Here is a 72,089-nt window from a genome sequence, read left to right as displayed (position 1 = left end):
AAGACTCTTGAGAGTCCCTTGGAATGCAAGGAGATCAAACCAGTCAATCCTAAAGGAGGAAATCAACCCTACATATTCACTGGAAGGACTAATGCTGAAGCTGAAGCTCTGATGAAAAAAGCTGACTCATTGGAAAAGACTCTGATGATGGGAAAAATTGAAGGCAGGAGGAGAAAGGGACTAGAGAGAATGAGATGGTTGGATGGTATCAATGAGTTGAGCAAGCTCAAGGAGATAGTGAAGGACAGGAAAGCCTGGTGTGCTGCAGTCCATGGGTTGCAACTGAATGTGTCTGACTCAGCAAGAGCAACACCTCAGTGGAGGCGTTAGGTCCTGCAGAACTCAAAGGTACATATCAGATTGTTATGTATATCCCATAAAGAAGAACTAGGACTCTCTTTTATTGCTGGACTATTTATTGATTGCTTTTCCTTTATTGGCTTTCCTGATGGCTCATAGGTAAAGAATCCATCTGCCAAGCAAGAGATTCAAGTTCGATCCCTGGGTCAGGAAGTTCTCCTGGAGGAGGAAATGGCAACCCACTCAGTATTCTTGCCTGGGCAATCCCATGGACAGAGGAGCCTGGCAGGCTATAGTCAGTCCATGGAGTCTCAGAGCCATGAGTAAACAAACTTTTCTTTTGTTTCTTCATCCACTTAAGGTCCTTAGTTTTTGAGACTTGTTCCAGGGAAAGCGCTATGGCCAGGCTTAGATCACAAAATTACTTAGGCCAAGAATGATTTCTCTCATGTCAAAAAAGCCATTCCTGGTTCTCTTTTTCTGGGGACCCCCTACTCTATCTCCTTATAATACTTGCAAGGGAACTAAAAGATACTTCATGAAATATTTTTGCAGTGTTTTTTCAGGACTGCTTTAAAATGAGAAAGCAGTGGTTATGAGTCATTGCCTTTGTAATAGTGATGTTATAGTCTGCCTTCTTCCTAATGCTCCATCAGTGAAAAAATATTCTACTCTTTGAGTCAATTTGGATGGTGTTCTTATGCTGACTTTGAGTCTAGGCCAAAAATAATTGGAATTAATTCAGGAATTAAGTTTACTTATTCTGTAACATCTGGGCCTTTGTCAACTAGCCTTGCTTATTCTTGCAGTCACATTGCAATCATCAGCACCACTCTTGGAAGCTTTGAATTTAATTGCTCTCAGAACTAGTTTTTCTACTATTAGTACTGCCATTTGAAGCATATGTAACATAATCAGTGACTTCTTTCAGTTCAGTTCAGGCGCTCAGAAGTGTCCAACTCTTTGCAACTCCATGGACTGCAGCACGCCAGGCTTCCCTGTCCATCACCAACTCCCAGAGCTTGCTCAAACTCATGTCCATCAAGTCAGTGATGCCATCCAACCATCTCATCCTCTGTCATCCCCTTCTCCTCCTGCCTTCAATATTTCCCAGAATCAGGGTCCTTTCCAATGAGCCAGTTCTTTGAATCAGGTGGCCAAAGTATTGGAGCTTCAGCCTCAGCATCAGTCCTTCCAATGACTTCATTACATGTGCATTATATTTTCCATGTTTTGTCCCTCATCAAGATGATTTTGGCCCTTGGGGCCTTAGCATGAGCTCTGTCCTCTGCCTAGAATGTTCTTGCCTCTCAGGTCTTCGTATAACTGACTGCTTTTATTTAATTCTCAGTTATATGTGACCTCCTCAGAGAGCCTTTGCCTGACTACTCAATCTAAAGTAGTCCCCAGACACTCTTTATCACATTACCATATGCTATTCTTCCCTGTGCTAGGCACAGTCTTAAATGGTTTTGGCTTATTTGTTGGTCTCTCCTTTCCCTAAAATCTGTATGGATCGCAACAAACTGTGGAAAATTCTTAAAGAGATGGGAATACCAGACCACCTTACCTGCTTCCTGAGAAATCTATATGCAGGTCAAGAAGCAACAGTTAGAACTGGACATGGAACAACAGATTGGTTCCAAATGGGAAAAGGAATATGTCGGGCTGTATATTGTTGCTGCTGCTGCTGCCACTAAGTTGCTTCAGTCGTGTCCAACTCTGTGAGACCCCATAGATGGTAGCCCACCAGGCTCCCCCATACCTGGGATTCTCCAGGCAAGAACACTGGAGTAGGTTGCCATTTCCTTCGCCAGTGAATGAAAGTGAAAAGTGAAAGTGAAGTCGCTCAGTCGTGTCCAACTCTTCAAGACCCCATGGACTGCAGCCTACCAGGCTTCTCCGTCCATAGGATTTTCCAGGCAAGAGTACTGGAGTAGGGTGCCATTGCCTTCTTCTGTATATTGTTACCCTGCTTATTTAACTTATAGGCAGAGTTGCTGTTGCTAAGTTGCTTCAGTCTTGTCCGACTCTGTGAGACCCCATAGACGGCAGCCCACCAGGCTCCCCCGTCCCTGGGCTTCTCCAGGCAAGAACACTGGAGTGGGTTGCCATTTCCTTCTCCAATGCATGAAAGTGAAAAGTGAAAGTGAAGTCGAGTACATCATGTGAAATGCTGGGCTGGATGAAGCACAAGCTGAAATCAAGATTGCCGGGAGAAATATCAATAACCTCAGATATGCAGATGACACCACCCTTACGGCAGAAAGGGAAAAAGAACTAAAGAATGTCTTGATGAAAGTGAAGAGTAGAACAAAAAAATTGGCTTAAAACTAAACATTTAGAAAACTAAGATCATGGAATCTGGTCCCATCACTTCATGGCAAATAGATGGGGAAAGATTAGAAACAGTGGCAGACTTTATTTTGGGGGGCTCCAAAATCACTGCAGATGATGACTGCAGCCATGAAATTAAAGACACTTGTTCCTTGGAAGAAAAACTATGACCAACCTAGACAGCATATTAAAGAGCAGAGACATTACTTCGCCAACAAAAGTCCACCTAGTCAAAGTTATGGTTTTTCTAATACTTATGTATGGATGTAAGAGTTGAACTATAAACAAAGCTGAATGCCAAATAATTGATGGTTTTGAACTGCGGTGTTGGAGAAGATTCTTGAGAGTCCCTTGGACTGCAAGGAGATCCAACCAGTCAAGCCTAAAGGAAATCAGTCCTGAATATTCATTAGAAGGACTGATGCTGAGGCTGAAGTTCCAGTATTTTGGTCACCAGATATGGAGAACTGACTCATTGGAAAAGACCCTGATGCTGGGAAAGATTGAAGATAGGAGGAGAAGGGGACAACAGAGGATGAGATGGCTCGATGGCATCACCAACTCAATGGACATGAATTTGAGCAAGCTCTGGGCATTGGTGAAGGACAAGGAAGCCTGGCGTTCTGCAGTCCATGTGGCTGCAAAGAGTTGGACACGACTGAGCGACTGAATTTAAATGAACTTCCCTAAAATGAAGCTTCCTGTGCTTCAGGTCCATGTCTGTCTTCTTCTTTTTTTTAATTTATTTGGCTGCCCCAAGTCTTAATTGCAGCACGCAGGGTCTTTGATCTTTGTTACAGCATGTGAGTTCTAGTTCCCTGACCAGGGATCAAATCCAAGTCCCCTGCACCGGGAGCACAGTCTTAGCCATTGGACCCCCAGGGAGATTTCCTTGTCTCTCATTTCACAGCTTTATCCCCAGCCCCTAGAATTTGTTTCAGACACTGTGAGTGCTCAGTAAATACTGCTGACTATGTTTCAGCAAAATGGTGTGGATTTGCTGGCAATGGCACCCCACTCCAGTACTCTTGCCTGGAAAATCCCATGGACTAAGGAGCCTGGTAGGCTGCAGTCCATGGGGTCGCTAAGAGTCGGACACGACTGAATGACTTCGCTTTCACTTTTGACTTTCATGCATTGGAGAAGGAAATGGCAACCCACTCCAGTGTTCTTGCCTGGAGAATCCCAGGGACAGGGGAGCCTGGTGGGCTGCCGTCTATGGGGTCACACAGAGTCTGACACGACTGAAGCGACTTAGCAGCAGCAGCAGCAGCATCCAGTTATGGTAATTGGAATGAAACATTAGGAATATTTACTTTTAATGTATCAGAAAGACAACAAAGTTTTCACTATAGTATTGCTCTTTAGAAGACCTGAAAATTACAGTTCTTCAATAATGAAACATTGAATTATAGAAGTAGATTTACAAACCTGAGGAATTTTCTTCCCTCAAAGTCAGAGGATAACAAAAAGAGATTGGATCTTTGATGCTACTTTAATTTCTGTCACTGTGACTAAAACTCAAATTGGATTCACTGTCTCAGAAAGATATCCTGGGCCATAGTAATATAAAATATAGAGAGAATCAAGAAGAGAAATCTCAGCAAGAAAGGCATCTTAATATTACTGATAACTCACAGAGCATCTCATAAGTAGACTTACCTCAAAGAAAAGTTGTATTACAGTTGTGGGTCTGTAACTCATTACCAATATATATTTTGTTCCCCCTCCCCACCAAAAAAGTTTATATATGCTTTGCCTTGTAAGCACTGCTGATAATCTGATAAACCATAGCAATTTCAGGAGGAAGACAAATTTGCTGTATTTTATACTGTAAGCCACTACCAGAGTTACTACACCATTTAGATTTTCTATAAACTACCTTCTTTTCATACTTCTTACTGTTTTAATTCTAGCTGTGTATTGCACATATATTTAAATGAGAATTTCTTCTTTAACTGTATCTCTGTTTTTCACACATAACATGACTTATATGGGGCTGTTACATTCCCAAGAAAGAAAAAGAAATCATCTGCTACTTGGACTTTGTTTAGCTTGTTAGGTGTTTAACTTGACTCTAATGCACCAGATGTTATCCAGTTGGCAAAACAGTGCTTTCTTACCCATCTGTGTGTGCTCATCTCTCCACTTAATCCTCCAGCTGTATTGCTCTCTGCCTCCTTGTATAAATAACAGCATTGAAATATTTCCCAAGAAACATGCCACTTTTTCTTAGCTTTTACTTCCTCATCCACAAAGCACTTGAGAGTCATCTGCACTCACCTCCCAGTACCCTCAGGATCCCCTCTCATGGTACCAAAAGCATCACAGGTACAGTACTGTCGCCCCATCTGTAAGTGTAAGAGAGTTCTGAAGCTGATTAAATCAGCTGGGATTGTAGCCTACTTCTGAATTCAGCTAGGCTTCATGAAGAGCTTTAGCAAAGATGTTTACCTTTCCTGAAGAATGCACATAGATTATTTCTGCAAACTAAGAGCAACTCATGCTGTACCAGCATCAGTGAATGATGAAAGTATGTTTAAAATCGTTTTCCCAAGCCCCAAAGCCCATTGAAATATTTTAATATCATTAACAAATATTATATATCTAAATAATCTAAGCTTATAAATCAACTATACCAGTAGAGTTCATCACTTTAAAATTCATTATTTAGACAATATCCTTCATATTAATATCTGCTCTACAAATGCTCAAACTGAGAAGACAGTAACCCCTGATTCACCAGAAGAATAGGGAAGAAAAACAATTATTTATATAATAATAGTAATAACATGTTAATTGAATGGTTACTATGTATCAGACCCTGTGAAGAGAGATTTACATACATTATCTTTTTTTCTTTTTTTGGTCACCCTGCAGAGCTTGTGAGATTTTAGTTCCATGACCAGGAATTGAACCTGGGCCCTTGGCAATGATAGTATGGACTCCTAACCACTGGACTACTAGAGAATTCCCTACATTATCTTTTTAAATCTCATATGGATCCTAAGATTGGTAATATTATTACTGCCATTTAACAAAAAAGGAACCTGACAATTACTTTGCCCAAGGCCACATGGCAGATGGATAAGCCATGCAGGCAAGATTCTAAACAGAATATAAAAAAAAAAAAAAATTACTTTGAATTTTTGAAATTTCATAAATTAGGGTTAAGAGAAGAAAAGCTATGGATGCTGGATTTCTCTTTCCATTTTTATTTTGACAGCTTTTAAATGAACACAAATTAGTTGTTGTTGCCTTTTAGTTACTAAATCATGTCAAACTCTTATGACCCCATAGACTATAGCCTGCCAGGGCACCTCTGTTCATGGGATTTTCCAGGCAAGAATATTTCCTTCTCCAGGGGATCTTCTCAACTCAGGGATCAAACTTGAGGTAGGGAGAACATGAATATGCATTTCTGTAAGCCAAATGCTGCTGCTGCTGCTGCTAAGTCGCTTCAGTCGTGTCCAATTCTGTACGACCCCATAGACGGCAGCCTAACAGGCTCCCCCGTCCCCAGGATTCAAATATATCTTACCAAATTTCACTTCCCTTCATCTATCCATTTTTCATCTTTGTAACCCTATTTTCAAACAGATCCAGGGACTTCCCTGGTGGTCCAGTGGCTAAGACTCCATGCTACCAATGCAGAGGGGCCCAGGTTGGATCCCTGGTCAAGGAGTTAGATCCCACATGCCACAACTAAGACCAGTACAGCCAAATAGATAAGTACTGTAAATAAACAAAGCAATAAGTAAACAGATCCTAGGTATCATATTATTTTGTATCAACATATTTTAGCATGCATCCCTTTAAAATGTGGCCATTTTCTTACTCAACATTCAAAAAACAAAGATCATGGCATCCAGTCCCATCACTATATGGCAAAGAGATGGGGAAAGAATGGAAATAGTGACAGACTTTATTTTCTTGGGCTCCCAAATCACTGCAGATGGTGACTGCAGCCATGAAATTAAGACACTTGCTCCTTGGAAGAAAAGCTATGACCAACCTAGATAGCATATCAAAAAGCAGAGACATTACTTTGCTGACAAAGGTCTGCTAGTCAAAGCTATGGTTTTTCCAGTAGTCATGTATGGATGTGAAAGTTGGACCATAAAGAAGGCTGAGGGCCAAGGAATTGATGCTTTTGAACTGTGGTGTTGGAGAAGACTCTTGAGAGTCCCTTGGACTGCAAGGAGATCCAACGAGTCAATCCTAAAGGAGATCAGTCCTGAATATTCATAGGAAGGACTAATGCTGAAGCTGAAACTCCAGTACTCTGGCCACCTGATGTGAAGAAATGACTCATCTGAAAAGACCCTGATGCTGGGAAAGATTGAAGACGGGAGGAGAAGGGGATGACAGGGGACAAGATGGTTGGATGGCATCAATGACTCAATGGACAGGAGTGTGAGCAAGCTCCAGGAGTTGGGGAGGACAGGGGAGCCTGGTGTGCTGCAGTCCATGGGATCACAAAGAGTTGGACAGGACTGAGTAACTGAACAACAACAATTTTCTTTCTGATTTAAATGTCATATCAACCAAACGAAATTAAGAATAATCTTTGCTGTTCACTAATACCTAGGCCGGTGGTAAAGAATCCCACTTCCCAGGGCAGTGGTAAAGAATCTTCCTGCCAGTGCAGGGGACACAGGTTCAATCCCTGGGCTGGGAAGATTCCACATGCTGCAGAGCAAGTAAGCCTGTGAGCCACAGCTACTGAAGCCTGCACCCTCTAGGGCCTGCAAGCCATGACTAATGAGCTTGCATGCTGCAACTACTGAAGCCCATGCACCTAGAGTCTGTGCTCTACAATAAAAGAAGCCACTGAAATAAGAATCCCACGCACTACAGCTGGAGGATAGCCCCCACTCTCCACAACTAGAGAAAGTCCTCACATAGCCACAAAGACTCAAGGCAATAAAATAAATAAATAAAAATAAGTAAATTATTAAAAAATTCCTTCTTGCATTTAGCATGTTCAAAACAAAATCTACATAAGATCCATATGGCACATTTGCTAATTATGACTCTTAAGTCTCTCTGAATCAAGTAGACTACTCCAACTTTCCCCTGTGTCTTTGTCAGGTAGAATATGCCATATTCTGAACGTGCCTGTTTCATTCCCTATGCAATCACTTAATTTGTTTCTTTCCTACACGGTTTTTGTAAATGAAAGTGTGCCCCAGAATCTTGATTAGATTCAAGTTCACTGTTTGGGGCAATAATACTTAGTGTGTGGATTAAGCACCACAATGTCTGATTGTTTCTCTATATTTCTGTAGGTAGATCAGTATATTTGTACAGTAACTACTGAATCCCTCCATTGTAAAGATACATCAGCCTTTCACCTCCTGGTTTCATCCAATGATGTTGCTTGAATTATTACATTAGGAGCTGCAAAACACTGACTTCCTAATTCTATCGTTCCTTCCATTTTCTCTACCTATAACTTCTGCAGAGGAGAAATTTTTCTGATACTTACTGGGACTATTTCTCAACTTTGTCAGGCAATCAAATCACAGTCTTAACACTGTAGGAGGAAAGTATAATTCTTTTTATCTAATTGTCAAATTTAAGATAAAAGGCTGATATTTTAGCAAGTTCTAATGCTGTCCCATGAGTTGAAGGGGATGAGGTTGGTGGGGACTGAGAGGCTCTCTTTCCCTCCCATTTGTTCCATTATGAATTTATCCTTCTCTATTAATAATTATACATTGATACTATTGATTTCAGAAGTGTCTAGTGTTCCACTGTTTGCCTAGATTAATGGTTCTCAAAATGTGTTCCCTGGACCAGCATCATCAGCATTCCTTGGGAACTTATTAGAAATGCGAATACTTCAGCTTCACTCCAGACCTACTGAATCAGAAACTCTGTGGGTGAAGTCCAGAAAGATATGTTTTAACAAACCCTCAGGATGGTTCTGATACCCACCAAAGTTTGAGAGTCAGTGGGCTAAATCATATTTAAGTTAACCACTCATTTATTGTTGCTATTATAACCTGTTTTACTTTAGAATTGTTTTATGTCCTTTTCTGGTGAGGCCATAATTATGTAATGGCTTTTTTTGATGGTGGGCAGGAGGTGTGGGGACTTGGCTGTTTTGTTATTGCCTACGATTTCAATGTGCTCATCTCAGGGTTTGGCAAATATTGTTTTAGTTCTTTTTTTTTTTTTTCTTGTATGACTTTAAAGTAGAAACAGTATTCATATGAATATAAAAACAAGCATCCAATTTTCATGTTAGAGAATGTAATATATTTATTTCTCAAACAGACAATGATAAGGGTGAAGGAAGTTAGAGTTCATTTGTAACTGCTGCTTTGTTTGGCAGTGGCTGGAAAAAAAACTGCTTCCCAAAGCAAGCTCAGTTCTTTAAAGAACATGTACATTTAAAGTCTGTTTTTTAACCAATATATTACTTGAGATCATCATCAAATCCAGCAGATACTATGTATCAAATCACTGAGAAAGACACTTGCTTTAAAACATTAAATACTACCATTGTAACTTTGCTGAATCTTATGGACAACTATCAAGATGCCATTAAATTAAAGGAAAGTAAATGTGGATCTTATAACTAGTAAAGCCCTAATGTTAATTTTTACTAAGGCTGAAACATTCTCCCTATGAAATAGAAGGTTGTTGAAAATATTTTTAGGTATGATAAATTTTATTATGCATTTTTTGAGGCAAGAGAAAATCTTTCAAAAAGAAATCATGCAGTATAAGATAAATATGGAGTATCATATTGCACTGTAAAGCAAGAAGGCTAGCAAAGATTAACTGGGCATGCCAACTTGAGCCATCAAAGAATGGTACATCCCCCATGGATGGAATACTTTGCACTCCAGGACTTGCTCCTTGTATTTTTATCCCCATGCTTAATGCAGTTCCTGGTACCTATTACCTATTTAAGAATTAAGAAAAGGAAACTCAAAATTTGATCAGAATACTAGAAGGGCATTAAAAATAAATATACCTATATCTTCTATCCTGTTTTCCCTATGCTCATCGCCATGATACCCTCCCCTAAGCTCATACCACCACCACTATCACCATGACTTACTAACCAAGGACCTGACTAGTCACACGTACTATACATCAATACTAACTGGAGAGCAATTTGAGTCAATGTCGGGATTCCTGTGGCCAGACACCCAAACATAGTCTCAGTAGCAATGAGGACTAAATCAAGCCCTGGAAGATTTGTTTGCTCATCCATTCAGTCATTTATTCATTACTTAGCCAATATTTGTGTGCAAGGCTCTTAGACAAAGGTTGACAATACAAAGTTAAATAATGCAGAGTCCTGTTAATCTACGAAATCCTAATCTAGCAAATCATTATACTATAGAATAAGAGTCCTGCCAGATCTGCAAAAGGCAAGGAGGGAAGAATTAAATGGGGTGAAGCAATTTGTCAGATAATTAACTAGGACATTTTTATCACACTGGTTTTACTTTGGACCACTAAATGAACTCCAAAATTTTCACTTTTCTTTAACAAAGAAAGATACATTATGATTCTATGCTCTATGCTGCCCTTGGAATCTTAACCAAAGCCTGACAAATACTTGATTACATACCTTTGGATTTATTATATGTCAGGTGGGTCATGGCAGGAAATAGCACCTATCAATGGTTGCTAAGTGCTACAATCTACTTATTTATTTATTTGGCTGCACTTGGTCTTAGTTGAAGCACATGGGATCCAGTTCCCCAAGCAGGGATTGAACCCAGGCCCCTTGCATTGAGATTGAGGAGTCTTAGCTACTGAACTACGAGGGAAGTCCCTGTGCTTCAATCTTTAAAGTCCATGACACATCTCCCTTCTATGCTCTCTTTGGTTCAAACATGGTGTTAATCATACCACCATTTTCCTGGTACCATATTTAAACCTCACTTTTATATTTTCCATGCAAGGATACTGGAGTGGGTTGCCATTTCCTTCTCCATAAATAATTTCAGTGCCCCAAAATTCCACAATATTCAATCTCCCAATATTTTTGTAACTAATTTCAATCCCCCAATAAGTTCCAAAATTACTGCAGATGGTGATTGCAGCCATGAAATTAAAAGACTCTTACTCCTTGGAAGGAAAGTTATGACCAACCTAGATAGTATATTCAAAAGCAGAGACATTACTTTGTCAACAAAGGTCTGTCCAGTCAAGGCTATGGTTTTTCCACTGGTCATGTATGGATGTGAGAGTTGGACTGTGAAGAAGGCTGAGCGCTGAAGAATTGATGCCTTTGAACTGTGGTGTTGGAGAAGACTCTTGAGAGCCCCTTGGACTGCAAGGAGATCCAACCAGTCCATTCTAAAGGAAATCAGTCCTGGGTGTTCATTGGAAGGATTGACGCTAAAGGTGAAACTCCAGTACTTGGCCACTTCATGCGAAGAGTTGACTCATTGGAAAAGACACTGATGCTGGGAGAGATTGGGGGCAGGAGGAGAAGGGGACAACAGAGGATGAGATGGCTGGATAGCATCACCAACTCGATGGACATGAGTCTGAGTGAACTCCGGGAGTTGGTGATGGACAGGGAGGCCTGGAGTGCTGCAATTCATGGGGTCACAAAGAATCAGACACGACTGAGCGACTCAGGTGAACTGAACTGAATAGGTTCCCATGGGATTTTACCTCATCATGTATCACATAATCTTCCTTGTCTCTCCAGTTCCACCAACAACCACTTCATTCTGGTGTTCATGGTCCCTGTAAAAATCCCACACTCCTTCCTTACCAGAGTAATTTTCATAAAGCGCAATTCCCATCATACCTTTCTAAGTAACACAGCTGTGCTCATCATTAAATTCCCATCAGTGCTGACCCATAAACAGTCACCAAATGTTTGTTAGAATTGACCCCTGGCTTCACTAATAAATTTACCGAGGGAAGCAGAAAGGATATAATATTCACAATATCTGCTTCACTGTAGTATCAAGAATGTTTATGTCCAATATCTGGAGTTTCTCTCTCCTTTGGACAATTGTAAAATAATTGAAGAACTGACATATTCTTTTTCTCTACCCACTCTGGTTTATAACAGGACATGACCGCACTGCCTCTCTGCATTTGTATCCATTTCAAATCAGGTTATTATTTTGAAGTTTACAGACTTTTTTTACATTTTTTTGAATTTCAAGTTGGCTACTCTCTAATGGTTTAAAGGGCCAATATTTGTCTGAAAATTGCCTTTCAGATCAGATCAGATCAGTTGTTCAGTCATGTCCGACTCTTTGTGACCCCATGAATCGCAGCAGGCCAGGCCTCCCTGTCCATCACCAACTCCCAAAGTTCACTCAGGCTCACATCCATCGAGTCAGTGATGCCATCCAGCCATCTCATCCTCTGTCGTCCCCTTCTCCTCCTGCCCCCAATCCCTCCCAGCATCAGAGTCTGTTCCAATGAGTCAACTCTTCGCATGAGGTGGCCAAAGTACTGGAGTTTCAGCTTTAGCATCATTCCTTCCAAAGAAATCCCAGGGCTGATCTCCTTCAGAATGGACTGGTTGGATCTCCTTGCAGTCCAAGGGACTCTCAAGAATCCTCTCCAACACCACAGTTTAAAAGCATCAATTCTTTGGCACTCAGCTTTCTTTATAGTTCAACTCTCCTACCCATACATGACTACTGGAAAAAACCATAGCTTTGACTAGACAGACCTTTGTTGGCAAAGTAATGTCTCTGCTTTTTGACATGCTATGTTGGTCATAGCTTTTCTTCCAAGGAGCAAGCATCTTTTAATTTCATGGCTGCAGTCACCATCTCCAGTGATTTGGGAGCCTAAGAAAATAAAGTCAGCCACTGTTTCCACTGTTTCCTCATCTATTTGCCATGAAGAGATGGGACCAGATGCCATGATCTTGGTTTTCTGAATGCTGAGTTTTAAGCCAACTTTTTCACTCTCCACTTTCAATTTCATCTAGAGGCTTTTTAGGTCTTCTTCACTTTCTGCTGTAAGGGTGGTGTCATCTGCATATCTGAGGTTATTGATATTTTTCCTGGCAATCTTGATCCCAGCTTATGCTTCATCCAGCCCAGCATTTCCCATGATGTACTCTGCATATAAGTTAAATAAGCAGGGTGACAAAATACAGCCTTGATGTACTCCTTTCCCGATTTCGAACCAGTCTGTAGTTCCATGTCCAGTTCTAACTATTGCTTCTTGACTTGCATACAGATTTCTCAGGACACAGGTCAGGCGGCCTGGTATTCCCATGTCTTTCAGAATTTTCCACAGTTTTTTGTGATCCACACAGTCAAAGGCTTTGGCATAGTCAATAAAGCAGAAGTAGATGTTTTTCTAGAACTCTCTTGCTTTTTTGATGATCTAATGGATGCTGGCAATTTGATCTCTGGTTCCTCTGCCTTTTCTAAATCCAGCTTGAACATCTGGAAGCTCATGGTTCATGTACTGTTGAAGCCTGGCTTGGAGAATTTTGAGCATTACTATACTAGCATGTGAGATGAGTGCAATTATGTGGTAGTTTAAGCATTGTTTGGCACATCCTTTCTTTGGGATTGGAATGAAAACTGACCTTTTCCAGTTTGTGGCCACTGCTGAGTTTTCCAAATTTGCTGGCATACTGAGTGCAGCACTTTCACAGCATCATCTTTTAGGAATTGAAATAGCTCAACTGGAATTCCATCACCTCCACCAGCTTTGTTTGTAGTGATGCTTCCTAAGGCCCATTTGACTTCGAATTCCAGGATGTCTGGCTCTAGGTGAGTGATCACACCATCATGATTATCTGGGTTGTGAAGATCTTTTTTGAATAGTTCTTCGTGTATTCTTGCCACCTCTTCTTAATATCTTCTGCTTCTGTTAGGTCCATACCATTTCTATCCTTTATTGTGCCCATGGCTAGTAGTTACTTTATTGAACATTATATTGTATAAGGGGGCTTCCCAGGTGGCCCAATCCACCTGCAATGCTGGAGACTGAAGTTTGATCCCTGGGAAGCTCCCCTGCAGGAGGAAATGGCAACCCACCCCAGTATTCCTGCCTGGAGAATACCATGAACTGAGGAGCCTGGTAGGCTACAGTCCATAAGGTCGCAAAGAGTTGGCCATGACTGAAGTGACTGAGCATGCACACATGCAAATTTTCTGCAGCCATTTCCAACCATAGGGGAGTGGGGGTGCAGGTGGAGTTGTTTCCCACATCAACAAGCTATTCCCTGAAACCAGCTGGGGTGTCCTACAATTCAACTCAATTCTGATACTATGTTACCAGAGAGAGTTTCAGATCCCACAGTCCCTCAAGACTCCCCCTGACCCCTACTTCAGATGTCAGTCACAAGGTCAGGCTATCACCCTTACTTCTGACCAACCAGCTAGAGATTGAGGTTACAGCAATCACCTCCTTGTGTTCCATTAATGTATGAGAGCAGCTCACAGGACTCAGAGAAACATTTTACTTACTAGATCACTGGTTTATTATAAAAGGATATAACTCAGGAACAGCCAGATGGAAGGGGGGCCTAGAGCAAGGTACGGGGAGGAGGTACAAGTTTCCATGTCTTCTCCAAGGGCGTCACTCCCCCAGTGCCGCACAAATCCACCAACCCTGAAGCTCTCTGAACCCTACACTTTTGGGGATTTTATCGAGGCTTCATTAGGCACACTTGACTAAATCCGTGGCTATTGGTGAAAAATTCAATCTCCACTCCCTTTCCCCTCCCTAGAAGTCAGGTGAGAGTGGAGGGAGATATAGGAAGTTTCAATCCTCTAAATCTCCAGTTGGTTCCCTTGGCAACCAACCCCCCGCCCCTAAGTACTTTCCAAAAGTCACCTCCTTAACATAAGAAAAGATGCCTTTACTGCTCTACCAATTCAGAAATTTCAACAGTTTTAGAAGCTCTGGATAAAAAAAGGAGAATGAAGACCAAATACACACAACTGATTTATTTTCTTTAACTACAGACAGTACATCTCTGGCTAATTGGATAGCCTCTTTTGGAGATCTTTCAAACATTTAAATGTGAGGCTCTTTGAGAATGTGAAAGTTGGATCTCTTGCTTTTCTTTATGGTGGCCACAAAAAAATCAGTGGAGCCAAAAAGAAGATTATAACCTGGGGACAGCCCCAAAGAAACCTCTAAGAACTGTTCCACTCTAGAGGCCAAAGCCAATTGTAAGTTTTTGAGACAGATGGCTGTACATTAAATAATATATTATTTGCAGCTTGCACAATCCAGATCTACACATACAAAGCCAGTAGTGGGTCATGGGTCATTGTGGCCCTTTACAAGATTAAGAAGGAAGGTTATCTCCTAAGGAGCTGTGACCCTTGATGAGATTAAGAAGGAATGTTATCTCTTAAGGAGGTTTGGTGAATGCGGATGCACAGTATACACTAAAGGTGAGAGAAGAGGTCTGAACAGACAGACAAAAATGTTATGCTTAAGTTTTTTTCATATTGCCATAAAATATGAATTTTATTTCATTAATGGTAACACCTGGTCTTTTATCATGAACATTTTAATTATTTGAGGAAAATTATACTGTTTATTTTTGCTTATATTATTTTTTCTATGAGTTATTAACCTTCAAAAATCTTCTTGTTTTTTAAAAATTTATTTAGAGATTTAGAGGCTTGCTGCTTAACTTATATTTTGTCAGGAATCAAAAATGAATTCACATATAGACAGATACTGTTCATGACTGTGTGGAACACAATAAATTGTGGAAATTTCTTAAAGAGATGGGAATATCAGACCACCTTACAGAAAAGCCTGTACACAGGTCAAGAAGCAACAGTTAGAACTGGACATGGAACAACAGACTGGTTCCAAATTGGGAAAGGAGTACATCAAGGCTGTATATTGTCACCCTGCTTATTTAGCTTATATGCAGAGTACATCATGGGAAATGCTGGGCTGGATGAAGCACAAGCTGGAATCAAGACTGCTAGGAGAAATATCAGTAACATCAGATACGCAGGTAATACCATCCTAATTGCAGAAAGTGAAGAGGAACTAAAGAGCCTCGTGATGAAGGTGAAAGAGGGGAGTGAAAATCTGCTTAAAACTCAACATTCAAAAAATGAAGATCATGGCATCCAGTCCCATCATTTCAAGGCAAATGGGGAAGAAATGGAAACAGTGGCAGACTTTATTTTCTTGGGCTCTAAATCACTGCGGATGGTGACTAAAGCCATGAAATTAAAAGATGCTTGCTCCTTGGGGTAGAGCTATATGACCAACCTAGACAGCATATCAAAAAGCACAGATATCACTTTGCTGACAAAGGTCCGTATAGTCAAAGCTACGGTTTTTCCAGTAGTCAAGTACAGATTTGAAAATTGGACCAAAAAGAAGGGTGAGCACCAAGGAACTGATGCTTTTGAACTGTGGTGCTGGAGAAGATTCTTGAGAGTCCCTTGGACTGCAAGGAGATCAAATCAGTCAATCATAAAGGAAATCAACTCTCAATATTCATTGAAAGGACTGATGCTGAAGCTGGAACTCCAGTACTTTGGTCACCTGATGCAAAGAGCCAACTCATTTTAAAAGACCTTGATGTTGGGAAAGATTGAAGGGAGGAGGAGAAGGGGGCAGCAGAGGATAAGACAGTTGGATGGCATCACAGACTCAATGGACAAAAGTTTGAGCAAAATCTAGGAGATGGTAGGGGACAAGGAGGCCTGGCGCACTGCTGTCCATGGGGTTGCAAAGAGCCAGACATGACCGAACAACTACACATCAACAGCAATAGACATGTACTGGGCTTTCCCAGTGGCTCAGCCATAAAGAATCTGCCTGCAATGCAGGAGATACAGATGACTTAGGTTCCATCCCTGTGTTGGGAAGATCCCCTGGAGGAGGGTATGGCAACCCACTCCAGTATTCTTGCCTGGGAAATCCCATGGACAGAGGAGCCTGGTGGGCTACACAGTACATAGTCTCACAAAGAGTTGGACATGACTGAAGTGACTGAGCATAGTCAGGTACTAGATGAACATTTTCAAGTCACCAAAACAATACAAGGTTACAAACTCACAAAAGAAAGTGTATAAAGAGGATCAGTTGCAATGTATTTCTGGAAATTTCTAGATCTACTATCAATATGCCGAAAGCTCTTAGTAGTTCAGTTCAGGGCTCTAATAGGCATAATTTCTATCTATGTCACTGAGCACATCCTGTAAATCTTTTGCTCCTGCAGAGTGAACAGGCCAGCTCTCCTATGAGTTCTTGAAGTGTTAGTATTGTGATTAAATAGATTCTGGGGAGCAAAAAAATGTTTTATGTCCATCTTCATCCCCGTATTTTTCCATCAGAACTTTAGAACAGCTCAAAAAAATGTCCATCCATCACTTCTCATTATGTTTTTCTCCATGATAGCAAATGCTTCAATGCAGCAAAGGCAGGTAGTGCTCCATCGATGTCTTCACACCTCGGGGTTGATGTTAGAGGGGAGAAGAAAGAAACCTGTGTTCAAAACCAATACACACTGAATTCTAGAGATGCTTCAACTCAGTATCATATTTGAGAAGGGAAACACTCAGGGATAAGGAAATTGCACAGTTGTAATTTTCAACCGTAACACAGCATCAGCTACCCACCTTCCTTTGAGATACTTAGATGAAAGGCAGGCTTATCTGAATGCAAAATGTTATTACCTATCTTCTCTTTGAGGTTGCAGTTATTTAGTAATCATTCTCATTTAAGTTACTCTTCCTGTTCTATGCATGATTATGCTTTTAGCTCAGGAGGAAAGCAATTTTTATAAAAGCCACTGTATTTCAGAGCTGGGTAACATTTAAAGTCAAAGAGAGTGAATTATATTTAAAAGTAGTTAAGGCTTCTGAGAAAAAATGCATACATGCCACAGAATTAAATTAAGTCTGCTTTTATACAAAATATCACTCCTAAATTCCTTGGGACAGTTGCCGAGGTTAAAAAAAAAATTCATGTAGCCATACTTCCTATTCCCTGTGTCACTAGAACTCTAGAACTGAAAGGACTCCAGGGGACACCATTCAGGCCTATGTCTCCTGGAGGTGGACAGCACAGCCTTCTATAGTAAGCCTTGTGTGGAGGATGGTTTAGAAAGGGGAGACTGAATAAAGATAAGGAGAGCAAAAAGGAGGCTATACAGTGCTTCAGGGGAGAAGAAATGAAATCCTGAGCACAATGGTAGCTGGGAGGATGAAGATGAGGAGTAGCAGCACTGTGAAACATTGAGGAGATGGACCCAACAGGACTTGGTGGGGAATGAGGAGGAGGAATAGGGATTTGTCTCTCACACCAGAAACTGAAGGAATGGTCTCATTACCGAGTCCAAGTTCACACTACTCACCGCACAACACACCAATAAACTGAGAGACGAGTTGTTGGGACAAGGAATAGTGACGTTATTTGAAAAGTCAGCAGACTGAGAGGCTGGTGAATTCCTGCTCCAAAGAGCCATCTTGCCTGAGTTAGGCTTCCGGGTGTTCCCTGGCAGTCCAGTAGTTAAGACTCTGCACTTCCACTGCAGGAGGTATGGGTTCGATCCCTGGTCCGGGAACTAAGATCCCTCACACCCCTCACAGTGTGAATTCCAGTCTCTTTTATGCTAAAAGGGGAGGGAGTAAAGTCAGTCATTACCTGCTCAGCCTCCAGAGGGGAAGTGTTAATTTCTGCCTCTCTGCATTCATTCATAGGTGGGCCTGTTTAGGATGTTTCCTGTGAGCTTACACAAAGGTATTTTAGCTTAAGGGTCATTACCTAGAGCTGGGTTCCCAGAGATGTGCCATCATGTATAATTTAAGCTTACGGGCAGCACCCTTTTAGTGACTAATTTTTAGTAGGCTACAACAGGTTCTTCCCTATCATAGTTTTAGTCACCATATCTGGTCCAAATCTTTGTACTCTCCTTCCTTTGCTTTGAAGAAGGTCACTGTATCTAGGTGAGTTTGTATGATCACAAAGACTACTGTGGAACCAGGTATTACCCTGCTTTCAGTTGAAATTGGTTCATTAAGGCCTGTAGGCTCACCGTTGCCACTCTTCCCCAGTAACATACAAAGACTTGGTAAATCAACACTCATCAATCTACAAACACTATCAGTTGGCTTGGTGAAGAACAGCCTTTGGGAAACATTAGTATCCTCCACAGCACTGATGAATCTCTAGAGTATTGATGGATAAAATTTATTTTGGCTTCAAAAAGCATTTGAAGATGTCCTCAGTAACATATTTTAAATAAACCAGGGGGACTTTCCTGGCTGTCCATTTAGTTAAGAACCTACACTTCCACTGTAGGGGGCACAGGTTCCATCCTTGGTCAGGGAACTAAGATCCCATATGCCACACACTGTGGGGGGGCGGGGAATAACCAGGTACACAGAACTGCCAGGGTAAAAGTACATAGTACAGGCTTTGACCTTCACACAGGAGCTACAGAGAAAGGATGTGAATTGAAGCTGGAATAAAGCTCAGGGGGCTCTTGCCAAGCCCTGTGGCCTCACTCAGAGCTGCATCAGCCTGGAGAAAGTGGCAACTTTTTTCTTAATTGGCCCACCTGAGTGGCTGCTTTTTGCAATTTGTCAGCCCCAAACCGTTATCAATTTCAGATGTATACTAAATTTCAAAGTAATTTCACAATGACTTTGGCATTTAGTATCTACAGAAAGATCAGAAGCTAGAAACCTAATAAGCAAGTAATGATTCTCCTGGAGCAGTTAACTGGAAGGAGAGAAGGGAAGCTGGGAAGGGGAAGCAAAGGAGAACACACTAGATGTGATTGTCAAGAACGCTATTGTTTTGTGCAAACGTTTCAGAATTTGTGAATCACCTAAAATTTGTACAACTGTGGAGTTCCCTCTTTAAGAAAAATGATATAAAATTATGAATGCACAACTGCTAGAGCCTTCACAGGAATTGGGATGAGCCAGTGCAAGTCAAGTACCTAGAACCTAAACTTTAGTGGCTTCCTGGTAAATCTGCCCCAATTAGCATGTCCTGTCCTTTAAAGTGGATATCAAAGAAAACTAGGTATGTAATTCATGCCACTATGTTTGCTTATATTTGGGGAACTTCTACTGTAAATAAAGAACCTAAACTACCTTCTTTTTCAGTTCAGCTCAGTTCAGTTCGGTCCCTCAGTCATGTCCGACTCTTTGCAACCCCATGAACTGCAGCACGCCAGGCCTCCCTGTCCATCACCAACTCCCGGAGTTCACTCAAACTCATGTCCATTGAGTCGGTGATGCCATCTAACCATCTCCTCTGTCATCCCCTTCTCCTCCTGCCTTCAATCTTTCCCAAAATTAGGGTCTTTTCAAGTGAGTCAGCACTTCACATCAGGTTAGCCAAAGTACTGGAGTTGCAGCTTTAACATCAGTCCTTCCAATGAACACCCAGGACCAATTTCCCTTAGGATGGACCAGTTGGATCTCCTTGTAGTCCAAGGGACTCTCAAGAGTCTTCTCCAACACCACAGTTCAAAAGCATCAATTCTTCTGCACTCAGCTTTCTTTATAGTCCAACTCTCACATCCATACATACCACTGGGAAAACCATAGCCTTGACTAGACAGACCTTTGTTGGCAAAGTAATGTCTCTGCTTTTTAATATGCTGTCTAGGTTGGTCATAATTTTCCTTGTGCCTAACAGATGAAGGAAGGAAGACAGGGAGGAAGGAAGTTGGGATGGAGATTATAAAGAGACAGATTTTTTTTTCCACTTCATGATATCAGCTCTACCAGCTACCTCCAATTTTTTCCTTACAAAAGATTTATTTACTTTTGTCTGTGCTCCGTCTTCATTGCTGCACGCAGGCTTTCTCTAGTTGTGGTGAGTGGGGCGACTCTTTGTTGTGGTGCGCAGGCTTCCCACTGCAGTGGCTTCTCTTATGGTTCTAGGCGAGGGCTCGGTAGTTGTGGCTCAGGGACTTAGCTGCATCATGGCATGTGGAATCTTCCTGGACCAGAGATGAGACCAGTGTCCCCTGCATTTTCAGGATTTCTGTCTCCTGTGCCACCAGGAAAGTCCCCAGTTTTTCCCTTTTTTAACCAAAGTTACTAACAAACCTGATGGCCTACTTTACTGTCTAGATTTATTTCTAAATGACTAGCCTGTTTCTTAAAATAAAATAACCCCATAAAGAGCAATAATTTCCCACTACGAGAGATACTATTTAAAAGGTAGATTGTCATAAATTGTGTCATAATTGAATAATTAAACTGGTAAAAATCATTCTGGATATGAATTGAATTACATGTAATTTTAAATGAGGCTTCCCTGTGGCTCAGCACTAAAGAATCCACCTGCCAAGCAGGAGATTCAGGTTCCATTCCTGGGTCAGGAAGATCTCCTGGAGAATGGAATGGCAACCTGCTCCAGTATTCTTGCCTGGGAAATCCCATGGAGAAAGGAGCCCAGCAGGCTACAGCCTACAGTGTCCCAAAGAGTGAAACACGACTTAGTGACTCAACAACAACAATAAATCTTAAATAAGCCTAACTTTGAATAGACCATTTCTGTGAATACACAGTGCAGAGAGATTCAAACAAGTTCTCCAACCAGCCTCCACAGTCACACCTCCCACAAAATCTCTATCTCATCAAATGTGAAATGGTGGTTGTGTATGATATAATCCTGTTTTGTCTTCTGTTTATGCAGATTAATGACTTTTTAAGATTCATTGCCTCCAGGTAAACTACTATAGGCTTCATTAACTCAGCTTACTTTATTCAATCAAAATTTGGGGAGGAAGAGAAAATATAAAAACAAAGAGAAAAGAAAACCTGGCAGAAATATTCAGGTCTCTCTGTCTTCCGTTTCAACACATCTCCACTTCTTTCTCCTCACTGCAGTTGAGAGATTGTTCTTTTATTTTCTTTAATTAAATTAAATTAAAAAAATTTTTTGGCTGCACCAGGTCTTTGTTGCTTGTTGTTTGGGCTTTCTCTGGTTGTAGTGAGCAGGGGCAACTCTCCAATCACAGAGCACAGGCTTCTCTTGTTGCAGTGCACAGCCTCTAGAGTGGGGGCTGAATAGTTGTGTTTCACAGGCTTACTTCCCCCGTGGCAGGTGGAATCTTCCTGGACAGGGGACTGAATCTGTGTCCTTCATATTGATAGGCAGATTCTTATCCACTGTACAACCAGGGATGTCCTAGAGAAATCTTTAAACTAATGCTCATCAGAGCCCACCCGCTCCCATTCATCCCCACCACCATCTTTAATTTTTCGTTAACTTTCTATTGCTTTTAGCCCACATATGAAAAGGCCACACTGTCCAGACTCAGTTTACACTTTCCTCCTCAGAACAGGGTTGGGCTGGTCCCTCCCCACCTTCCTGTATTCAGTTAGGTAAGCTCACCTGGTCCTTCAGATCTACTTTCCTGAGTTTCTTAATGAAATCTAAACCCCTATCACAGGCTGCCAAATGCTCCTCCTTTTCAAGCATCATAATTGAATGTCTATTTGCTTGGATTATATATATGTAATATATATATTATGTATATAATATATATTACTATGAGAAAGTTATTTGGCTTTTTGCTTCATTCAAGAACTCAGTAGTATTAATTTTAATTATGATCAAAATTTTTAACTTATTCTAATCCTCCTTATTGTAGGACATAAGATATCCTTTTTTTTTTTTTTAGTGGTTGGTGAATTCTTTCAGAATTGTGTTTCCCCCAAATAGTGGTTGGCCTAAGAATTTCTAAATTATAATCTCAACACACACTCCATTTATTAACACACAAATTACAGACTGTATCTTGCCCAGGATTAGGTATCTCCTACTTTAGAACTCAGAAACATTACCTTCAGTTACACTGGGAAAATGAAGATGATTCAATCAAGTACTTCAGAGTTACTTACTCAGTTGTGTCTGACTCTTTGCAACCCCAGGGACTATAGTCCACCAGGTTCCTCTGTCCATGGGATTCTCCAGGCAAAAATGCTGGAGTGGGTTGCCATTTCCTTCTCCGGGGGATCTTCCTGACCCAGGAATCTAACCTCGGGTCTCCCGCATTGTGGGCAGATTGTTTACCATCTGAGCCACCAGGGAAGCCCACTTTAAGCATAAACCTTAAGTAGTAAATGTATACTGTTGTTTAGTAGCTAGTGAAGTGAGTGAAGTCGCTCAGTTGTGTCCAGCTCTTTGCGAGCCCGTGGACTGTAGCCCACCAGGCTCCTCTGTATATGGGATTCTCCAGGCAAGAATACTGGAATGGGTTACCCATTTCCTTCTCCAGCGGATCTTCCCGACCCAGGGATCGAACCCGGGTCTCCCGCATTGGAGGCAGACGCTTTAAACTCTGAGCCGAGTCCAACTCCTAGAGTTGGAATTCTAAGTGTTCCCTTGGAATTTTTCTGAAGGAGCTTTCAACTTCCCAAAGTCTCCGGAACCACACCCTCAATGATAATGTTAAAAAAACTCACAGGAAAGGGCTTCGAATGTATTCATTCATACAATAGTCACTCATGAATAAGAAAGCAGGCAAGCTTAGCTTTCACATGTTATGGGGGAGGGACAGAGGGGAGGAGAAAAAGGAAAGTGCTTATGGGTGGCGGAAGGAGGAGGAGACTTTTAAAAGAGCAATCTTGGGCCGGAGCCATTTCAGAAGTAAGGAGAGTCTTCATTTTATCAGCCTTGACCTTTCTGAGCATGGAGAGCAGAAACAAGGAGGTAAGTACAATCTGAATGGGTTTGGTTTTGTCTGTCTTTGTGAATCATTGTCGGGCACACTTACTGTCTCTTTTGAGAAGAAAAGAAGGTGCCTTAAGAATTGGAATTCTAAAAGTTCCCTTAGAATTCCCTCACTTCTTTTTGAGGAGAAAAGAAGGTGCCTTGATTCTTAAATTAAGAATTTCCTTCTCTTGTTAAAAAAAGAAACTCCTTGATATGATCGTTGCCTGGTGTATTGGATGAGATCCTTTAGTTTCCCTTCTATAGACACAGGTTCGAAACCAAAGTCGCTGGATCTGCATTCACTGTTTCCCTGAGTCTTTAGGACCAAGGGACAGTCAGAAACCAGACATACAGAGGAGCACTGCAGACAGCAATTAAAGTTGGAGAGGCTGTGGGGCTTGTCTAGAAAAATTGAGCTACTCTGCCAGAGAAACTTGAGCATTCTCCAGCTCTCTTTCCCAGAACCAGGTCATTTTTGCCCTCCCAATTTTAATTAAGACTTTTGTAAGCAGATAATTTTCTGGCGGTCCAGTGGTTAAGACTCAGCATTTTTCTTGGGGCCAGGGTTTGATCCTTGGTTGGGGAACTAAGATCCCACTAACCTCTTGGTGTGGCCAAAAAAAACCCTTCTGTGTAGCCCCAAAGTTAATCATTTGTGTAAAGGCTACGCAAATGTGAGATTTGAGTATGAATGTAAACCTGCTATAGAGATGTAAAGATGCCATACAAATGTTAATTTGTCCCATACTTCCATTTTTGAGGTGACAGGATTTAGATTTGGGAACAAAGTTTGGATTTTTAATAATGATTTGTGGTTTAATTTCTATCTTAAATGCTTACCTGTGTGCCCTTAGTTATGTAACCTCTGAGCCTCAACTTCTGCATCTGAAAATTGAAAGAAAAAAAAGGAGTGTTGTCCTGTGGAACAATACCAGATAGAAGGTATAGACTCAATAGATGTTAGTTTCTTTGTATCAAACAGTTTTATCCCTACTGTTCTCTTGTTTCTTTTGAATTAACCAGTATTTCTTACAACAAAAGGGAAAGGAATTCTACCCTCATAATCAAATGGAGTAACAGGTATGGATCAAAGCACACAAGCGAATATAAACCTACATCAAGTGGTAGGAATGAGTCAGTTGATTTGTATTGGTCTATAAAGTAAAAGTTATTAGATGAACTTAAAACACCTAAAGTGAGCTTATGAAAGAGGATTAAAGTTTAAGGATATGAATATAAGGGATGGTGGTGTGTGTAGAGTTGAGTGATAGCCCTTCCGGCAGAGTAAATAGGTTGGAAAGGAGTTTTGTGACAGTAGCTTGGAGCAATAGTACGGGGAGAGGTTTATCTGGTAGAGGTCAAGGAGGGGAATAGGGGAAAAAAACCTTCCAGGTGAGGGAGAATGGATATGATGAGAGATCTTAGGGTTTTCTCCAAAGCAGAGGCTAGTTTCTTCTATGTCTTTTGTTTTATATTTTCTTTCTTTTTGGGGGGAGGGAGCTGTGCTGATTGGCTTGCAGAATCTTAGTTCCCCCACTCCCCAACCAGGGATTGAACTTGGACCCTTGGCAGTGAAAGCACAGAGTCCTAACCACTGGACAGCCATGGAATCCCCCTTTTCTTGTACTTTCAAATCAGCCTTCCATTTCCCCATCATTGCTTCCCTTTCTTATAAACCTGAGTATTAAGATGATGTCCAGAAGGGATTCCACATCACTAACACAGTTCAGTGATTGTCTTGGTGCCTTGGACGTGAGGTATCTGAAGTCAGGCAATGGATACAGTGGGTCGGACCCCAAAACAATGACTGGCTGGTTCCTCTGTCCCCAGAACAACTCCACAGAGAAATCTGAAGAACGTATGAGTTGCAGACTTACATCAGTAGAAGCTGAAAAGGGACAGGGAACTTCTGGTGAAGCAGAGATAGCAAAAAATTCAGCAAAGGGGACCAAAAGAAAAAGAGATACAAAAAACAGCACAGGTAAGAGAGCTACAGTTCTCAAATCGTGTTTCGTTGGGTCTGAAAAAGTACGAAAGAAATTTTCATCCTGTGTTCTGTAAATCCTACACTTCGAAAGCCTAGCTTAAGTCTCACCTCTTGGTTCTGAGCATTGTTTCTCCTACTCTGCTGCTGGGAGATAAGGAGCTCAATGTGTAGTGATCTGAGTACAGATGGGTATAAATTTGAAATCCCACCCTTGAAGCTTCACTTTATGCTAAGTTGGGTCAAGGTCAGGGTGGAGGGTCAGTTGTAATTTACTCAGAATAATTAGGTAAACCACCTACACTTCGTGTCACTATAGCTGTGACTATTCTGGAGGGGTGTCCTTCGAATCCTTGAATGGTAAGAGTATGTGAGGTGCATCAGGAAACCGGAGCGCTGCCCTGGCTGGGGTGGGCTGCAAGAGTTATGGGTCCTAGTAGTTGTGTAGCATTGCTGAGTGGTTTATTTTGTCTTGTGGTGAGAGGGCAAGGTATCATTGAGTATTTATGACCTCAGTTCTAAAAACTTCTATTATTCCCTCAGGAATTGGAAGTGCACTCTCTAGGTCAACCTCTAGAGAACTGTAGTCTCTAGGTCAACCTCTTCAGAGTCTGTGGCTTATTGCTCTCACAAAAGAGCAAGTGTGTGTGAGTAGTGGGGAGTTTTAGGAAGTAAGAAAACTGAGGGATTCAGAAATATTGTCAGTCTTAGGTTTGAGGTTCTGTCCCTTGGAGTTTGTGGCTTTCCAGGTGGCTCAGTGGTAAAGAGTCTGCCTGCCAATGCAGGAGATGAGGGTTTGATCCCTGGGTCAGGAAGATCCCCTGGAGGAGGAAACGGCAACCCACTCCAGTATTCTTGCCTGGGAAATCCCATGGACAGAGGACCCTGGCGAGCTACAGTCCATGGGGCCACAAAAGAGTCAGACATGACTGCACACGCACACCCTTGGAGGTTAGGTAGTCTTTTGGGAATCATTGGATTGCACAGTGGGGATTAGACTACTGAGAACTAAAAGTGATTGTACTTTTGACATTCGAAAGGTCCACGTTAAAGTTAATTATTGCTCGTTCTATCCCAATCCCCTTCAGCTTGCCGTCCAGGAGACATGTCACAGCGTTGTGACTGTGTGAAACCTCCGAAGACACCGACGCAGATCCCCATCCCCCCTCTACCTGCTGTCCTGCCGCCTGTCAACCTGGTCCATAGGGACGTCATTCGTGCTTGGTGCCAGCAGTTAAAACTGAGCACCAAAGGCCCGGTGAGAGTCCAGAGTGGGAATGAGGCTCTTGGGAGGAAGACCATGAACCTTAGTCTGATTATTCACTCACTCTTCTCTTGTCTTAGAAACTAGATGGATATAAACGACTCTGTGAATATGCTTACCCTCATCAAAAAGTGAGTAATTTGCAGGGAATGTGGCTCAGGAGAAGATTTAGTTCTCATCCTAATTACTTATTTTAGCATCAAAAGGTGAGTAGAAGAATAGCCTTTTCATCTTTTAAACCCTCTTTGTAGAACATTCCTGCCACAGCACAGGAGGCCAGGATCCTGTCACTATCGAAAAGGATAAAGATAGAAAAGGGGGAACTACCACTGGAATGCTCTGTTGAGAGAACGTCTTCTGAAGGGGCTGCTCCTCCTGCACGGGGGCCGCCTGCCCTTGAGGGAGCTCCTCCGCCTCTTGAGGCAGTTGTATCAACTTCTGCCCCCGACTCGGAAGCTGTGTTTGCCGCCTGGAGCAGAATGACAGCCAGGGCCGTGAAGACGGAGTCAGTGCGATCGCAAGAGACTTGTGGTGAGCTCATTATTAAAATATATATATTTATATATTTCTTTGCGGTTACACTGGGTCGTCATTGCTGAACATGGGCTTTCTCCAGTCACAGGGACTGGACAGTACTCTTGGTTGCAGTGGGTGGGCTTCTCATTGCGGAGCCTTCTCTTGCGGGGCACAGGCTTCTAGGCGAGCCAGCTTCAGTAGTTACAGCACTCGGACTTAGGAGTTGTGGTACCCAGGCTTAGTTGCTCCACGGCATGTAAAATCTTCCCATACCAAGGATACAACCAGTGTCCCCTGCATTGGCAGGCAGGTTCCTACCCACGGTGCCACCAGGGAAGTCCCAGTAAGCTCATTTTTAAGAACAGGTTCTGGCTTAGGTGGGAAAAGAAGCTTAATTGATATTAGCCACTGACTAACTTCAGAATATTATCAATATCACCTGAAGGCATGGTGATTCCTTACACCCAGCCACAGATTTTTCTGATTCAGGTCTTGATAGGGCCTGGGAATTTACATTTCCAACAATTTCCCAGGCACTGCTAATCTGGGGACCACACTTTGAGAAACACTGTTCTAAATTAATGAAGTCATCAGAAGAAGACAGCAATCTGGCTTAATTTTTTCCCCCTTTAAAGAATTACAAAAGTAAAAGCAGGCTCTAAAATCAATTGCCTGAGCTAAAGCCCTGTATCTCTAGTTCCCAGGTTGCTCTGGGTAAAGTAGGTTAATAATAATATACCTATTTCATGATGTTTTGGTAAGAGTTACAGGAATAGAATTCAGTTCAGTTTAGTCGCTCAGTCATGTCCGACTCTTTGCGACTCCACAGACTGCAGCACCCCAGGCCTCCCTGACCATCATCAACTCCCAGAGTTTACTCAAACTTATGCCTATTGAGTCGGTGATGCCATTCAACCATCTCATCCTCTGTCAGCCCCTTCTCCTGCCTTCAATCTTTCCTAGCATTGGGATTTTTTCAAATAAGTCAGCTCTTAGCATCAGGTAGCCAAAGTATTGGAGTTCAGCCTCAACATCAGTCCTTTCAATGAACACTCAGGACTGATTTCCCTTAGGATGGACTGGTTGGATCTCCTTGCAGTCCAAGGGACTCTCAAGAGTCTTCTCCAATACCACAGTTCAAAAGCATCAATTCTTCGGCGCTCAGCCTTCTTCACAGTCCAACTCTCACATCCATACATGACTACTGGAAAAACCATAGCCTTGAATAGACGGACCTTTGTTGGCAAAGTAATATCTCTGCTTTTAAATGGAGAGTGAAAAATTGGCTTAAAGCTCAACCTTCAGAAAACGAAGATCATGGCATCCGGTCCCATCACTTCATGGGAAATAGATGGGGAAACAGTGGAGACAGTGTCAGACTATTTTTCTGGGCTCCAAAATCACAGCAAATGGTGACTGCAGCCATGAAATTAAAAGACGCTTACTCCTTGGAAGGAAAGTAAGTTATGACCAACCTAGATAGCATATTCAAAAGCAGAGACGTGACTTTGCCAACAAAGGTACAGCTAGTCAAGGCTATGGTTTTTCCTGTGGTCATGTATGGATGTGAGAGTTGGACTGTGAAGAAGGCTGAGTGCCGAAGAATTGATGCTTTTGAACTGTGGTGTTGGAGAAGACTCTTGAGAGTCCCTTGGACTGCAAGGAGATCCAACCAGTCCATTCTAAAGGAGATCAGCCCTGGGATTTCTTTGGAAGGAATGATGCTAAAGCTGAAACTCCAGTACTTTGGCCACCTCATGTGAAGAGTTGACTCATTGGAAAAGACTCTGATGGAAAAGAGGGATTGGGGGCAGGAGGAGAAGGGGACGACAGAGGATGAGATGGCTGGATGGCATCACTGACTCGATGGACATGAGTCTGAGTGAACTCCGGGAGTTGGTGATGGACAGGGAGGCCTGGCATGCTGCGATTCATGGGGTCGCAAAGAGTCGGACACGACTGAGCGACTGATCTGATCTGATCTGATCTGATCTAGGTTGGTCATAACTTTCCTTCCAAGAAGTAAGCATGTTTTAATTTCATGGCTGCAGTCTCCATCTACAGTGATTTTGGAGCCCAAAAAGTAAAGTCAGCCACTGTTTCCACTGTTTCTCCATCTATTTCCCATGAAGTGATGGGACCGGATACCATGATCTTAGTTTTCTGAATGTTGAGCTTTAAGCCAACTTTTTCACTCTCCTCTTTCACTTTCATCAAGAGGCTCTTGTATCAAGGAGATAAAATTAATGAAGACCATGTACTGGTTAGCCATTACAATGTCTGTTGAGACCCTTATCCCCTGGTGACCTCCCTTGCCCCTCAGGAGCAAAGCCTGGAACCATATCCTGCCCACTGTCTTTTGCACACAGTGGGGTGTTATTCCAGGACTTTGCTTCAGATGTGTAAGATACCCCTCTCTATTAAACAAAAAAAATTTTTTTAAGATATGAGACCCCTGAACTGGGCCTTCCCAGACCTAATCTGGCTTAATGTTTCTATTGAAGGAAACCAGAATGAATGCTCTTTGCCATAAAAATCTTGAGCTGAAGGCAATTAAGAAGCAGCAAACCCAGAAAAGGCTCTCCTTTTCTAGCCTAAACGCAGGATATCTATGTTCTTTTTGCTGGAGACAGATTTATCCAGAGTAACCTGCAAACATACCTCATCCATTAGTTTCCTCTCCTATATTTACCTTCCCACTGTTTGCCACCCGTGGGAGCCTAAAACTGCTTCCCTTTGTCCTGTCATTTCTTTACAAATGTATTATTCTTTGTCGGAAGGTGTTATATAAGATGGAATATTCTAAGCTGCCATTTTGAGCTAGTTTTTGCTTTTTTTCCCTGAACTGTGTGTGCTGCATGAATTCATCAACTGCTTTTCCCTTGTTAATGTTTTTGTTAGGATCCCAGATGGGCAGAGGTAAGGTTTGACCCCACCCCTACCCCGGAACACACTGTCATCTACCCACTTGCCTCTATACATCCAACTGTATTATTTGTTTCTTTAAAAAAAAAAAAAATTAACAGGAAATTCTTAATTTCTTTTAAAAAGTTGAATGTTTTTACATAATTTTCTAAGAGGAACAGAGTGGAATAAGTAGGTGTTCAGTGTTAGTGTCTGAGAGCTGGCACTTGAGAAAGACAGTTGAACCAAAGGCCATGGTGCAGACGCAAACATTAGGACTGGGTCTTGCTGTGCTCATACTTGCCTCTCTTCCTTCTCCAGAGGTCCAGTGGTGTGTGGTCCACGGGAGAAGTCTCCCAGCTAACACAGAAGGCTGGGTTCGTTTACAGTTTCATGCTGGGCAGGCCTGGGTGCCTGGAAAACGAAGGAGGGTATCTGCATTCTTCCTGATACCATCTGGTGACTTTCCACCCCCACACCTGGAGGACAATATGCTGTGCCCTGAGTGTGTACACAGGTAATTACCTGGTACTTTTCTACACACTGAATGTGGGCATCCGGTTTTTAGCTGGAGGGAGAAAAGAGATACATATTTATCTTAATTAGCCCTGCATTTCAAGCACAAGTTGTCAGTAAAGAGTTTCACAGAAATTCTCGCTAGGAAAGTATATTCCTAGGAAAAAGGACATTTTTATGTCAAGGCTTAATGCATCTACCTGGAGACCCATAACTTTGAGGCAGTAACCACTGTATAATTACTATATCCCAGGCATATGTACTACACAGAAATAATGACTAGCAAAAACGTCCTTCATTTAAGTGGCCTACAGTATAATGGGGATAACTGCTGTGTAAACAACTGTATCACCATGTGATGATTGTGATCAAACAGGAAGTTTCTTAATTTAAAGGAAGAATTATCTAGATGTAAAGGAGGATGTAAGATCATTTTTCAGTATAGGGACCAATGCCAAGGTTGTGAAAGGACTTAGGATAAAGAAACTGCCAGTAGTGACAGAATGTCTTGGAAAATAAGCTTCAGACCATCCCTGGATGATGGGCCACTGAAAAGTTTTAAGCAAGTAAATGAACTGAGGCTTATACTTCTGAAGAGAGTAGGATACAAGATCTATTAGAAAAATCATGTGGGATAATTCAGTTTCTCATGTTTAAAGGGCCTAGCACCTTCTATAGGTGCCAAAGAAGAAACCTGGCTACTAGATAATTATTTGGTAATTATACTTAAACACTAATAAGGGTAAGAGCTGCATTGGGGCTGAAGACAGCTTCAAGGAACAGCAGTGTCATATCAAATGAAGCTGAAGAAGATACAGATAACATAATAGATTGGAGAATATTGAAAGCAGTAGAGAATGTAGATGATTTGGTGTGGGTTGAATAAGGGGAGGACAGAAGTAGAGGTTACAATCAGAAGTATTTTCTGAAAGGCACAAATGGGGGAGTAGCAGGATGCTCAGAGGAAACTGTCGTGTTTTCTGCTGAAGAGGGCAAAGTGTGCTTCTGGGCTTAGCTTAGGAGAGGGGCCTATGGAGGAGGAGGATAGCAAGAGATCCATCCTTCTGGATAGAGGGGCTGATTCAGCCCAGACTTGGTTCCCAGGGATCCATCTCCTTACCCCACAGTTGTGTAGAAAACCATTCTGGGCTTCATCCCAAGTTCTCTGTTGGTCTGCTGGGGGCCCACATTTGGTATCATCATGATTGAACGCCGGAGGTCTAGGGCAGTTGGAAAATTGAAGCCTCAGGTGGTGGGGGGAAGAGTCTCCAGCTAGACTCTCCCCATCCACAGCCAGAAGTGCCAGCCTTCAGGCCCCAGCACAAATACCATGTCCCACAGGAGGAAGTATGTGAGTGTGCACTACTCATCTTTTCCCATTTCAGCTATCCTCTTTCCTGCCACAATCTTTTGTCAAGCAAGTTGAATACAATGGAGATCACTTTGGGTAGCCTTTTAGTTACATTCTTGGGCCACTGGGCAAATGGTTTAAGTTCCCTGTGGGGCCTCTCCTGCCCATGAGCTGCACAGGACAAGAACATATTAGAGAATAATATAACTTGAATATTGTCATTCCTTGATGACATGGCCACATGCTTTCCACACATGGTCCTAAAGTTTAAGGGAGATTTTATTGGGATTTCGTGGTGGGTTTCTTGGTTCTTTTCAAGAATTTAACTTGCTATTTCCTCTCAATTCTAAAACATTTCATTTACTTTATAGGAATAAAGTATTAACAAAAAGCCTGCAGTGAGATCATAATGCCAGTAAAAGTGTACAGCTATGATTATAATTAATGATAGAGAAGTGACTACAATCAACTCCACGGTGACTTTAGACAGCTGAACTCTGGGCCGCTCCACTCTCTATGCTTCCTGCTCCCGGAGTGCACAGCCTGCTTAGAAGGCTGCATGAAAAAGAAAGCCTGTGAACTGATGGGAAACAGAAGCAGAAGTGACTGTCTCTCCAAAGATGCCCAGCCCTAAGGGAGCAGAGGATAGAGATGGGGACATTTTAAAAATACTAAGTCACTGAGTGGAATTAATTTGCTTGAAAATGCCTCAGGTAAATCTCTACATTGAACAAAATGGGTCTTATAGGCAACAGTTGAAATTTGGTCATATACACCTTAACCAGATGTATCTAGTTAAGGTATTCAACTTTATCGTCACCAGGCATGGTACAAGCAAAAATGTGTTTCCTGACATGATACAATGTATCACTGACAATATTCTTGCCCCAAAGAATCTATTCACAAGGAAGTAATCAGTCCTGATTATGCCTCTTGTCTCAGCGTAATTAGGTGAGCTTACCATCATTTGGGTGTCAGCTACTTAGATGCATCCATCCATATGTAAATATTCACAACCTATGCACTTAAGTTGTCTATATTTTATGTATATGTGAGTTATATATAATTTTTTAAGTGTTCCAGATTGAATGATACATTATAGTGCCTCTAGTAAAAAGGCAACTAGAAAATTTTAAACTTAAAACTTTTATTTTAAAATAAAATACTCTAGGCCAGAGCAGGAGTGAGGTTGGACCAGGGCTGAGGCAGCCAAGGCCCCTCCTTCCCACATCAGTGGATCCTGCCCAGAGTATGCCTGGCTGCCGTTGCAGGCAAGCTGGGTGGAGTATGACTGGGCAGTGCCGCCGCTGAGACAAAGCTGTTTCCAATTACAAAGCAGGGATCACAGCAAACACCCGCCACAGAAGCACTATGGCATTGCTTCTCCCTTCTGCTTAGCAGCCCCCAAGGAGACTAACTGCCTACTTACACAGAAACTAGTGGAGACTCTGAAGCCCTTTGGGATTTTTGAAGAGAAAGAGGAACTTCAGTGCAGGATTTTAATTTTGGGAAGATTAACCTGGTAAAAGACTGGATACGAGAAATCAGTGAAAGCAATAATCTTCCACAATCTCTAATTGAACATGCTGATGGGAAAATGTTTACCTCTGGATCTTACAGATTAGGTGTACATACAAAAAACTGCCAATATTGATGCATTGTGTGTTGCACCAAGACATGTTGATTGAAGTGACTTTTTCACCTCATTCTATGATAAGTTGAAATTACAGGGAGAAGTAAAAGATTTAAGAGCTGTTGAAGAGGCATTTGTACCAAGTTACCAAACTGTTTGATGGAATAGAGATTGATATTTTGTTTGCAAGATTAGCACTGCAGACTATTCCAGGAAATTTGGACTTAAAACATGACAGTCTGCTTAAAAATTTAGATATGTATAAGAAGTCTTAATGATTGCAGGGTTCTGATTTTATTGCAAATCAATGAAATGGTTTTACGAGATGTTTTACATCTAGTATCAAACATTGACAACTTCAGGTTAACCCTGAGGGCTATCAAACTGTGGGCCAAATGCCACAAAATCTACTCCAATATATTAGGTTTCTTCAGTGGTATCTCCTGGGATATGCTCGTAGCAGGAACTTGCCAGCTTTGTCCAAATGTGATAGCATCAACTCTTGTACATAAATTTTTCTTGGTATTTTCTAAATGATATGTGTTTAGATTATATTAAAATAAAGTTGATTATAGACTCTGAAAAATAAAATACTCCATTGTGTATGTGAAACGATCCTTCTGAAATATGTTGGATCATAACAGTGCTCAAAACCCTCTCTTGGATCCTGTTGATTCAGAGGGAAAACCAAAGTCCTTGTAATGACTTCCAAGGCCTTCCTAAAGTGCCTTAAACCCCATGCCCCCTTTTCCATAATACTTATCTCCTCTAATTTATAATTTGTGTGTCTTCCCCAACAGTATAAAAAGATTTATCAATTTTGTTTGTGCATGTGGGTATCACAACAACCTCCTAGAACCACCGAACACGTAGTCGGTGCTCAATAAATGTTGATTCAATGAATGATGAATGAAAAGGTTTGAAGTGAATTAGGAAAGGAGACAGATTGCAACTTACTTAGAAATCTATATTTTAAAATATAGATTTTGGAAAGTAATTGCTGTCTGTATTCTTTTGGAAAGTAATTGCTATGAATTACCTCTTGGACAGGAAAAACTCTGGTGTGTTGACGCCCAGTGTTCTTCCTCCGTAACTCTTTCATCATCTACAGTCCACCTACCCAAAGTGAAAAATGACACTTCTCTGTATTCAACTAATGCATAGGGTGGGAGTGGTCATTGCCTGGAAGGGGCAAAGAGAGACTTCTTTGGTGATGCAAGTATTTTCTGTCTTGACTAGGGAGTTGACTACCATTTTTCAGAACTTATCCAATAGGACACTTAAGATTTGTGCATTTTACTGTAAATTTTACCTCAAAGCAAAAGGGTCTGGCGATCAGAGAGGAAATGGTGTCTGTCACACGTCTGTACTCCTAGGATTTGTATACTGAGACCTCAGTATATATTATATATACATAATACATTAAGGAGGTCCTCTTTTTTCTTGTGACGGATGACAAAGAGGACATGAGGGGAATTTATAACACTGAGGAGGGTTATATAAGAGGCTCACAGAGACTGGGCAGGATTTTCTCTGTCTCAAGATCATTAGCTCTAATGAAAATGAATGTCAGAACTTCCTTCTGCTCTTCCTTAAAAGCCCTGATTAAATATTACTTCACTGGTAACATTTTTTGATATATTCTGATTCTCAAAACTACTAAAATTATCTTTTTTATCTATACTGGATTGAAACTCACTTACATCTTATTGTTAAGAAACACAAGAGGGACTCACCTGGTGGTCTAGTGATTAATACCCTGAGCTCCCAATGCAAGGGGAAGGGTTTGATCCCTGGTCAGGGAACTAGATACCCACATGCCTCACCTGAGAGTTCACATGCCACTTTCCACTTGAACTCATGTATAGTTGCCAAACCAATTCTTTCATATACTTATACTATCATACAGCTGTCACTTTTTATAGGACATCTTTGGATTTCACTGTGGTTTTGAAATTACATTCTCTGAATAAAAAGCTCTTCCAAATATTTGCATGTCACAACTAAGACCCAGTGCAGTCAAGTGAAATATTTAAAAAATGGAAAAAAAAAAAACAAGAGCTCAATCTTTGAGGGCAGCTAGATATAAGTTATGGAGAAGGCAATAGAAGTGACTCAGCAGCAGCAGCAGCAGATATAAGTTGTTTCTGTCCTTAAAGCTCAGTGAAGTTAACAGCTCACCTTTGCTAGGTTGAAAAAAAATTTCTTTTCAAAAACGAAATTATGTTAGGAAAGTGATAAGCACTCAGCCAAGAGTAATTGTTGTAATATCTACCATGTTTTGTCTCTGTCTTCCTTTTCTACACTGAAGTGATCTGTAATTTCTAAGCACTTATGAGCCATTTCAAAATTTTGTGGCTTTGGGAATTTAATCTCTCTAGCCTTAGGTTTCGGAGAAGGCACTGGCACCCCACTCCAGTACTCTTGCCTGGAAAATCCAAACTATACGTGTTCATGAGGAAATATAATGGAGCCATAAGATAACTGGAACTTGAACTCAGCAGACCTCCTTTGAAAGTCAGCCTGGCATTTGTAGGACCAAATGATGGGAGTAGAGAGAGAGACGGAGAAGGCAATGGCACCCCACTCCAGTACTCTTGCCTGGGAAATCCTATGAACAGAGGAGCCTGGTAGGCTGCAGTCCATGGGGTTGCTAAGAGTTGGACACGACTGAGCGACTTCACTTTCACTTTTCATTTTCATGCATTGGAGAAGGAAATGGCAACCCACTCCAGTGTTCTTGCCTGGAGAATCCCAGGGACGGGGGAGCCTGGTGGGCTGCCATCTCTGGGGTCGCACAGAGTTGGACACGACTGAAGCGACTTAGCAGCAGCAGCCTTAGGTTTATTGAACATACAGTTTTATTTACATACGGTTAAATTTACCCATTTTAATGTATGTGTGTGCTAACTCACTTCAGTCATGTCCCACTCTTCACAAACCTATGGACCATAGCCTATTGGGTTCCTTGGTCCATGGGATTCTCCAGGCAAGAATACTGGAGTGGATTGCCATGCCCTCCTCCAGGGGAATCTTTCAACCCAGGGATCAAACCCAAGTCTCTTACATCTGCTTTGGCAGGAAGGTTCTTTGCCACTAGCACCACCTGGGAAGCCCACTTGAGTGTACAGCAGTATCTTAACTGTGGTGTTAATTTACCCTCCATATAGATTCTTGATGGAATAGCTGTTAAAGAATTTTGCTCTTTTGGGGGGGAGGGATTATTTGTTTTCTTATTATGGATTTAAGGAACCTTTTACATATAAATTCAGAATCAGCATGTCACCTTTTGCAACAAAAATCCTGCTGGGATTTTGATGAATTTTCTGGACCAATGTGTAATGAGAAAAGTAGTATATTGTAGGTCTAGAGTTATGGATTAACTCTAGAAAAATATTTGATGTTGTGTCATAATGTGGTTAATGATAGCCATGTTTCTTGCAATAAGAATGCATTTAAATATGTTCCTCTAAAAAAAAAAAAAAATATGTTCCTCTGTAAGCAAATATCTGGCCTTAAGCAAAATGCAGTGTGTGAGGAGTTATCTGGAGTAAAAGAAGGCAGTAATGGAATGCTGGTGCTAGGGAAGACTCTTGAGAGGCCCTAGGACAGAAAAGAGATCAAACCAGTCAATCCTAAAGGAAATCAACCCTCAAGATTCATTGGAAGGACTGATGCTGAAACTGAAGCTCCAATACTTTGGCCACCTGATGGGATGAGTCACATCATTAGGAAAGACCCTGATGCTGGGAAAGATTGAAGGCAAGAAGAGAAGGGGATGACAGAGAATGAGATGGTTGAATGTCATCACTGACTCAATGGATATGAGTTTGAGAAACTCAGGGTGATAGCAAAAGACAGGGAAGCCTGGAGTGTAGCAGTTCATGGGGTCAGAAAAAGTCGGACACAGCTTAGCAACTGAACAACTACAACAAATGGAATGGAGGTGAGTTGTATGTAGTGTGGACGGTATTGTGAAATGAAGATAATAATCAACTGTGTTAAATTCGAAGACTTTGTTAATATAACTCAACTAGTATCTAATGCAACGATTTGACCTGTGGATGGGGCCTATAAAACAAAAGAGATGATACACATGTGTGTTTTGTAAAATGTTAATAACTTGCAAAGACTAAGGAAGGAAGAAGTCTAACACCTAGGTTTGAGACCACATGTGCTATTTTAATAGATGGTTGATATTATCCATTACCTAAATAGTAATGATGATGATATTTATCTCACAGGATTATAAAAATAAATGAGACATATTAATATATTAACTTCTCATATAATTAATGAGAGATGTATAATATACTTCATTCATTGAAGGTCTATGCAAATGCTGTTTATGACTATTTTATTTCATTCTTTCTTAACTTCTGTTGCCCCAGTAGTTGATAGAGAATATCAACTATTAAGTTGCTCTAAACAGAATATTTCCCTGGCCAACCAGTCTGCTCCTATGGATGGGCTACCTTGAGACACTTTATGTAGCTGGTGCCAACAATATAATTTGAGTAGTGATAGCAAGGTTAATAAATTGGGAATCTGTGCTGCTTAGAACAAAGATGAGAATGTGAATTCTTTTATTAACTTTTTATTTCTCTCTTATTCTCTGCAGGAAAGAAAAAGCAATTTTGTGTAAACACATTATTTTTTAAAGTCACTTTTTGGGAAGGCATTAGTGGTATAAAATCATAATTCTTACATTGAGTCATTTTGCCTAATTTTGGCATAAAGCAAGGCCATAAAGAAAGCAGGCAGATAAAGAAGGAGAGGACATTATTATTAGTGTCTATTCTCATATATTACTGTCTCCACACTCCATGTTGAACTATTGAAATAAATAGCATTCATTAAAAAAAAAAGAAGGCAATGGCACCCCACTCCAGTACTCTTGCCTGGAAAATCCCATGGACGGAGGAGCCTGGTGGGCTGCAGTCCATGGGGTCGCTAAGAGTCAGACACGACTGAGCAACTTCACTTTCACTTTTCACTTTCATGCATTGGAGAAGGAAATGGCAACCCACTCCAGTGTTCTTGCCTGGAGAATCTCAGGGACAGGGGAGCCTGGTGGGCTGCTGTCCATTGGGTCGCACAGAGTCGGACACGACTGAAGCGACTTAGCAGCAGCAGCAGCAGCAGTAGTATCTTACTTTTGGACACTGGTCATGAGAGAGACCTGTTTGCAGAATATGCTCACCTTAGCAGAAAAGGTCCAGAAATTGTCACATTTGAGAAGAGACCTAATATTATCTTGCTAAGAATGAAAGAAAAAATATATATATACATATATCAACTAAAAGAACAAAAAAGAGAGTTCAGCAATGCCTCAGCAACGCCCTACATGAGGGAAGAAGATTGAAGTAGTCACTACCTTTCACATGGCTAAAAGATTTGTGATAAATAACTCAGACTAAGAGTCTGTACAATTATTACATTTGAGAAAAAGATTAAGATGGGAAAACCCTGTTGCAGTTGCCCTGGCTATTGTTACTGCCACTTCTGAGTTGTGGACTCAGAAAGTCTCTGGTAAGACTGATAATAGTGCTGGTCAGAAAAGGGCAAGAAGCTTAATTTTGATTAGCTTCAAATGGAAATAAAGTGATGGAACAAGGCACTTACCATTTAACAGTTCATAAGTTGGAAAATATTTTTCCATAAAGCTTCTCTCCATTGGCTGTAGCTCACTTACTACTGGCAGATGTCAGTGCTTTTCCTGAATTGATTTCTAAGCCAAGTGATTTGGCCCATGTTCTTTTCTCATCATTGAGGAGTGTAATTATAACTTCAGAGAAAAGAATAAAGTGTTGATGTGCTCAGAAGGGGGTGCCACAACCTGAGTGTACTCTATTTCTCTTCTTCCTTCAAGGGCTTCTAGTAAAGGGAGTACAATGGTACTGTATGGTGTGACAATCATGCAAATGTGCCTTTCAGCTGTGTACTGCAAGTCACTGGCCCCATCTTGAACACCACTGCTATAAAGTTCACACCTGCACTGTAACTCCCATCTATTCCTCCCAGCAACTAAGTAGCGGGGATTCTAAAGTTGGGGCAGTCTTATGGCTTAGACTCAAGGACTCCTCATCAGCCTTGCTGAAACGTCCTTAGAATGGCCCTGTATTTCAACATTCTTCCCACCCAAACTCCCTTCCTCTCCTTCACATGACTCAGACCTACATCATGGTCTTACAGCTCTCCTAGCCTTCTGTCTCCCTTCTTATTTTCCTTTGCAGTTGTTTTATATACCAAATCTCTTGCACACTCAGTGCCTTCATGCCATCTGCTTCTTGAAAGACATGAACAAATACATATGGTGCCAGAAGCAGTCAGAAGAAAACAAGTAATGAGATTCTGGACTGGCTCACTGATCTGCTGGTGAACACAAAAGGACAGCATTCTGAGTGCTATACAGAGGACGGATAGTCCCTGGCACACAATGGTGGTCCAGTTGCTGAAGATATCACTGGAGGAGGTCTGGAAAAATGTGCTATAATTCAGGCATTTGGAAAATAAAGGTGTCAAAGATCCTATAAAATTAGTGGAGTTGGCTGCTTACTGGTAAGTTGTATTAATGTCCATCAATGGCATAATGAGAAACTGAGGGCCATTAACAAGCATTGGAAGACTGAATATGAGATGTGAGAGCCAAAAAGCATTTAGTAATTTACAGAGGCCCACATCTCCTGCTGTTAGATGAATGGACACAGCTGAACAGCAAACAAGTTCTAATAGCTAAAGTTGCAGAGCTACAGGGCCTTAAAATTTTAGCTAAGGCCGGTCTAATATGCTAAAATCAGCAAACTGATTGGGAAAAATCTCAGACCCTGAAACATCAGCTGGGGACACCGGAATGGATGCCCCCTGAAAGTGTTGGCTCTGTACAGCCCTGTGAATTCTCAGACTTTTCAGAACTGGTCTGCAGTCCCCTAGTAAGAGCTAACACAACCTGTATGCTGGAGGATGCTGCACAACAATCCCCCCCGCCCCCGCCTCAAAGATAGTTGTGTCAGGTGCTCCCATCAAAAATGTGCTCCAAATTCCTCTCCCAACTACTAGGCCAATAACTGAGAATTACATTCCAGCATAACCCGGCTGAGGACATGATGGGCCTGGCAAGGGAGGAAAGAGAACATACATGAAGGATCTGCAGACATTAGCCAGCATGTACTGGCAGGAGTTGGGATAATTCTTTCACTAGTTTTTAAAAGCAACTGATCGAAAGGACTGGACTATGACATTAGTTAAGCAAGAATTCATTGTGTTGAGGGAATATTTTCTCTTTGCACAGAATTTAGGATCTTAGCAAGGATCCCATGAGATGGGACAGATTCACTGCTAGGATGCTTCTTAGAGGTCTGGGGAGAAGGGGAAGTGACAGCCAACACCAAGCAAAGTATAAATGCCCAACCTTCCCTGGCAGAGGGTGGAGGAGGGAATAAAGAGGTGAGCAAAGTAGACCTGCAGGGAAGGAATGTTACGTGAGGCTGGAAACCCACCATAGGATGTTCCATGGGAGGGCCCAGCTTTCACCATGGCCATCAGGAATGTGATGGAGAAGGGAGAAGCAGTATTGCTGAGAAGGTCAATGGTCCTCTTCAGACCAGGCTGATGGTAGGTGAGACTGGCACAGAACTTGGCTTGTTAATGTCATTCTTGGGGTGATGGGCCCTGAAGTCAGTGAGCCAGATGGTGCCACTTAACAAGCAGAAACCGGGAGGCTACAATTACCAAGAAGGTTGGAGGGCAGCCAAGGGGCCTTGATTCACAGGAGGCTGTGGAGATGGTTAATAGATCATGGTGCCTAGGGTCAAAGTAGATGGGCAGTCAACAAGGATGCTTCATTTTTTTTTTTTTAATGTGGAAGTAAGAAACTACTTTTATTTTTTAAATTTCCAGTTTTATTGAGATGTAATTGACATAAACCACTGTACAAGTTCAAGGTGTATAACAATAATTTGATGCATGTGCTGATGTGTACTCAGTCATGTCTTATTCTTTGTGACCCCATGAACTATAGCCCACCATGCTGCTCTGTCCATGGAATTCTCCAGGCAAGAATACTGGAATGCGTTGCCATTTCCTACTCCATTGATACACTTATCACTTATCTATTGTGAAAAAAGATGCTTCTTAACACCTACAATTAAAGTCAAGAATAGAGGAGCAGGAGGACTTCCCTGGAGGTCCCTGGTTGGGGAACTGGGATCCTAGAAGCCACACAGTGTAGGCAAAAAAAATAAAAAATAGAGGATCAGGAGGCTGAGGGCAGTCACTCTAATAAAAAAGTCACCATCTCTTGCTCAGCTCCCAGACCTGAACTGATTTTTAGATCTAGAATCCACTAGTTGATGAGATGATTGGCTTCCTATGAAGAACTCTATAACCACCATAAAAAATAAAGTATATATTGCTTATGTGTATTCCTCCAGTCTTTCCTCAAAGGGATATATAGCCATTTAACAATGTGACTGTACACTGGAAAAGATAAATGAAACATTTAAAGACTATTGGACATAAGATCTGTATTGACTATGATTTTAAATTATCATCATGACCCTCTTCTTCTTAGCTTGGAGGCTTAAAAGAGCTTAGTAGTAGCTGAGTCCTGGCTAAAGTCTAGCTCAAGGAGGCCCACTGTTTTTTATGAAACCCAGAGATTGTTTTTCCAGTCTCTGAATGTAAAAACTGGAATTGATATATTTGTCACATGAAGTAACTGTCATATTGGGTCCTTGGCCTGAGGAATAAGAACTATTGCAGCAGGAAGGCCAATACAAAACCTTTCAAACTGCTTCCTATCCCACCTTGTTGTATATAGATTCTAAATTCCCTAGTCATGAAACTCAGCTTGAGGTAACATATATTGGTATTTCACAGCATCACTAATGGGTTAAAAATTCTGTAGAGCAATTATCTTTTAATTAAAAAATAAATAAAATTTTAAAACTATATATGCTAAAAAAGAATGGGTTGAATCTGAAAAAGAATATGTATATGTGCATATATATACTATATATATACACACAAAATCAAATTTATATGTACATAAATCAAATATATATATATATAAATACATATATATATATATACATATACATACAAAATCAAATAACTTTCCTGTACACTTGAAACTTACCCAACAATGTAAATCAACTGTATTTCAATTAAGAAAAAAGAATAGGTTGGCTGAGAGGTATTATGGTCAGCAAGAAATTTCAATAAATGATTAGAGATGCTTTAGACAAGAAATAAGACAAAGGCAGTAGAATTAGAAGAGAAACAATAGCAAGCAAGATATGTGTTTGACTCCATAGGACTTAAACCCATTGGAATTTAAGGAAAAGGAGTGTTTTATGTTTTCACCTTTAGATGGCTAGGTGGATGATAATATATCTCAAGGAAAAGAAATACAAAAGGTGGTAAAAATTTGGTAGGGATGTCACTGAGTTTATTTATTTCTTTTCTTTATTTTTTTTCTTTTTTACTCCACCATGTGGCATGTGGGCATGCAGATCTTCCTTGACCAGGGATAGAACCCATGTCCCCTGCAATGGAAGCATGGAGTCTTAACCACTGGATTGCTGGAGGAGTCCACTGAGTTTATTTCTTACTATGTTTGAAAGGCATAAGCAGGATATGCCACAACTTGGGTCAGTAAGGCGGGCAAAAAGACTGGGCTAGAAATATACATATATAGGACTCACCAGCATGTAGATGGAAGTTGAAGCTGGAAAAGTGGATGAAGCTGTTCTACAGAAGCATAAAACGTGATCAAGAATAGATGTACATCAATAGTTTAGGAGTGGGAAAGGAGACAGAAAAACAATTAGATGAAGGTGGAAAGGAACTAGATAGAGTAAAAAGCTGTGTACAAGGCTTCCCTGGTGGGTCAGTAGTTTAGAATCTGCCTTCCAAAGCAGGGGACACTGGCCCAATCCCCGGTCTAGGAAGATCCCACATTCCGCAAAGCAGCTAAGCCCATGCGCTACTGCTGCTGAGCCTGTGTGCTGCAACTACTGAAGCTCACATGCCCTGGAGCCTGTGCTCCACAACAAGAGAAGTCAGCACAATGAGAAGCCTGCAACTAGAGAGTAGCCTCCACTCGCCAAAACTAGAAAAGGCCTGCACACAGCAATGAAGATCCAGTGCAGCTAAAAGATAAAGTTAAAGAAAAGGTATGTTCAGAAAGTTGAACTGGGAAAGAACAGAGAGAGAGAATAGTAATTAAATAAAATGATAGTGTTAAAAGAGCTGAGTGTTTTAAGTGGGATGAAGTTAAACATCTTTGTGTGCTAGCAGGATAGAATTTGTGAAGCATGAGAGGTGGAAAACTCAGGAGGGAACAAATGACTGATAGGGACATAGGAGGAAATAACTTCAGTTTACATGTCTTGGCCTCAGTCCCCATCCTTCCTCACCCACAATCCTCACATAGTGGCAATTGCTCAGGGGTCCAAAAATTTTTGGCACCAATCTTCAGCCACTTCAAGAGAACAACATGAATTGAGCTTTCCAACTTCAACATGTCTCACAGCTATTCCATGTGTCTCATTGGAGAGTTATCTTGCTGAAAATGCAGAATGCATTCAATATGGAAAGAGAAGGGTGAGACAAGACTTGGTTTGACTGGCCAAGATCACTTGCTGGTGGGGGCTAAATTTGCAACTATTATTGAAGAATCTATAGCCAGATTAACTCCCTGTCCATTCATCAAAAGTTGTCCTCGCTACCTCATCTCACCTGATTGCCATGCTCTGTCCTAACCACATCCTCTGAATCATTACAGAACACAAGATAGCCCTTACTCATTTGGATTCTGAATTTAAGATTCTCCTAATTGTGACTGTTGCTTCCTGACAGAGATTTTTTTTTTTCTGTAAAAAAAAAAAAAAAAAAAGAAAGAAAAAGAAATCTGCTAATATATTCTTGATCAGAAGGTGAAGATCTGCAACTAGTGCCCTAAAGAAGAAATAAATTTCAGTAATGCTTGTAAGTGGGAATTCTTAAAATGAAGGATGTAGCAAAGTCGGAAACATCTTTCAGAGTGCAAGTTATACTTTCCTCCTCAGGAAATGGAAGAACTTAGTAGCTATCCCTTCTGCCTGAGAGGGACACTGTGCCACAGTGTGCAGAACCACTGTTTCTCAGAACCACAGTGTTCTGTGAGCTGTCTTACACATTTTTAACTTTCAACCAGAGTTGCTCCAGTTTTTTCTGTTATATATTAGAACTACCTTGCAATGCAGGGGACAAAATTATAGAGCATGTTCTTTTGGCTTAAAAGAAAAAAAAACTTTTGAAAAACATTTATCTAAACAAAACAATACAATGCTTTAAATATTTAGCTTATGTAGTAAATAAAATATATTTGAAATAGGTAATGCGTTTAAAAAAGATTTTAGAAATTTATTATAATTTTATTTTTGGCTGCAGTGCATCTCTGTTGCTGCACACAGGCTTCTTGTAGGTTGGTGAGCAGGGGCTGCTTGTTGTCTTCTCACTGCAGTGGCATTTTTTGTAGCAGAGTATAGGCTCTAGGTGCACGAGCTTCAATAGTTGCAGCACTTGGACTCTAGAGCATAGGTTGTGGTGCATGGTCTTTGTTGCTCCCTGGGATGTGGGATCTTCTTGGACCAGGGGTCCAGCTGGTGTCCCTTGCACGGCAAGGTGGATTCATAACCATTGGACATCAGGGAAGCCCTAGGTAATGCATTTTATTTCATAGATCCATATATAACTGTAGTTAGAAAAAGTCCTTTTTTCCTGAATTTGTGAAAGAGATGAAGTCTGGTATTTCCTTCAAAATAAGGGAGGGAGAATAGGTTGCTGCTGCTGCTGCTGCTAAGTCGCTTCAGTCATGTCCGACTCTGTGCAGCCCCATGGACTACAGCCCTCCAGGCTCCTGTCCCTGGGATTCTCCAGGCAAGAACACGGGAAGGGGTTGCCATTTCCTTCTCCAATGCATGAAAGTGAAAAGTGAAAGTGAAGTCGCTCAGTTGTGTCCTACTCTTCGAGATCCCATGGACTGCAGCCTACGAGGCTCCTCCATCCATGGGATTTTCCAGGCAAGAGTTTTGGAGTGGGGTGCCATTGCCTTCTCTGGAATAGGTGGCAGTTTAGATTAAATCAGACTGCGTGCATGCTAAATTGTATCAGTTTTGTCCAATTCTCTTCCCTGTACCCCAGATGGCAAAGAATCTGCTTGTAATGCAGGAGACCTAGGTTTGATCCCTGGGTTGGGAAGATGCCCTGCATAAGGGAATGTCAATCTACTCCAGTATTCTTGCCTGGAGAATCCCATGGACAGAGGAGCCTGGTGGGCTACAGTCTGTGGAGTCACAGAGTTGGACACGACTGAGCGACTAACACTACTATGGACTGTAACCCTCGAAGCTCCTCTGTCCATGGGATTCCTCAGTTAAGAATATTCTAGTCGGTTGTCATTTCCTTCTCCAGGGGAATTTTCCTGGGAATCCCAGGGATCTGAACTGGAGTCTCCTGCATTGTAGGCAGATTATCTACCATCTGAGCTAATAAGGAAGCCTGAATCAGTTTAGCTGGGGTCAATCGTTGTCAAAGCTTGACGACTGATCCATGAGGACTGAAGATATTACTGTCTGTTTTTATATGTTTGAACTTTCCCATAATGTAATATTTTCAAAAAGCAGGAGGAAAAAAGCCCAAGAAAATAAATAAGATAATTACATTGTAATAAATGCTAAGAAATACAGTAATGAATAGTCTTTCCACTCAAAGTCCTATCTTAACCTAAGGCACTGGACTCATTCTGTACTGGCTACCAGATCAACTCTCTTCTAAATCATCCAGAAAAAGTGTGTCATGTGGGACCACACCCAAGTCAGGAGATGAAATGTTTTCTTGGCTGAATCTCTATGGGCCAATTCAGTTTCCACCCTGAAAGGGAGTAGCCAGGATTCCAAGCATTGTCTGCTTAATCCAAAGCCATTTGGTCACACCCTGATCTAGCCAATGTTTATAGATTTTAGGTGCAGGAAGAACTACCCTGAGGGCTTGAGGAAGCACAGATTTCTGTAACTTGTCCTGTGCTCAAGGATTTTATTTTGAGGGTCTGGCTGAAGTTTCATAGTTTATTTTTCCAACCATGCATTTGTGTGTGCTCAGTCGTGTCTGATTCTTTTTGACCCTATGGACTCTAGCCTGCAATGCTCCACTGTCCATGGGATTCTCCAGGCAAGAACACTGGAGTGGGTTGCCATTTCCTCCTCCAGGGGATCTTCCCCACCCAGGGATTGAACCCAAATGTCCTGCATTGGCAGGCAGATTCTTTACCACTGCACCCCCCAGTTGTTAAGCAAATTGAGGCAGAGTCCTTGTACTTTGAATAATTTATAGTACTAAGTTAAAGTTACCTGTCAGATATGCAGATGACACCACCCTTATGGCAGAAAGTGAAGAACTAAAGAGCCTCTTGATGAAAGTGAAAGAGGAGAGTGATAAAGTTGGCTTAAAGCTCAACATTCAGAAAACTAAGACCATGGCATCCGGTCCCATCACTTCATGGGAAATAGATGGGGAGACAGTGGAAACAGTGGCTGACTTTATTTTAGGGGGCTCCAAAATCACTGCAGATGGTGACTGCAGCCATGAAATTAAAAGGCGCTTACTCCTTGGAAGGAAAGTTATGACCAACATAGACAGCATATTAAAAAGCAGAAACATTACTTTGTCAGCAAAGGTCAGTCTAGTCAAGGCTATGATTTCTCCAGTGGTCATGTACGGATATGAGAGTTGGACTATAAAGAGGGCTGAGCGCCGAAGAATTGATGCTTTTGAACTGTGGTGTTGGAGAAGACTCTTGAGAGTCCCTTGGACTGCAAGGAGATCCAACCAGTCCATCCTAAGGGAAATCAGTCCTGGGTGTTCATTGGAAGGATTGATGTTGAGGCTGAACTCTAATACCTTGGTCACCTGATGCTAAGAGCTGACTCATTTGAAAAGACCTTGATGTTGGGAAAGATTTAAGGCAAGAGGAGAAGGGGACGACAGAGGATGAGATGGTTAGATGGCATCACCGACTCAATGGACATGAGTTTGGGTAAACTCCGGAGTTGGTGATGGACAGGGAGGCCTGATGTGCTGTGGTTCATGGGGTCGCAAAGAGTTGGACATGACTGAGTGACTAAACTGACTGAAAGTTACCTGGGCTCCCTGGGTCCTGAGACCAATGGCCTCTGGGCAGAGAAAGCCTGTTATGAGACCAGTGGATGCCAGGGCTGCCATATTGTTTGTGAAGATTTTCCTTTAGAAGCTCTGACTCATTAGAATGGCCTATGAAAACATCTGTGACTTCTCCAGCCTCATCTCTTGTCACATCCTGCCCCCAACATTATCCTCCAGCAGTTCCCAAGAACTGCAGTTGTGGAGTTCCTTCTGCATTCGTTAGCAGGTCTCTTGCCTTGGTGGTTTGTCTCCTGCTGTTCTTATTCTGAATAGGCTAACCTTTCCCTTCTACTCAGCTCACCATTATTGTGGGCTTAAAATTTGTGTTTAGAGCTAGATCTTGGAGTGATAGTGTTATCCAAACACTACAATCTAAACCTAATCTCCCAGTGAGTAACACACCCTCAGCCATAAATCAGTTACAAAATACCTTTGAATTTCTATTCCCTATAAAAAAAATCCTTCAATCTATCATCAATATTAGTTACAAATATTGTTCATTTGTTTGTAACTTAACAACTGTTCTTCATTTTTTATTTTCTGAGTCTCATCTTAAAGGAATAAAACCCAAAAATTTTTTTTAAAAGTTCAGGAGTGATTATTAACTACACAGTAACTTAACTCTCACCTAATAGACAAGACTGTGTATAAAGCTGATGAAATTATCACACTGACAGATAACAAGGGAGGGTGGAAAGAGGAGGGAGGAATACAGCTCTTCTGGGAAAGAGGAAGTAGGGGACATTTGCTTACAAAAGGAAGGAGAAACTGGACTAAAACCCCTCAGGTTCAGAGGATTAAACTGCAGAGATTGAGCATTGTGGCTCTGCCTTTCTCTGAGCATTCCTTGAAATGGCATACTCAAATTACGGGAAGGTAAGTTTGGTTTTAATTTCATTCATTTTCCCACAGATTCACTTTTTATAGCTTTTCTAGAGCTCACTTCTATTTCCCTCTTGCCACAAGTCTCAGTTTCTGGATATGAGAAATCTCTGAGAATCTCCTCTTTGCAAGTGAATTATTTTCTTTCATGTGGTTGTGGTATACAGCTTGGGTGAAAGTAAAAGGGAGAAATTAAATATTTCTCTTTCTAGTTCTAAGTAAGATACTTTTTTCATAAAAAGACATGTTGTAGTTGGGCAAGATAAAATGGTAAAGAAATGGCCGGCTGCAGTGAAAAGAGTGAAAAGGGTAATACGCTTCAGACAGTAAGTTGACTAGTGGTTTTCTTTCCTTCAGGGATAAGAAGCAACCCATTCCCAACGGCCTTGCTACAAAACAAGTTTCCTGACTTTGCTTGGGTAGTCTTTAACTGCTACTGTTGCTGCTAAGCCGCTTCAGACGTGTCCAACTCTGTGCAACCCCATAGACGGCAGCCCACCAGGCTCCCCCATCCCTGGGAATCTCCAGGCAAGAACACTGGAGTGGGTTGCCATTTCCTTCTCCAATGCATGAAAGTGAAAATGAAGTCATTCAGTTGTGTCCGACTCTTAGTGACCCCATGGACTGCAGCCCACCAGGTTCCTCCGTCTGTGGGATTTTCCAGGCAAGAGTACTGGAGTGGGGTGCCATTGCCTTCTCTGAGTCTTTAACTAGATGAGAATATAAATTGAGCAGGTTTCATTCACAGGAACCACTTGAAGGAGGGAATGGCAACCCACTTCAGTATTGTTGCCTGGAGAATTCCATGGACAGAAGAGCCTGGTGGGCTACAGTCCACATGGTTGCACAGAGTCAGACACAACTGAGACACACACACACACACACACACACACAAGGGGGAACACAATGCGGGTTGAAGGACAGAATTGGCCAATATTAAGTATAGAATTTATGGGCAAGTCATATAACTGTTTACCTCTTGACTGGAATGATACTTCCCCCAATAATGCCAATTTGTTTTTTTTAAGTATGTCCCAGAGTACTTTGAAAAAGTGGTGTACAAATGCAAAATCCCTAGTTGCAAGCTGAAATGTGAAAGCAAGGGGAAATTTTCAAAAAGATTTAAATGGGAAGGGAAGCCTGGTGTGCTGCAATCCATGGGGTGCAAAGAGTCAGACACAACTTGATGACTGAACAAACAGAGGGGAAGGCGTGTCAAATGCAGATGCATCTAGCTGTTCAGAAAAGAGTGTATTACAATTGAGCTGGAATGGAGTTGATTTGCCCTTGGATTGAGAGGAAAAGTTAAAAACTTAAGCATATGTGATTCTATGACATTTAATTTCTGAGCCTCAGTTACTTCCCTGGTGGCTCAGACAATAAAGAGTGCCTGCAATGTAGGAGGCCCCGGTTCTGGGTGGGGAAGATCCCCTGGAGGAGGGCATGGCGACAACCCCCTGCAGTATTCTTGCCTGGAGAATTCCCATGGACAGAGTCTGCTGCTAAGTCGCTTCAGTCGTGTCCGACTCTGTGCAACCCCATAGACGGCAGCCCACCAGGCTCCCCCGCCCCTGGGATTCTCCAGGTAAGAACACTGGAGTGGGTTGCCACTTCCTTCTCCAATACATGAAAGTGAAAAGTGAAAGAGAAGTCGCTCAGTCGTGTGCGACTCTTAGTGATAAATATAAGTTCCTTTCTACCTATCCACTTTATCTTTCATTCATGAAATTGTTAAAAGAACACTGAGTGTCCACTGTGTACCCTGTGTTTACTGTGGAGAGTAAGACAGATACATTTGCTTCCCTCAGGTCCTGGGGCTTAAACAAGGTTGCTATGGCTGAAGCTCGGAAAGCTCAGGGGTCTTAAACTGGAAAGGAAGGCAGGGGCCCTGCTGTTCAAGAATTTACAGGCTGCATGAGGGAATTTTGTCTTTAATGGAAATATTTTATTTTTAAAAAATTATTACTTTAATAATTAAATTATTATTTACTTTTAAAAATTGGAGTATAATTGCTTTGCAATGTTGTGTTAGATTCTGCTGCTATGTGGTGAATCAGCTATGAAAAGCGAAAGTGTGGAAGTGTTAGTCACTCAGTCGTGTCCGACTCTGCGACCCCACGGACTGGAGCCCGCTAGACTCCTTTGTTCAGGGATTCTCCAGGCAAGAATATCGGAGTGGATGTTTATATATAACCCCTCATGTTTGAGACTCCCTCCCAACTAAAGTATTTTAAATAAGCAGGAGAGCAGTCTGTAGAAAGGGCATAGATGGATTTTGGAAAAACAGAAGATAATTGCTCCTGCCAGTGAGAGTTGATGCTTACTTGAATCACACAATAGAAGATGGAAAGGCAGAAACACCTTCCACATAGATTTAGGAGATAAAGTGAAAATATGTTTTAGCTGATGAAGAGACAGACTAAGAGGGAAATGGTTTCTCCAAACTCAAGATCTATGTTTTAATTTCTTCTTATTGGTCAGTTCAGTTCAGTTGGTCAGTCGTGTCCGACTCTTTGCGACCCCATGGACTGCAGCACGCTAGGCTTCCCTGTCCATTACCAACTCCCGAAGCTTACTCAAACTTATGTCATTGAGTTGGTATAAATCTACTTTTGCTCATTTCCTCATTGTTTTTCTTCTCTAATAAAGGGTCTACTGGGGGCTTCTCTGGTGGCTCAGTTGATAAAGAATCCACTTGCAATTCAGGAAACCTGGGTTCAATCCCTGGGTTGGGAAGATCCCCTGGAGAAGGGAATGGCAGCCCACTCCAGTATTCTGGCCTGGAGATTTCCATGGACTGTATAGTCCATGGGGTCAAAAGGAGTTGGAAATGCCTGAGCAAATTTCACTTTCACACTTCACAATAAAGTGTCTACTAATCAATATCAAATTCAGGAATCTCAGTCTTGCCTTCCAACTGCTGGCTTCTCAGTTTCTTATTCATTAGTTGCGCCATGAAGTTAAACATCTTAGTGTACAGCATTAAATGAGAACAGTAATTGACACTTCCTTTTCCAGAATTTCTTTGAAGGGCCTTTAGATGAAGAAAATGTGATTCTTACATTGTATCCAGTTAATGAGGAAATTATTGAAGACCATCAAGTGGAACCAGGTGTTTCCTCAACTTCACAAGTCAAAGAGGAGGCACTGAATACAAATAATCAAGGTATGAAGACCACAGGGTTAGCTCAGTTTGCGGCCCCTCCAACTCTGGGAAGCCCAGGAAAAATAAGTTCCCCTGACTTTTAGCTATGTGACACCCAGCTTAATTCTCACCTTGATAACCTGTGGTAAGAGATTTCTCAAACTCTCATACTTCTCATTCACTAAGCACCCCTGTTTCACTTTGAAAAAGACAGTGGAGTGCTTTGAATAGAGCATGATCTTATGCAGCAACTAGATGTGAGCTCAAATTCCCAACCCACGAAGCCCAGTCTTTCATTTTGGCGAATGCCCTTTTTACGTGCCTCTTACAGAGACCAGATCATTTTTTTTCTGAGTTTTTTGTTATATATAATTGACACAGAAAACATTGTGTAATTTTAAGGTATATAATGTGATGATTGATGTATGTGTCTATTGCAAAATGATGACCAAATAAGATTAAGAACAATAATAAGAAATTAAGAAATGATGACAAAATAAGAACACATCCATCATCTCACACGGTTAACTCCCTTCACCATGGGGAGAACATTTTAAGATTTACTCTCTAATTTTTAGGAATACATTATAGTATTGACTATAGTTATGTTGATATGCATTAGATCCCTAGAACTTACTCATCTTATAACTGAAAATTTGTACCCTTTGATCCAGGGAAACTCCCCATTTCCCCTGCCCCCAGTTCCTGGCAACCACCAATATACTCTCTGTGCCTGAATTTAGCTTTTTTAAATTCCACATATAAGACCAGATGGTATTTGGGAGGCTAAATCACTTTGAAAACATCTAGTCTTTTGCTTGGTGAGTAATTACTGATAAAATATCTAGTCGATTCTTCGTATCTGTTCTTGGGGCTTCATATAGAGGCATCAATTAAGTATGTTTAGAATGCTTTTATTTGGCAGGGGCAAATAACAAGGGCTTCAGGATAGAGCAGATAGTGACACATTAAATCTAAGCAAAGTGATGTGAGACAGGGTAACTTTTCTTTGTTGAGGAAAATGAGGCATGTGGACAGAATGGAGGACTGTTGTTGGATAGGGTGGTTTTAATGATTTCTATAAGGACAGATAGTTTGTGGACCAGCATCTGGACATTTTGGAGAGCAATCCAATGTAATGTTCTATTCAGGAAGTTGGTGATGGCTGTAAAAAACAGTTTGCTGAATGTAGTACAAAAAAATTTATAATTTCAAAATGTGGGTATGAGTCCTAGGTCTGCCATTTTCATGGTGGTGTGATCTTGGGCAAGTCATTGAATTCTGAATTTATTACCTTATTTGTAAGATGAAGAAAAAATACTGGATATGTATATGTGCAAATTGAGTTGTGGGGAGTTAGAACTTCATAAAATTAAAAAGATTTTTTCAAATAGATTAATGAATTGCTGTTTTGGTTCCCTTCTTTCCTCAGTTCCTCTTCCTCAAACAAATGAGCTTGAGGAAGATTGTCCAAGTTCTAGCTTTAGAAGATCATTTTGTCCCTTGCCGACCACACTGCCTCCGATTAACGATGTGAGTCGGGATACTTTGCGGAACTGGTGCCAACAACTTAAGCTGAGTACTGACGGCCAGGTGAGTGCACTGGTGGGAATCTCTGGTGCTTGGAACAAGCGTGGGAGCTCTGCCAGCTTTTAATTTTTATGAGAAGTAAAGTTGCTAAGTCGTGTACGACTCTGTGATCCCATGGACTGTACCCTAACAGGCTCCTCCATCTGTGGAATTTTCCAGGCAAGAGCACTGGAGTTGGTTGCCATTTCCTTCTCCAGAGGATTTTCCTGACCTGGGATCAAACCCAGGTCTCCTGCATTGCAGGCAGATGCTTTACCCTCTGAGCCACTGGGAAAGCTCTTTAATTTTAATTTCCCTTGTTAATTTCCTTAGAAAATAGAAGTTTATCGGAGACTCCAGGAACATGCTTTTCCTGAAAAAGATCAGGTGAGTGAGGAATGTGGTGATGTAAGTTCTGTAAATTTTCCCTCTTCTCCACCATCTCTATACCTTGTACCTCGAAGGCAAGGTTTCTCATTCAAGACAATTGGCATCTGGAGCCAATTAGTTTCTTTTTCTCCTGCAGGTTGTCCTGTGCATTTTAGGATGTTTAGTAGGCTAAATATCCCTGGATTCTACCCACAATGTGTCAGTGACCTCCCTCCCCCTACACACAGTTTAGCAAACAAAATTTCTCCCAGCTGAGAGTCACTACTTTGAGGGAACTGACATTCTTAAACCATTTCTACACTGACATACACAGGTCAATGCATGAAGAATGATAAAACCGGCACAAATGTGCTTAGGGCAGTGGCACGTCACTGTATACTCATTGTGAATTTCATTTGCAGTATATTCCTAAATCATCACGGGAGGCCCGAATGCACTCATGTTCAAGGAAGCACAGCATGGTGACCAAGAGGGGAAGTGTACAGAAAAGGAAGATGAGTGAGAGTCAGGAAAGGACTAACATGGTTGAGGTGGTAACTTCACCTCAGGTAGCCATGCTGGCAGCATGGTCAAGAATTGCGGCAAAGGCTGTTCAACCAAAGGCTGTGAATTCACGTGCCCTTCGTGCCTCTGAATCCTTTCTGCCACAAGCCTCAGGTAAGATCAACCTTAAACAGTGGTTACCATGCCAGTGAAAGAAGGCACTCTGTTTTTAAAAAATTGCTTTATTTTTTGGTTTCACTACATGGCATGTGGGATCTTAGTTCCCCACCCAGGGATTGAACCTGTGCCCCCTGCATTGAAAGAGTGAAGTCTTAACCACTGGACCTTCAAGGAAGTCCCAGAAGACACATACTAATGGTAGTTACAGTGAAAGGGTTAAAATAGCTGCAGATGCAATGTTAGCTTCACAGAGGGCTTATCTTTCGATTGATAGTCAAGTTTTGCCTGAATGGCTCTGAGTCAGGTGACTAAGTTGGGGACACTTTCTCATCACTAAGCAGAAGATGGGAAGAAAGCATAATCTGAGAGTGAGGCCATCCACAGCCAGAGATCTTCCCCTTTCTCTTGGAGAAACCCAAGGTTTCTCAGTGTAAACCCTAGTATCCTGATTTATAAAATTGAAGATTTCAACTATTCGACTTCATAGAATGACTGCGAGGCTTATGAGATACAACTTGGCATATTAAAAGTAGGCGATAAATAATTGAAATATTTCTTGAGAAATCTTGAGTGAGCATAACTTAGCTTCATCTTTCTCCAGTTCCTGCTTCTCTATCTCATATTTCTGTTTTCATTTCCAGAAAAACCCACCTCTGGTCAGTACAAAGTCACTGTCTTCTGTGGCTTGAATTCTTTTCCCTCCTCTACCCCATTTCCAGAGGTGTCTGAATCCTGTTATTCAGGACTGACTTGTGTGGCCATGCGCATTGTTCACCACACAAAGAACCCAGACAAAAAAAGAAAAGACTGGGAGCTAAAATTGGCCTGCTGACTGCCCCCCACCCCCCATCTATACTTCCTTCTATGAGGAGAAATGAGCACCTTTTACTAATTTTCAAAAGCAGTATCCAGCCACAAAGCTGTCTAGGAGACCTGCTTCCCCAACGATGACACCTCTTTCTAATTTTCATTAATGTGCCATATGAGCGAGTGGCACCCCACACTTACCATTTTAGTTCCTCTTCATCCAGCAGTTATCAAGCACCTACTGGGATACAGGAGAGTGCCTAGCCACTATGTATATTGTGCCATAGCAGCTTTACTCTTTTTAAGTTTATTTCTTTAAAATTTATTATATTGAAGTCATAATTGATTTACAAAATTGTGTTAATTTATACTGTATGGCAAAGTGATTCAGTTATATATACACACACATTCTTTTTCATATTCTTTTCCATTATGACATCACAGGATATTGAATATAGCTCCTTGTGTCCATTCTATATATAATAGCTCGCATCTGCTAATCTCAAACTTCCAATCCATCCTTCCCACACCCCTCCCGCTTGGCAACCACAAGTCTTCATCCTCTGTGTCTGAACCTGTTTCCACTTCGTAGATAAGTTCATTTGTGTCCATATTTTAGATTCCACATGTAAGTGATATCATATGGTATTCGTCTTTCTCTTTCTGACTTACTTTACTTAGTATGAGATTCTCAGGTCCATCTCCAGATCCATCCATGTTGCTGTAAATGGCATTGTTTCATTCTTTTTTATGGCTGAGTAATATTCCGTTGGGGCTTCCCAGATGGCACAGTGGCAAAGAATCCACCTGCCAATACAGGAGATTGGGTTTGATCCCTGGGTCAGGAAGATCCCCTGAAGGAAATGGCAACCTGTTCCAATATTCTTGCCTGGGAAATTCTTGCCTGGTAGGCTACAGTCCATGGGGTTGCAAAGAGTTGGACATGACTGAGTGAGTGAGCACAATATGCCATTCCATTCCATTCCATCTTCTTTATCCATTTGTTGATGGACATTTAGATTTTTTCCCATGTTTTGGCTATTGTAAATAATGCTGCTATGAACACTGGGGTGCATGTATGGTTTTGAATTATAGTTTTGTCTGAATATAGGAAATGGATGGCTGGATTATATGGAAATTTCTACTTTTATGGTGTCATGTCTTATATTTAAATCTTTAAGCCATTTTGAGTTAGTTTTTGTATGTGGCATAAGGATGCATTCTACCTTGATTGATGTACATGCAGCTGTAACTTTCCCAACACCATTTGCTGAAGAGACTGTCTCTTCTCCATTGTACACTCTTGCCTCCTTTGTCAAAGATTAGTTGAGGCAAGTGTGTGGGTTCATTTCTGGGCTCTCTTTTCCGTTCCATTGGCCCAAATGTCTGTTTTTGTGCCAATACCATGCTGTTTTCATTAATGTACTTTGTAGTGTTATCTGAAGTCTGAGAGGTTTATGCTCCTTCTTTGCTCTTTTTCCTCAGGATTGTTTGATAATTCAGGCTCTTATGGTTCCATATCAATTTTAGGATTACTTGTTCTAGTTCTGTGAAAAATCTCATGGGTGATTCGATAGGGAACACATTAAGTCTGTAGATTGCTTTGGATGGTATAGCCATTTAAACAATATTAGTTCTACTATCCAAGAGCATGGTAATCTCTACTCCTGTTTTATAGAGTGGGGAGATTTTATAGCTACTTAAACTTACATTGATTGATCCTTTCTCTAAATTTCAGACACTGGATATCTACTCCCAGTAGATAGGACTTCCTCTGTTGTCTCTCAAATATCTCATCTCCCCAATTAGATTGTTTCTTTGACTTTTAAACATAGCTCTTTCTGCCTGTTTTCTATGGTTGAGGTAGTACAATGTAGTGGTTAGGCAAATGGACCGTGAGTCTAGAATACCTATATCTTTGTTTTGGTTCTGGGAAAATTATGTTCTTTTAACACTGTAAACTTCATTTATTTCACCTGTAAATTAAGGCAAATACTAATAATGTTCTTAAGAATAAATATATTAATACATGTAAATAACTTAGCAAAATCTAGACACAAAGCAAGGCTTCCCAAAAGTTGATTGTTGGTGCCCCTTGTGCTGTGTAGTTTGTGAATCAGACTATGGTGTCTTTTGGTCTACATTTTTTATGCTTCTTATTCAGTTGATTCATCAATAGAATATAAGAGTGAAATTAAGAGAGACTCACTGAGGGGTTGAATTGGGGTGCTGTTATCTGATCTTAGCAGTTTATATTTGCTTGTTTTTCCCCATCTAGGTGTCCGGTGGTGTGTGGTCCATGGCAGACCACTCTTGGCAGACACAGAAGGTTGGGTTCGCCTGCAGTTCCAAGCAGGTCAGACCTGGGTGCCTGATACCCCCAGGAGGATGACCTCCCTCTTCATGTTACCTGCCTGCACTTTTGCACCCCCAGACCTGGAAGACAACCTGTTATGCCCTGAATGCACTAAGAGGTACCCCTTAAGTATATTTTTAAGTATGGCACACAGAACAGTAGATGGCTAGATGGGTTTCTGGATAATTTGGTGGGAAAAGGCACAGGGTAAGCATGCTGTTTCATTAATTTGCCATATAGATCAGAATCCATATGCCATATATCCAGAAAGCCATATAGAATTTTCATGCAGTGCAGGAGACCCTGGTCTGATTCCTGGGTTGGGAAGATCCACTAGAGAAGGGATAGACTATCCACTCCAGTATTCTCGGGCTTCCCTTGTGGCTCAACTGGTAAAGAATCTACCTGCAATGTGGGAGACCTGGGTTTGATCCCTGGGCTTGGAAGATCCCCTGGAGAAGGGAAAGGCTACCCACTCCAGTATTCTGGCCTGGAGAATTCCATGGACTGTATAGCCCATGGAGTCACAAAGAGTTGTACATGACTGAGCGAGTTTAACTTTCAGGGAAATAGGAAGCAAACATAATTTAGTGATAGATTAGAACTCAGATAAATATGGCTTCTTCTTAGCAACCTTAACAAAGTATCTGACAAGTTGGACCTTAACTGTTTCAGTATTAGAGAGATCTATTCTTTTTGTTGTTATTGTTTTTTGGTTATGCTGGATCTTCTTTGCTGCATGTGGGCTTTCTCTAGTCGCATCGAGCTGGGGCTACCCTTCATTGCAGTGCATGGGCTGCTTGTCGTGGTAGCTTCTCTTGTTGTGGGACACAGGCTCTAGGCACAGGCTTCAGTAGTTGTGGTGCATGGGCTTAGCTGCTTCTCAATATGTGGAATCTTCCCAGACCAGGGACTGAAACCTCGTCCGCTGCATTGGCAGTTGGATTCTTATCGACTCTACCACCAGGGAAGTCCAAGAGATCTGTTTTAAGAAAGAAAAAATTAGAGTTCTACCATATGTCAGATACTTAGCTGGGGATACAAAAATTAATAAGACAAAACCCATTTAGCATGCCGGGATGAAAATTAAGAGATGCTATGAAAATATATGGTTAGTACTTATATTGGAATGACTTAGGGAAATTTTAGAAAGGATTACATGTACTGAGGAAGAACTCACCAGTTAGAAATTAACAATTTTGGTAGTGAAAACAACCCATACCAATACCTGAAAGTGGAAGAATATGACCTACTTACGGACTGCAAATAGACCAATAAATTGAAGCTTATTGATGGTTAAGAATATAAAGGGGAGGAGCAGACTACTGGTTTTATATCTATATTAAAGGTCTCTTATATTATCCTGCAGGTCATAGTCTCTCAGTCACTTTTGGGACATAAGACTTCTTTGAGAAAATGATAATAATGACATACCCTCCATCCAAGAAAATACACATTAGGAATACACACAAGCAGTGCTTTAGGTTTTATGTAGACACATAATTCCCAATGGTCATCCATGAGTACAAAATCCAGCTTATGGTGATAGAATTGGCTGGAGGTGATGTAAGATTGGTGTGATGGGAAATTATACTATTTTTTTTTTTTGGATGGTAGACTGAAATCTTGCAACAGAAACTAGATTGAAAGGTAAGAGATTATTGTAATAATTCTGGAAAGATGTAATTTATGACCTTTACAAATAATTTAAACAGAAATGTAAGAGTTTCAGGAGTGTAGAGAAACAGGATGCCATCTTATTAGAGGATAGGTATTAATAGAAGTTCAGCTCGATGGCCAAAAATTATATGTGGTACATACTTGACATGTGTCCAGTGTTCAGAAAGTATGGGTTAGAGAGAAACATCTTTGGGAATTAGAGGGACTGCAGAAAAATCTTAAAAAGAATCAGCTTATTGATGACAAGTGAACAATGACGACTGAAAAAGTGCAGCTAGAGGTTGGGAGAGAAGTGAGAAAGCCAAGGGTAGAGAGTTTCAGAAGGAAATGGTTGGCAGTAAGACAGCCATGTAAGATGATGATTAATGCAGTGCTGTTGCGAATGTCAATTTGGGACACTACTGGTGGTCTTTTAGAGAGTCGGTTGAGAGGGTCAGGTGATAGTTGGAGTAGAGCATGTGAAGACCTAGGAACAGGTCATATTGATGATCTCTACTACTTGACCTGAGCAAGAGGAGATAGCAATTGAGGCTGTAATGTCAAGGGAGCTTGTTTGTGTCTTCCCTTCCTTCCGTCCTTTTTTTTTTTTTTTAAAGGGAATACCAAGAGCTTTGTGAACAGAGAGGGCATTTGGAGAGAAGCTGTGAGGAGGAAAGGGAGGGTATAAAGATAAAGGTGGCAGAACCAATTGTAGTATACAGAATAGGAACCCTGATATTATTAAGTGGGCAATCTTTCTTTTGTTTACCACATAAAATATTTTTAATTTTTTTTAATCTTTTTAATTTTAAAATCCTTTAGATGGTAGGGCAAACTACTCAGACTCCAGAAGTGTATTCCTTATTTTATTGATCATTTTCAAGGATTTGGTATGGAATAATCTATCTTATTCTTAACATTTTTCAAAATTCTTTTCTGATTTGCTTTATAGGAATAAGAAGATTATGAAAAGATTAATCACAATGGGGAGGAGGAAGAAACCTGGTTTGGATACATCAACATCATTGCTTTCAAATGGACCACGTTTTAAAAAAGAATAAGTGATTACCAGAAGGGAAGGAATGGGAGGTGGAGAAATGGGTGAAGAGGGTAATTTTATGGTAATCATGGTAACTAGATTTTTGTAGTATCAAATATCGAATTACTATGTTGTATATCTGTAGTGGGTGTGTGCATGGGTGTGCTCAATTATTCAGTCATTCAGTTGTGCTTGATTCTTTGGGAACTCATGGACTTCGGTCTGCCAGGCTTTGCTGACCATGGAATTTTCCAGGCAAGAATACTGGTGGAGGACTTGCCATTTCCTTCTCCAGGGGAAACTTCCTGACCCAGGGATCAAACCTGCATCTCCTGCATTGGCACGAGGATTCTTCACCACTGTGCCATCTGGGAAGCCCTGTACATTTGTAACATAATGTTTTATATGGTTTTACCTCAAGTTTTAAAAAGCTAGAATTCACCACTGAAGTCATCTGGTCTTGGACTTTTGCTTGATGAGAAGTTTTTGATTATTGATTCAATATCCTTACTAGTAATTAGGGAAAAAAGGATAAATGGTGGAGAGCCCACAGTTAAAGTGATTCACATCCCAATGACTGCTATACTCTGTTCTCACCATCCTCCGTGTGGCCTGATGCCTTAAGTACAGATGGGAATGTCTGTATTCTGTACTTAAGGTTTACCTGAAAGTGACTGTTACTAGCTATATATTGATAGAATGTAATTTGGTTTTGTTTTAGTTAATACAGTTTTTTAGCAGTTTTTGACTTAATGCTGGATAATCCTTTGTCTGGATGTACCGTAATATATCCATTCATATCTTGAAGGCCACCTTGGTTACTTCCAAGTTTTGGCAATTATGAATAAAGCTGCTATAAACATTTGTGTGCAGGTTTTTGTGTGAACACACAGTTTTCAACTCTTTTGGGTAAATATCAAGGAGTGTCATTTCTGAATCTTATAAAGTCTTCCGAACTGGCTCTCCTGTTCTGTATTCCCACCAGCAATGAATGAGACTTTCTCCTGCTCCACATCCTCACTAGTGTTTGAGGTTGCTTGTTAGTGCTTTGGATCTTGGCCATTCTTAAAGGTGTGCAGTAGTACAATTTTAATTTGCAATTCCCTAGTGATATATGATTAGGACATCTTTTCATGTATTTCGTTAGGTCAATAAGGAATAAGAAAATAAAAGATTTTTAGTTTCTTTTATTTCTTCTCTAGAAATCTTCCTTTCTTTGGAGCTGACTTTCTGACCTATATTACATTTTTTCTAAAGCTTTTTTTTTTTACAAAATAGAATCCAGCTCTATTAAGCCAGACATTAATTTGCAAGAGGTTTGTAAAACAATGTAACTCTTCTGGCTAAATTTCTTTGCAGTTCAGTTCAGTTCAGTGGCTCAGTTGTGTCCGACTCTTTGCGACCCCATGAATTGCAGCACACCAGGCCTCCCTGTCCATCACCAACTCCCGGACTTCACTCAAACTCATGTCCATCGAGTCAGTGATGCCATCCAGCCATCTCATCCTCTGTCATCCCCTTCTCCTCCTCCTGCTCCCAATCCCTCCCAGCATCAGAGTCTTTTCCAGTGAGTCAACTCTTCACGTGAGGTGGCCAAAGTTATTGGAGTTTCAGCTTTAGCATCAGTCCTTCCAAAGAACACCCAGGACTGATCTGCTTTAGGATGGACCGGTTGGATCTCCTTGCAGTCCAAGGGACTCTCAAGAGTCTTCTCCAACACCACAGTTCAAAAGCATCAATTCTTCAGCACTCAGCCTTCTTCACAGTCCAACTCTCACATCCATACATGACCACTGGACAAACCATAGCCTTGACTAGACAGACCTTTGTTGGGAAAGTAATGTCTCTGCTTTTCAATATGCTATCTAGGTTGGTCATAACTTTCCTTCCAAGGAGTAAGTGTCCTTTAATTTCATGGCTGCAATCACCATCTGCAGTGATTTTGGAGCCCAAAAAAATAAAGTCTGACACTGTTTCCACTGTTTCCCCATCTATATCCCATGAAGTGACGGGACCAGATGCCATGATCTTCGTTTTCTGAATGTTGAGCTTTAAGCCAACTTTTTCACTCTCCTCTTTCATTTTCATCAAGAGGCTTTTGAGTTCCTCTTCACTTTCTGCCATAAGGTGGTGTCATCTGCATATCTGAGGTTATTGATATTTCTCCTGGCAATCTTGATTCCAGCTTGTGCTTCTTCCAGCTCAGCGTTTCTCATGATGTACTCAACATATAAGTTAAATAAGCAGGGTGACAATATACATCCTTGATGTACTGCTTTTCCCGTTTGGAACCGGTCTGTTGTTCCATGTCCAGTTCTAACTGTTGCTTCCTGATCTGCATATAGGTTTCTCAAGAAGCAGGTCAGGTGCTCTGGTATTCCCATCTCTTTCAGAATTTTCCACAGTTTATTGTGATCCACGCAGTCAAAGGCTTTGGCATAGTCAATAAAGCAGAAATAGATGTTTTTCTGGAACTCTCTTCCTTTTTTGATGATCCAGCAGGTGTTGGCAATTTGATCTCTGGTTCCTCTGCCTTTTCTAAAACCAGCTTGAACATCCAGAAGCTAACACATAGTTGGCACTTAAATAAATTTGCTTGCAATACTGAGCTTTTATAGGAAAAAGAGTAGACCTAAAGGCATTATAACATTCATTTTCAGAAGGAGAGAGAGGCTTGCTTTCACATCTTTGACAAACAAACTGGACAACTTGGGTTACAAAGGCAATAAAGGAGCGTGTTGGTGAAAGAGAATTAGGACTAAATATTAACATCATTAGGGTTATGTTTGGAAAGAATGTATTACATAAAGCAACCCTAAAGATAAACAGTGAGGAAAGATCAAAATAAAATTAATGATGATAAATTTTTGTCATGAACTGCTTCTTTTAAATGTGGATCTCTTTTTTATTGAAATATAGTTGATGTACAATATTTTATGTTACAGGTGTACAATATGGTGATTCACAGTTTTTGAGGGTTATACTCCATTTATAGTAATTTATAAATATTGGCTGTATTCCTTATGTTGTACAATATATCATGGTAGTTTATTTTATACTTAGTAGTTTGTACCTCTTACCCCTCTACCCCTATATTGCCTCTTTCCACTTTCCTCTCCTGATAACCACTAACTTATTCTCTGTATTTATGAGTCTGCTTTTTTTTGTGTTATATTCACTAGTTTGTGGGGTTTTTTTAGGTTCCACACATGAGTGAGATCATACAGTATTTGTCTTTGTCTGTCTGACTTATTTCATTTTCATAATTCTCTCCACGTCCATCCATGTTGCTTCAAATGGCAAAATCCCGTGAGTCTTTTTTATGATAAATTCCTTGAAATTGCTTGAAATGGTATTGCTAAGGGAAGAGATACTAACTGAAAATGTATTGCCAAATTGCCCTCCATAAAGAAGTGTATGCATATACTCACCTCATAATGTATAAAAACACCTATTTCTTTATACTTTCACCAAAGAAGTATAAAATAAAATTTTAAGCATTGCCAATCTAATAACTGAAAATGCCATATCTGTACAGAATGTTTTATTTTAAGATAAAATTTATTTTTTATTATAGTTTTAGAACTATAGAAAAATTGTGAAGATAGTTTTCATATACCCCCTGCCCAATTTTCCTTATTATTAATTAATATCTTACACTGGCACAGTACATTTATTACGATTAATGAAGCGGTGTTGATACATTATTATTAACTCAATTCCATACTTTATTCAGACATCTTTAGGTTTTTCTGAAGCCTTTTTCCTGTTCCTGGATTCCATCCAGGATACCACTTCACATTTAATTTTCATATCTCCTTAGACTTATCTTGACTATGACAGTTTTTCAGATTTCCCTTGTTTTTGATCATCTTGACTATTTTGAGGAATACTGGTTAGGTATTTTGTTTAAAAGTCCTTCTATTTGAATTTATCTATTTTTCTCATGATTAGATTGGTGTTGAAAACCCTTTGGGGAGGAAGAACACAGAGGTAAATTGCTGTTCTCATCACATCATATCAAGAGTGCATACTATCAACACACATACACCCACACATAAAGAGTACATACTGTCAGCACCATATTCCTGTTGACGTTGACCTTGGTCACCTGATTAAACTAGTGTTTGTAAGGTCTCTGCACTGTTAAGTTTAGGTTTCCCCTGTCTCCTTTCCAAATCGTACTGTTTGAGAGAAGTTACCATGTACAGTTACTATGTACAGCCCATCCTTAAGGGATGGGGAATCCTGCTCCATCTCCTTAAGGAATGAGTATCAAAATACATTATTTGGAATTTTCTGCATGGAAAATTATCTGGTCCGTTTTAATTTTTTGATTACTGTTGAGACTGAGCATTTTTTCATAAACTAAAGAGTCATTTTTATTTCCTTTCTCCTTAAACTATTTGTTCAAATTTGTTGTCTGTTTTTTCCATGAGGTTATTTGGGCTTTTTGTTTTGTTTGCCATGCCAGACCATTTTGTTTTTGTGTATTTTAGTTTATCCATTTTTTTTTTTCTGAATGATTTCTGGATTTCTTTTTACTTAGAAGAATGATTTTCCTCACTCTTAGATATTACACGTGTGCACATATAAATAGACCAATTTTTGAGATTTATTCTGATTACGTTTAGAGATTTGTTTCAAATATTTAAGTTTTCATATCTACTTAGAATTATATATGATTTAAGGTGTGAGCTATGGAATCACCTTTTTCACTCTGAATTGAAATGCTACTTTTATATTTGTTGTTGAAAAGCAATAAATAAATGTATCTGTGTATTTGAGTCTATATCTGGGCTTTGTATTTTGTTCTGTTGATTTGTAAGAATATTCATAGGTTAGCATTTTAAAAAATAATAATTTATTTTTATTTTTGGTTGCATTGGGTCTTCACTGCTGTGCTTGGGCTTTCTCTAGTTGTGGTGAGCAGGGCCTGCTCTTCATTATGGCATCGTGGTGTATGGGCTTCTCATTGCAATGGCTTTTCTTACTGCAGAACACAGGCTCTAGGTGTGCCTGTCTCACTAGCTGCAGTGTGCGGGCCCTAGGGTGCACAGGCTTTGGTAGTTGTGGCACACGGGCTTAATTGTGCCACGGCATGTGGAATCTTCCTGGACCAGGGATTGAACCCAACTATACTTTATTTAGGTGGATTTCACATATGACTCTTTTTGAAGAGAATCTCTGCTACCTACTGGTTTGAAAAAACTAATCTAAACAAAATAAAATGCATGTATAAATATTTGGCTTTATTTTAATTAAATATAAAGTATAGAAGTGAAGCACCTAATTTTCTTCAAGATATGTTATTTAAATTTCATACAAATAAATATGTTATGGATCTTTTTAACGTAAAGCAAGAGTGAAATTAAAAAAATAAAATTTCTTTTCAACGTAGGTGATCAACCTATAAATTCTGTCTCAAAACTAATAAACTTCACATCCTCAGCTGAAGAAATAGTGACATGCAGATGAATCATCAGATATTGTCTTTCTTGCTTAACAAACAGGGAAACAAATTGATAACATTGGTGTGGGTGAATTTCTCAGGGAATAATACCTGTTTTAACTACTGTAGCTATCATAAGGCACAGTGGCTAGAATTTGGCTATTTGATGGCTATCCTGAGTCTTTTTAAGAATTTTTATTTATTTATTTGGCTGTGCTGGGTCTTAGTTGTAGCATGTGGAATCTTTAGTTGAGGCATGTGGAATCCAATTCCCTGACCAGGGATCAAATCTGGTCCCCCAGCACTGGGAGAGCCAAATCTTAGCCACTAGACCACTGGGTAAGTCCTGGAATTCTGAGCCTTTAAGTCATCTTGAATGTATGTCTATTTCAGGGAAGATGGATAGTAACTTTGGGGTGAAATGTAGAATGAAAAGCGTAATGTTGAGATTTAAGAGGAAACAAATTTTAATATGTCAACTTACTAAATAGAAATTTTCCTGAGGAATGTGAGGACTATGTTGCTTGTGAATGTGATCTGAAAATTCAGACATAATTGATCCTACTGTAGAATTAGCAGTGAGTTAATCATTGTTAATGCCTCATTATTATCCTGGAAAGAATTTAATTTGGATTGTCATCATTTAAGGTGAATTTTATACAATATATATCAAGTAGTGAACGCTAAATCATGTTACCATGGAATATAATGGGGCTGTTAAAAATAATGATGTAATTTTACTTATATGAAAGCTATCTGACACATATTAAGTAAAAGAGAAACTTCTAAAATAGCTCCAAGATTTACTTCACTCTGTTTTCTAATTGAATCTTAATGTATATTGTAGACTTTATCAGTTAGCTTTTGCACTTAAATAAACCATCCCCCAAAACAGACATTGAAAACTGTCAATGGGTAGTCTTTTGGAGCTGGACTGTTTAGCTTCAGGACACCTCACTTATGCTCTGGAGAGTATAGGCTACTTGGTTTAGGGAGACTCCTACTTATAAATGTGGAAGTCAGTTCCATGGCAGCTGGGCAGTGACCACAGAAGTTTCACCATCTCACAGACTGGCAGAAGCTCCTTCCCATAATAGAGGGTTCCCTGTAGGAAGTCTCAATACATAAGCTCTTTTTAACCCTTTGCCTAAGTCACATTTTCCATTTTCCAGCTGGCCAAAGCTAGTCACATAGTGAAGCATTATATGAGAGAGGGAGGGGTCTTCCCAAGGGAGGAATGTAGAGAGCTGTAAGCTAATCAGGGTCATTATCACTAATCCTACCACAGGAACTCATGTGCATTAATACAAAATTGAAAATACCCCAGTTTTTACTTTCATTGGTTAAAGTTTGAGAAAAAAAAATTTTTTTGAGAAACTGCATTGTTGTGAACTACAGTTCTTCTTTTGTATGATTAGACTCTTTGAATCTCTGCAAAGGAAACTTAGAAGCACTGTGGTCCCAAGTCAAAGTCCATTTGAGCAGAAGTCCAGTCTGGAAGTGAGAGTAGGTACAACAAATGTGATTCTTTAACCTTCATTTTAATTTTTTGAACAGAAAATTCATTCACATAGTTCAACATTCGAGATACCAGAGAATGAAAAGCCTCAGTCTTCTATTCACTGGGTTCTTTACCAGAGAGAATCAATGTTTGAGTCTCTTAAATGACCTTCTAGAGATGTCTTATGTATATGTATGGGAACATTTGTATATCAGATCAGATCTGATCAGTCGCTCAGTTGTGTCCGACTCTTTGCGACCCCATGAATCGCAGCATATATTCCCTTTCAAATATGATTTAGAACCCTTAGTCTAGCTCCTAGTCAGACTCTCAGGAAACCAGGAGAAAGAAGGCAAAGTGCCATGTGTTCTGTCTTTTGTAAAGTGTTACAAGTGAATTAACAAGTAATTGACAATGAGTGTGGCTTTAGAGCTAACTCTCTTGCGACTACATGGACTGTAGCCTGCCAAACTCCTCTGCTAATGGGATCTCCAAGGCAAGAATACTGGAATCTGTTGCAGTTTCCTTCTCCAGGGAATCTTCCTGACTTAGGAATTGAACCCTCATCTCCTGTGTTGCCATGCGGATTCTTTACCACTGAGCCACCGGGGAAGTCCATTATTAATCTATAATACTAAGCATTCACTAGTTAGGGAAAGAGATTAGCAACTTGGTGCAAATACACTTGACATTCTGCTATTTATCATCTACTGTATGAAGGCTTCCCTGGTGGCTCAGAGGTTAAAGCGTCTGCCTGCAATGCAGGAGACCTGGGTTCGATCCCTGGGTTGGGAAGATCCCCTGGAGAAGGAAATGGCAACCCACTCCAGTATTCTTGCCTGGAGAATCCCATGGACAGAGGAGCCTGGTGGGCTACAGTCCACGGGGTTGCAAAGAGTTGGACACGACTGAGCGACTTCACTTTTACTATGAAGGTATATTAGTGAATATATGACCAAAGTTAGAAATTATCTAGCATTAAAGTGACCTTAAATTTAAAGAAAGAGGAGGTTTTCTAAAAAGCCCACACTTTCATGTTAGCAAAATGTACCATGCAGTAATTGTTCCATAGAGTTAAAGTTTATTCCTCTTTTTTAAAAGTGATCTTGTCCTTCAAGTTAGATGGTGGTGTATGAGGTAATGAAATGCTCAGTTGTCTATTTGTTGTGTATAAATGTGTGATACTGAGACAGCTCAAGGATCTTTTCCACGTTTGCTATTGGATTATGATTCCCCATGCCTGATAGATAGCAGATATTAAATAATTATGTCTTTAATGTGTGAAGGAGTAGCTTATACATAAAAAAATCAAGTGATATTTAAGCAGACTAGTTTTCACAATCTTCACTTTTTCCCCACTAGATATGAGTAACAGCAAAAGAGGGAGGTATCATGAAGATGTTTAACTATGAAATGTAGTCATTCATAGAATTTCCACAGGTTGCTAATCTCAGAAAGACAAAGCATTTATCTGTAGTCTTCTTCAGCTTCCCTTAATTTTAAAGGCATAGTAAAAAGTCAGAACTCCTGGAGTGTGAAGTCAGGTGTCCCTTAGGAAGCATCACAACAAAAAAACCTAGTGGAAATGACAGAATCCCAGCTGGGCTACTTCAGATCCTAAAAGATGATGCTGTTAAAGTGCTACAGTCAGTATGTCAGTAAATTTGGAAAACTCAGCAGTGGCCACAGGATTGGAAAAGGTCAGTTTTCATTCCACTCCCAAAGAAGGGCAATGCCAAATAATGTTCAAACCACCATACAATTGCCCTCATTTCACGTGCTGGCAAGGTAATGCTCAAAATCTTTCAAGCTAGGCTTCAGCAGTATATGAAACAAGAACTTCCAGATGTACAAGGTGGGTTTAAAAAAGACAGAGGAACCAGAGATCAAATTGCCAACAGTCACTGGACCAAGGAGAAAGCAGGGAATTCCAGAAAAACTTCTACTTCTGCTCCATTGATAACGTTAAAGCCTTCGTGTGGATCACTACAAACTATGGAAAATTCTTAGAGTTAGGAATACCAGACCACCTTTCCAGTCTTCTGAGAAACCTGAATGCATGTGAAGAAACAACAGTTAGAATTGGACATGGAACAACAGAGTGGCTCCAAACTGGGAAAGGAGTGTGATAAGGCTATACATTGTCACCCTGGTTATTTAGCTTCTATGCAGAGTACATCATGGGAAATGCTGGGCTGGATGAATCACAAGCTGCAATCAAGATTGCCGGAAGAAATATCAAGAACCTCAGATATGCAGATGATACCACTCTAATGGCAGAAAGTAAAGAGGAACTAAAGAGCCTCTTGATGAGGGTGAAAGAGAAGAGTGAAAAAGCTGGCTTGAAACTCAACATTCAAAAAACGAAGAGTGTGGCATCTGGTTCCGTCTCTTCATGGCAAATAGAAGGGGAGAAAGTGGAAACAATGACAGATTTTCTTTTCTTGGGCTCCAAAATCACTGTGAATGGTGACTGCAGCCATGAAATTAAAAGATGCTTGCTCCTTGGAAGGAAAGCTATGATAAACCTAGACACTATATTAGAAAGCAGAGCCATCACCTTGCCGACAAAGGTCTGCATAGTGAAAGCTGTGGTTTTCCCAGTGTTCGGATGTGAGAGTTGGACCATAAAGAAGGCTGAGTGGGTAAGAATTGATGCTTTCAATTTGTGGTGCTGAAGAAGACTCTTGAGAGTCCCTTGGAAGCAAGGAGATCAAACCAGTCAAACCTGAAGAAAATAAACCCTGAATATAATTGGAAGGACTGATGCTGAAGCTGAAGCTTCAATACTTTGGCCACTTGATGTGAAGAGCCAGTCACTGGAAAAGACCCTGATGCTGGTAAAGATTGAAGGCAAAAGGAGAAGAGGGTGGCAGAGGATGAGTTGGTTAGATAGCATCACCAACTTAATGGACTTGAATTTGAGCGAGCTCCAGGAGATAGTGGAGGATAGAGGAGCCTGACTTGCTGTAGTCCATTAGGTTGCAAGGAGTCAGACAGGACTTAGTGACTAAACAACAGGAATAAAAGAATATTGATGTTGAAGTTAAACAGTGCAGTGATCAGATTCTGGTTTCACCACTTAACCGCTGTGAAGAAATGGCGTGCTCCTTACCCTTCCTCATCAGCAAAAGGACCCCTATGTTTCCTTTTTTTTTTTTTTAATTGGAGGATAATTACTATACAATATTGTATTGGCTTCTGCCACACAGCAGTGTGAATCAGTCACAAGTAGAACACTGATGTTTCTTACCAGGCTGGGTTTTGCTTTGTGAGAGAATGTCTGTAAAAAAATAGCTTGCAGAAAACAGATCCTAAATAGTAAATATTAGCTGTTGTTATTTTTAGTAGACAGGTGAGAAGGTGTGTAAAAGGAAGGAGAGCAGGCACCAGTATCAGGCAGGAACCTTGGAAAATGATAAAGAATTTATAGCAGGAACTGAGATAGCTCTTTGTTACCTCCAGTAGCAGTTTTCTCCACAATGTCCTGACTGTCAAATAAGTAATTTTAAGCTTTTTCCCTTATTTCACTCTCCAGCTTGAAATCTCTTTATCTCCCTCTGCTAGTATCTTAATAGGAAGTTCATGTCTGTTCATAATCTGTTTTTTTTTTTTTTTTCAAATTTCCCAGGGTGAAGCCTCCACTGCTGCTGCCTGGCACTGCAGATGGTCTTTTCTTTGGCCACTTCTCGGCTGGAGTCCCACCTTGTCCTGTCATCCCCACTCCTGTTTCCCAGTCCTCCCCCGAATCGAATAGCAGTGTCCTCCCACATTAAGAGTTGAGAGCTGCTTTTCATGTTTTCTGAAATTCTTTTCTGTAATTTAACTTTGCATTAGCAGTATCACTTGTCTTTTCAATAAGAGTGTTTCCTCAAGGTAGTGATTGTTCTATTTCTTGGTGTCCAACTGAGATGCTAATATCTGTAATTTATGTTTCTTAGAGAATTCTGAAAAAGAAGTCTGCAGGTCCAATTACCCCTTTACTGATAATTTTGATAATGCATCTAAGGAATTAGGACTTTTTAAATCTAAAAACCACATGGGTCTGAGGTTCCCTCACCTATTACTGCCTTAAGTACTGTTTTCTCCAAGTGAGTTTTCCGCTGTCATATTCTATCAGTATTTCAGGAGCGCCCCCTACTGGGCAAATGGCTTCTGGATGACATCTGTTAACCTGAAATTTAGGGGGAGTCTAATTTCTCTGTACCAAAGTTTCAGTCTACAAGCAAAGACAGGATGCTTAAAGCAATGACGCAACCCCAGTGTAAATTAGTAGTGTTTTTTTTCCTTCCTAATCCCTCTGTCCCTTGGCTCTTGATGACTTTTAAAATGGAACAGTATTAAAATAATGTCTTTGAAGCACATGGATTCCTGTCCTTGTTTAATTGTCTTGGCTTCAAGAGTTTACTCAAGTAAATCCAGGGTTCCATTCTTACATTGCACTTTTAGCCCCCTAGGATTATGTAGGCAATTAAGCTATCCTTCCAAGAGTTCTAAATACTCATTAACATTATTAATCATTTTTAACATAACAAGTTCTGATATCCTCTGGGAAATGCTGTGTACTGCATTAGAGTGTCTTATGTCAGCTCTCCTACAAGGATAGGGCCATATACTTCAGCTGCTGCTGCTGCTGCTAAGTCGCTTCAGTCGTGTTCGACTGTGCGACCCCATAGGTGGCAGCCCACCAGGCTCCTCCGTCCCTGGGATTCTCCAGGCAAGAACACTGGAGTGGGTTGCCATTTCCTTCTCCAATGCATGAAGGTGAAAAGTCAAAGTGAAGTCGCTCAGTCGTGTCTGACTCCCAGCGATCCCATGGACTTCAGCCTACCAAGCTCCTCTGTCCATGGAATTTTCCAGGCAACAGTGCTGGAGTGGGGTGCCATTGCCTTCTCCAATATACTTCAGCTCTGTTGTCAAATATGCCAAAGCTAAAACTTTGCTGTTGGTGGGATAACGACTTT

General features: G+C 40.8%; 2 protein-coding genes and 1 pseudogene across 2 annotated transcripts; all 3 read left to right on the top strand.

The window, feature by feature from the left end:
• The first annotated feature begins 23,265 nt into the window (after positions 1-23,265).
• On the top strand, positions 23,266-32,226 carry DPPA4 (developmental pluripotency associated 4). The gene is made up of 7 exons (XM_019967577.2): positions 23,266-23,286; positions 25,120-25,270; positions 26,362-26,531; positions 26,618-26,668; positions 26,789-27,068; positions 30,279-30,474; positions 32,196-32,226. The coding sequence occupies exons 1-7, from the start codon at positions 23,266-23,268 to the stop codon at positions 32,224-32,226; spliced, it is 900 nt and encodes a 299-aa protein (XP_019823136.2).
• Positions 32,227-32,528: 302 nt separating this feature from the next.
• Positions 32,529-34,294, top strand: LOC109562417 (poly(A) polymerase alpha-like; annotated as a pseudogene).
• Positions 34,295-48,514: 14,220 nt separating this feature from the next.
• On the top strand, positions 48,515-60,307 carry DPPA2 (developmental pluripotency associated 2). Its single transcript, XM_019967588.2, has 7 exons — positions 48,515-48,538; positions 51,563-51,710; positions 53,122-53,282; positions 53,592-53,645; positions 54,050-54,305; positions 57,397-57,592; positions 60,086-60,307. Exons 1-7 carry the CDS (start codon positions 48,515-48,517, stop codon positions 60,192-60,194), a joined length of 948 nt encoding a protein of 315 aa, XP_019823147.2. The 3' UTR covers positions 60,195-60,307.
• The last annotated feature ends 11,782 nt before the right edge of the window (positions 60,308-72,089 follow it).

Source organism: Bos indicus, chromosome 1, assembly GCF_029378745.1.
Source record: "Bos indicus isolate NIAB-ARS_2022 breed Sahiwal x Tharparkar chromosome 1, NIAB-ARS_B.indTharparkar_mat_pri_1.0, whole genome shotgun sequence".
NCBI classification, from domain to species: domain Eukaryota; kingdom Metazoa; phylum Chordata; class Mammalia; order Artiodactyla; family Bovidae; genus Bos; species Bos indicus.
The sequence above is the reverse complement of the archived record's forward strand: the minus strand, read 5'-3'. Positions and strand labels throughout refer to the sequence as shown.

Coding starts and splice junctions, on each gene's coding strand:
- DPPA4 (XM_019967577.2), top strand. CDS start 23,266: ATGGAGAGCAGAAACAAGGAG. Junction 27,069..30,278: donor GCGATCGCAAGAGACTTGTG/GTGAGCTCATTA, acceptor TTCCTTCTCCAG/AGGTCCAGTGGTGTGTGGTC. Junction 30,475..32,195: donor TGCCCTGAGTGTGTACACAG/GTAATTACCTGG, acceptor TTTACTTTATAG/GAATAAAGTATTAACAAAAA.
- DPPA2 (XM_019967588.2), top strand. CDS start 48,515: ATGGCATACTCAAATTACGGGAAG. Junction 53,283..53,591: donor AGCTGAGTACTGACGGCCAG/GTGAGTGCACTG, acceptor TAATTTCCTTAG/AAAATAGAAGTTTATCGGAG. Junction 53,646..54,049: donor CTTTTCCTGAAAAAGATCAG/GTGAGTGAGGAA, acceptor TTTCATTTGCAG/TATATTCCTAAATCATCACG.